The sequence below is a fragment of the Mesoplodon densirostris genome, chromosome 15 (genome assembly GCF_025265405.1).
Source record: "Mesoplodon densirostris isolate mMesDen1 chromosome 15, mMesDen1 primary haplotype, whole genome shotgun sequence".
Taxonomy (NCBI): domain Eukaryota; kingdom Metazoa; phylum Chordata; class Mammalia; order Artiodactyla; family Ziphiidae; genus Mesoplodon; species Mesoplodon densirostris.
The window spans coordinates 75,998,029-76,070,117 of record NC_082675.1 but is presented as its reverse complement, the minus strand read 5'-3'; the positions used below and the strand labels follow the sequence as shown (position 1 = coordinate 76,070,117).

At 36.3% G+C, this 72,089-nt stretch overlaps 1 protein-coding gene across 1 annotated transcript; it reads right to left on the bottom strand.

Annotated features, from left to right (window-relative positions):
- Nucleotides 1-13,989: 13,989 nt before the first annotated feature.
- LOC132502515 (glutamate decarboxylase 1-like) lies at nt 13,990-68,524 on the bottom strand. Its single transcript, XM_060118375.1, is given in 15 exon segments — nt 13,990-14,163; nt 16,561-16,647; nt 17,971-18,078; nt 23,076-23,225; nt 31,215-31,293; nt 31,396-31,460; nt 32,475-32,591; nt 33,339-33,393; nt 35,418-35,498; nt 36,663-36,667; nt 37,064-37,179; nt 37,496-37,608; nt 40,408-40,498; nt 44,314-44,384; nt 68,346-68,524. Coding segments are annotated over 15 exon segments (1,491 nt in total).
- Between the last annotated feature and the right edge of the window lie 3,565 nt (nt 68,525-72,089).

Below are 72,089 nucleotides of genomic sequence, written 5' to 3'. Positions count from 1 at the left end.
GGGATACGGGTTCGTGCCCCGGTCTGGGAGGATCCCATATGCCGCGGAGCGGCTGGGCCCGTGAGCCAAGGCCGCTGGGCCTGTGCATCCGGAGCCTGTGCTCCGCAACGGGAGGGGCCACGGCAGTGAGAGGCCCGCATACCACAAAAAGAAAAAAAAAAAAAAAAAAAGAATTTTTGGAGGTCAAAATTTTTATATAAATATTTCTTTTATCAAAGCCTGATATATTATTAGAGGTTTGACCTTTAGATACAGACAGATGACATACATTCCAGACTTCTCCAATTTAGATTTATTCTTTATACCTTGAAAATAGAAGGATGTTTTCCAACAAGCTCCTCTAACTGTATTTAGTTGAAATCAAAGACTGGATTAACTCTACTTTTGTTGCATGCCTTGTCTACCCAGAGGGAGAGAAAAACCAATCCTGAGACATCCTTACCTGGTGAATAAGTTATAGAGAAGAGGAAGAGTTGTTGCCACTTTCTTATTCTTTCCCTGCCCCTAAGAACATCAATCTCTTTTATTTTATTTTTTTTGAATTTTTTTTTATTTTACAAATTTAATCAGTTATACATATACATATGTTCCCATATCCCCTCCCTTTTGCGTCTCCCTCCCACCCTCCCTATCCCACCCCTCCAGGCGGTCACAGAGAACCGAGCTGATCTCCCTGTGCTATGCGGCTGCTTCCCACTAGCTATCTACCTTACGTTTGGTAGTGTATATATGTCCATGCCGCTCTTTCACTTTGTCACAGCTTACCCTTCCCCCTCCCCATATCCTCAAGTCCATTCTCTAGTAGGTCTGTGTCTTTATTCCTGTCTTACCCCTATGTTCTTCATGACATTTTTTTCTTAAATTCCATATATATGTGTCAGCATACAGTATTTGTCTTTCTCTTTCTGACTTACTTCACTCTGTATGACAGACTCTAGGTCCATCCACCTCATTACAAATAGCTCAATTTCATTTCTTTTTATGGCTGAGTAATATTCCATTGTATATATGTGCCACATCTTCTTTATCCATTCATCCGATGATGGACACTTAGGTTGTTTCCATCTCCGGGCTATTGTAAATAGGGCTGCTATGAACATTTTGGTACATGTCTCTTTTTGAATTATGGTTTTCTCAGGGTATATGCCCAGTAGTGGGATTGCTGGGTCATATGGTAGTTCTATTTGTAGTTTTTTAAGGAACCTCCATACCATTCTCCATAGTGGCTGTACCAATTCACATTCCCACCAGCAGTGCAAGAGTGTTCCCTTTTTTCCACACCCTCTCCAGCATTTATTGTTTCTAGATTTTTTGATGATGGCCATTCTGACTGGTGTGAGATGATATCTCATTGTAGTTTTGATTTGCATTTCTCTAATGAGTAAAGATGTTGAGCATCCTTTCATGTGTTTGTTGGCTGTCTGTATATCTTCTGTGGAGAAATGTCTATTTAGGTCTTCTGCCCATTTTTGGATTGGGTTGTTTGTTTTTTTGCTATTGAGCTGCATGAGCTGCTTATAAATTTTGGAGATTAATCCTTTGTCAGTTGCTTCATTTGCAAATATTTTCTCCCATTCTGAGGGTTGTCTTTTCGTCTTGTTTATGGTTTCCTTTGCTGTGCAAAAGCTTTGAAGTTTCATTAGGTCCCATGTGTTTATTTTTGTCTTTATTTCCATTTCTCTAGGAGGTGGGTCAAAAAGGATCTTGCTGTGATTTATGTCATAGAGTGTTCTGCCTATGTTTTCCTCTAGGAGTTTGATAGTGTCTGGCCTTACATTTAGGTCTTTAATCCATTTTGAGCTAATTTTCTTTTATTTTAAGTAGTTGGTTTTAAGTTGTCTCAGTTTAGTTGACACACATTAGATTATAAAGAAATAAAATAGGTCATCTAAAATCCCTGTAACTGAACTAGAAGTCATTTACATCAGACCTTTAAGTATCCTTAAAATAATTTTTTACTTAAATTCTATAGTTTTACAAATTGCATGATTCTTTTTTATTTGGGGAGAGATGTGATTAAAATAAATCAGCTACTTCCATTCCAGAATGAATAATTGCTTCTCTCAATATCAAAAGGCCTTGTTCAACGATCTCATATTTTTCTACTTAGAATATCTATCCAAATAACATACATCATACTATTAATATATTAAATGCTCAGATAATGAGCTCTTTGGGTCAATTGTATACTTTATTTCAGCTCAAAGTAAATATATGATCTTTCATCAAATGTTGTGGTGGGGCAAAACATTGTGTACAATAAATGTGAACATTCATTCTTTCAAAAAACTAGCCAATTTATTGATGGCTGTTCAGGGGATAGAACTCAGTGAGGCCAGACTTTTCTATTTTAACTTTACTGGCTGATAAGCCAGTGATTCAACTGTGACTTTTTTTAGAATCACTGGGGATACTTCAAAAAAAATATTCTGATCACAATCTCAGAAATTCTGATTTAATTTGTCTGGGTGGGTCCAAGCATTTGTATTTTTTTCAAAAGATCCCTTGGAGAACCACTGAAATGGGCCAACATATGGAGTCATGACCCAGAGTTTAAGAACTACTAGACAAAACAAGCTTCAAATACCCAAAGCACTGAGTTCCAGCCAAGTGATCTTTCTCTAGTAGAACACTGTAGAAGACTGCTTAATGAGAAGAATGCCATTAAGACCTTGGCAAGATAATGTGTGAATAGTAATTGAATAATGTCACTGTGTTTTTAATATTCTGCTTTTGTTTCCTCATGATACACCCACCTAAAACCTTGGAATTCAGGATACTAATGACCTGCTTAGGGCCATATATAATAACGAAAGAATTAACTTTTGTTTTATGTAATTGCTCCTGATTTTATGTCATTTTTATATGTGTGTGGTTTATGTAGTATATGCTCTTTGTTTTAAATTATTCAGTACCATTTCTCTACTGTAAACAGGGAATGAGAAATGACACCTGTTATAACATAGAGTACAACAGTTCTAAATTCCCTCATCCTACAGCTATCAAAACCTTGAAGCATTACATTTGTAGAGCTAAGTGTATGACACTCGTTGATATACTAGGCATCACTGCACACCCATTATTTGCCAGGAATAGAATCATCCCTGGCCCAGAAGAGGTTACTGTCCAGCAAGAGAGCCAGTTTGCCAAGCATGTCATTGCAATTAATGCACTATCCAAGTCAGTAAACATACATTAATTGTATTGTTGACACTCATGTCATTGGCCCTGGTTACAAGATGGTAGTCCCATAAGTAGTCCCTATCCTTGTAGAGATAATTGTCTAACTGAATATAAGCATCTATTATTGAAGGAGGCATTATTAGTTCAGAAAAAAATTTCTTATGAGTGGGGATATATATGTAAAGACAGAGTTAAGATTTATAACTCAGTTGATTGTGTCCACAGGCCAGTTGAGCAAGAATTTTCTCTTCTGCTGTAGATGAACAAGCAACAGGAAAACCAGCAAACTGGTAATAAGTGTATATTGGGCACAACAGTAGAGTTGTCAGTGGACAATATTGTGGAAATTTATGTAGTTGGAAGAAGCAATAGCCTATGAGGACCACTGGATCAAGAGAAAACAGTTTACCAGGGTTTGATGTAAAAATTGATGGGATGGTTCAGAAGACAGCTTGTACAAAAAGAAAACTCAGATTGAATCTATGGAGCAATGTGCTGCACTGTCATTTTTTATCAGCCACATCATCCAATCAAACATATAATTGAGTTTCTAAAGAGCCATAGTTAATAGTTTCTCTATCTCCACATCTCTGTTGTCATGGCAACAAATGTGGAAGACCCACTGAGTGATCAGTCACCTGAAATGAAGGAGAGAAAGTCTGATATGAACTTCTCTATTTTCCTTTGCTTGAGAAGAACCAGACAGAAGCCCATTAAATGGGATCCTATTAAATACTGATTTCTCCCAAATTTCTGTGACTCACTCTTATTTTCAGACTTCAGATCATCTGTCAAAGTAGATGTTCAGATTTTCTGCCAAAGTAGAAGTTTTCCATGTGGCTCTAGTTGTAAAATATAGGCTCTTTTAATGATATTTGTAAAATCTTTCTCTCCTTGATTTATGTCTAATGGACATATTCAAGTCAATTATTTGTCTCCATATATCTTATCATTAGTGATTCTACTATGAAGGAATATCTATCAATAGATCATTGCAAATTTCATTTTTTAGCAATAGAAGCAATTATAGACATCTTTTCCCCAAACACAATGGAAACGGCACCTAAAATCAATATTACTTCCTGGATGAATCCATCATGAACTTTTGGATTCTAACATTTTTTTTGCATCTTGAAGTTTCTGCCAACGGAACAAAGTAAAAATAAAGTCCATCCACATTATAAGCTACAACAATTAATACATCTGGTAAAACGATTATAACAAACATGGTGAATCCCCAAATTTTAGTAGTATAGTAACAGGATAATATTTTGAAATATTTTGAAAATATCTTGAAATATTTACTGGTGCATGGTATTTTGTAACTCCTACTTGTCTCAAACCAACTCTCTAACCATTGAATCAAATCATTGTATTACTTCAGAAGAAGTGCAACTGAGAACAAAGTAATCATTACTTTGCTTGAGTTTTCCAAATTATTGTTTTTTATTTTAGAAATTACAAACAGCAAAACTTACTTTTTGTGGTGTACAGTTCTGTGGCTTTTCACAAAGGCATAGAGTAACGTATCCACCACTACAGTCATGACACAAAATAGTTTCATCACCTCCCAAATCCCTTGCCCTTTTTATAGACAATCCCTCCCCCTGACTTGCAGCCCCTGGGAATCACTCATCTGATCTGTCTCCAATAATTTTGCCTTTTCCTACAATCTGTGCATAATTTCTTTCACTTACCAGAATGCACTTGAGAGTCATCTATGTTGTCACAGGAGTCAAAATTTTATCTTTCTTACTGAGAGTATACAATGGAATATATGCCACAGTTGGTTTATCCATTTACTGGCTGAAGGACATTTAGGTTGTATCTTGCTTTCGATGATAAGAAATAAAGCTACTATAAACAAACATTTGCATGCAGGATTTATACAAATATGAGTTTCTATTCCTCTTAGACAAATAACTAGAAGTGGAATTTGCTGAGATTTATAGGAAGTCTATCTCTAACTTTATAAGAAAAGGTCAAATTGTTTTCTGCTATGGCTGCACTGTTTTGCATTCCCACCACCAAGGCAGGAGAGTTAGAGTTGTTCTACATTCTTGCCAGCAATTGGTATTGCCAATTTTTTTCTTCATTCTAATAAGTATGCAGTGATATCTCATTGTGGTTTTAACAGGCATTTTACTAATGAATAATTATATTGATCATATTTTCGTGCCCTTATTTGCCATACACATATCTTCTTTGATGAAGTGCCTGTTCCAGTTCTTTTGCTTATTCTTTAATATCAGGTTGTTTCTTTTCTTATGGCTGAGTTTTGAGAGTTCTTGTATAATCTGCAAACAAGCCTTTTGTCATGTTTCGAAAAGTGATTTTCTCCCAGTTTATAGCTTGTCTTCTCTTTCTTTTAACTGTTTTCACGGACCTAAAGTTTTTAATTTTGATAAAGCTCCTACTTTTCTTCTATGAATTTTGCTAAAAACATTTTGACTGACCCAACAAGTTTTTTCTTCTATATTTTCTATGTGTAAGTTGTGAGCTATGGGTCAAGATTTGTGTGTGTGTGTGTGTGTGTGTGTGGCACCACTTACTCAAAAGATATCATTTCTCAATCAATTTATCTTTGGATCTTTGTCAAAAATCGATTTCCTATATTTATGTGGGTTTATTTCTGTACTGTCTATTCTGTTCCAATAATCTATGTATCTATCCTTTCACCAATACCACACTGTCTTGATTACTGTAGTTTTATACTAGGTCTTGTAATTGGGTTGCATGAGATCAGTCAAGATACTTTTGATTGGCAATAATTATGCACTTCAGAGAAGCCTGGGAGACTCAGGGTATAGAATTTACAGTACTGACCCAAAAGTCTGCAATATAGTGTGTCTCTGTTCTTAGAAAACAGAAACTTAAATTTCTCTGATTTTCATAACAAGTTCTAAATGTCACAAATAAGTAGTAACATTTAGCCAGGTCTCACAAAACTATCTTTACTTGCATGAGATCTCATTTGGTATGTGCATTATTGTGAGGATTTGTGAATGTATAAATCAATCACCAAATAATCCAGCTCCTTTTGGTCCCTAACATATACCAGGCCCTAGACTGATCCCTGCCTCACAATATTCAATTAAGAAAGTCTCTACCTTTAATGGCCTTGGAGTTAGGGAATGATAGGTAAGCATAAAATTTAGAGCAACATGATGCAAAATTGCTCTTCTAACTTAAGGGGAAAAAACCCACAGAAATGTTCTTTGCTTTAAAAGTCAAGGAAAAAGTAGAAACCAAATTTAATAAAGCTGTAAAACAACTCTATATAGTTGGCATTTTCATATTTTTGTCATCTTACTTCCTGGAGGCATTTAACTTTTCAATACAGTCATTGGAACAAAAATCCAGCACTGTTGAATGATCATAGTATAAATCATCTGTTCAAAGGAAAAATTTTAATTTATAACACCGTTAATGAATGCATTTGCTGTAATTATACATGGATCGATCCATAGCATTTGAGAGGGGCTGAGTAATGTTGATTTTCAGAGTTATCCATAAATCACTGAAATGAAGTGCATGTACTAAAGTTAAATTGTTGAACAAAGTTGTACTTTTAATTATGCCAATTATTCCCTGAGCTATGTGATCTGGGCAAAGGGAATTAACGTAAACTATGAATTACGTCTTACCGCTAGCTCTTGGCTAAATCAGAGATAATTTGCATATGTATGGCTTCATTTCTATTTCTATTTACGTTTAAATGATTTGACAAATGGAAATGGGGAGCTGATACTTAGAAATACTGTGTTCAGTACCTGTGGAAAATTAAATGTGCCATAAAATATCCCCAAGGGACCACAATGGTAAGAAACTCTCAGACGGGGCTGCAGAGTTGCCAAGAGAAAATCTGAAATCATGGGTCAGCTCCAAGTACAAGATCCAAATGTATGTGAGGTCTCTGTATCCAAGATTATTTGGTCTGCCTGGGAATACAGAACCAACCTCAGCAAACATAACATTCATCGTTTTGATCCAGATGTGTTGCTTGCTGTCTCAAAAATTTCCGACTCTCATAAATTTCTCTCTATATCTCTTTATATTGGTAAACGTGGAGAGTAGGAGCCACAAAAATAACCTTTATTCTTGCTGTATTTCAGCCTGGTAGACACTGAGCTCCAGGGGCATGCTATATATAGGAGACAGATAGGAAAACTGACCGACCGTGGATCAGGGATAATTCATGGATAAAATTTACATAAAACTTCTTTTCCTGCTAAAGTTATGACTCTTCCTTCTAGATTAATGTTACATTTTCTGATAAAGTCTGGTCATTTTATCAGATAGGTGGTGTTCTTTGCACTTAGAAAATAATGAAACCAGAGTATAATTGAAAAATGTTTCAATTTTTTTTCATTTTTTCAAATTATTTGAAATACTTTTTACTTAAGCAATAGATTCATAATCTTTATATCGTTCTTCTTTAAATAGTTTCAGATCATACCTTTCTTGTTACTGCCCCCATCAAACATCTACACACACTTTAGGCGCAACTATTGTCTATTCTGTATTGTGCTTCTGACACAAGCCTTGGCACATGGAAAGGCAGAATGACAAACTAGAAAGAAAATGAGTTTTGAACACTGAGGTCAAAAACTTATCTCAAAAAAACAATTTTAAAACTTGTGTTTGTAGTACTAATAATATTAACATGTATCTAGGGTCTATATTTAAGACTCTAGGCACTGTCTAAAGAACTTAATATAAACAAACTAGTTCATTTACCTGTGAGGAATTCTTATTATTTATTATAGAGATGGGGAAACTGACTACAGGAAGACCAGGGAACTTGCTAGTAAGGGGCAGTTTGCCTGGTTCCAGCATCTGTGCTCTTTAAGCTCTTTGTCATGCTTTTTATTTTCACAAAGTTTGTGACTATGCCTTCTTTAGAAAACAGAATCAGCTAAAATAAAATATGCCAAAGTGATTTTAAGCTAGAAAATGGGTATCAAAAATTAGATTACTAGCTAGTATCTCATTTTCAACAAATGCTTTCATAGGATTTTCATAGTGCAGTTTATCAGTGATTTAAACTTAGGAGGTTATAGAACCCAATTAGACTGTTTGTAATCAAAGTAAAAATAGCAAAAATATTCATAGCCTTTCAAGGACCATAGGTTCATAATGTACTGCTAGAATTTATTAACCAAAGCTATTTAAATTATTTTATAATTTAAAACATGGTAAGGTTTGCAACTAGATGTACCAAAGCTGCTTCTTTAAGAAATTTTAAAGTTATTCTTAACAGGGTATTTCAGAGTATTGAGAGGAAGCTTGGAGATGGTAAGACTGTTTGAATATCCAGAAAACTGTAGAATTTAAGGCACAACAGTGTTGGTTTTTTTAAAATTTATTTTTATTTATTTATTTATTTATGGCTGTGTTGGGTCTTCATTATTGCACACAGGCTTTCTCTAGTTGCGGCGAGCGGGGGCTACTCTTCGTTGCCGTGCGCGGGCTTCTCATTGTGGTGGCTTCTCTTGTTGCGAAGCACAGGCTCTAGGTGTGTGGGCTTCAGTAGTTGTGGCACGAGGGCTCAGTAGTTGTGGCTCATGGGCTGTAGAGCTCAGGCTCAGTAGTTGTGGCGCACGGGCTTAGGTGCTCTGTGGCATGTGGGATTTTTCCCGGACCAGGGCTCAAACCCGTGTCCCCTGCATTGGCAGGTGGATTCTTAACCACTGCGCCACCAGGGAAGTCCCACAACAGTGTTCTTTATAAATGGCTCATTAGTTTGAGAGTATACAGGTATGGTTTAATGGGATATCTATTATTCCTATAGATAGTTTAAATAACATATCAGCATAGCCACTATCATCACTTTATCAAGGAAGTGTCTTGCAAAGTTTTTTTTTTTCTATGTGAAAAGACATTCTGTGTAGGAGTGAAGATTAGAAAGATTTAATGCCCATTCATTCTTATATTTGTGAAAGGAAAACTATAATGGGGACCTAGACATAAGAAATCTCACATGAGATGGGAAAAATTCCAATATTCTTGTAAAAATATTTATTGAATTTGTACCCACATTCCATGGGGGGTTTAGATTAGGAAAAAACAGGTATATTTAGATGGATAATTCAGATGGAAAGGGTTGGGTACCATTCGAAATATAGCAAACAAAGGTGACAGTTGTGCATAGCCTCTGGGTGGAGCCAATATTCCTCATCTCTTGATGAAGGCTGAGCAAGCAGCCCAGGGGAAGAGCAAGGGGCTGATTGGGCAGAATAAACATTAAAAGTTGTGTCCTAGATGGAGGACTAATGTGAAAGCCAGACATTAGAGGGAAAACAAAACAAAACAAACAAGCCAAAAAAAAAAAAAAAAAGCCTGACTCTTCATTCAAAAGGAATTAAGGGACCAACTGAGCTCAGACAAATGCCAAACAAAAAACTGAAGACCCCAAGAATATAAAGTAATTATGATTCAGCAAAAGAGAGATTGTTTAGAGTCAATCCTGTGCCACTGTGACTTTTCTCCATTCCAGACCCACTTCTATAGGGCTGCACTGGAAACAGTGAAGGAATTAACTTAGACCAGGATCTTCAAGCATTTCTTCTCAGTCTCCTGGGTCAGATAATCATTGAGCTAATACAAAGGATCTGAATTGTCAAATCAGACTCAGAGATCTTGTTCAGTATGAAGATTTACTAAGAATTTCTAGGACACAAGTAACTGCAAAGCATAAAATAGAGAGAGGCATGGGATTGTCAAAGAGTTCCCCAGGTCCTTTCTTGCTGGTTCAGACTACATTAACATATGAAGTCTCTAGGTAATGTATCATGCTACATTAATTACATGGAAGGGAGCTTTTTCAGTCATGAAACATCTCTACTTTATATTCAGGTAGCTATATAACTCGTGTGATATTTTCCAGAGAGCTAAGCCCTGTAAATCCATACATTTTATCTTGTTTTCTATATGCAAGTTAAATAAAACAATGACATTGTGCTAATATGGGTCTCCCTTTTGGATTCTTGAGCTACTGAGACCTAAGCTGTCTCTCAAGCTAGAAACTTCAGGCTCTGTGGACTTTTATCTTCTCAATGCACTTTGGCAAACCTACTGCCGAAACTTAATTCCCTATTACCTTGCACTGCTAAATTCTTATCTCTTGGATTATTGCAATGGCCTCTAAGGCCTGCTCTTCCTCTAATCAGTCCTTGAGACTGCCATCAAAATCAATGTCTTTTCCCCCCTCATCAATACAAGTTTTATTTTATTACCCCCACTGCATTCACTTTAGTTATTTTCACATTGTCAAAATGCTAAATTTAAGGACCTATAATTCTCTAGCTACTTGAAGCAGAACTCCGTAATTCTATACTCTACTCCAGCAATATCAAACTGTTTATTTAAAGTATTTTTGATTTTCCAGGTAACTCTGATTATCATTGCTCCACTTATCTGCCTGGTAAGAATCTAAATATTTCAGAACCCCTTTTGGATGTTGTTATATGTTTCAAGTTTCCTCTATATATTATGCACAATTCTATACTAGCACTTTGAATTGAAAATAAAATTTAAAAACACATTATTTTCACTTTTTGGTCTACCCTGTTCTACCCTAAGTTCAGGAGACACAGTCTCTCTGGAAGTCATCTCTGTTGGTTAAACCAATGCTACTTATTATATGTCATATATTTGGAAAAAGTTCAAAAGAAAAAGATAAAGTTAGTATTATCCCTTTAAGAATTTTATGTTAAACTATATCTCTTAACAGCAAGAAAGGAGCCCATTTTATAGAATTCCTGTAAGTTATGGAAAGAAAACTCACATATTATTTCATGTAATACAAGGTTTGTGTCAGAACCTTGGTTGAGAGAACACAGCAAAGGAAACAGTGTTCTGTGGCTAAAATAATTTTGACTGGCCATGAAATAAAAAATAATCCAAGTTCAAGGGTGGGGGGATGACACAGGTTAATGAGTATTATCCTTTCTTTAATTTAAATGTTACAGTTTTTCAACAATGTGTAAAATAGGTATCCAAATAATTGAAAATGCTGTATACCTCAAAATAGAACAATTCTTATTAGTTTCCTTGTTATTAACAAGACACTACTGAATAAAGCAGACTGTAGATTTCTCAAAACTCTACAACATATACTTGCTTAATTCACAGAACTGATATTGGAAGAAAGCACTGTTTTAACTAATTTATATAACCTATGCAATATATATTAAAAAGTATTCTTATGATTTAGTATATTCTTATTTCAAAGTGTTCATTAAGAAATAAAACCAATACCTAAAATTGTGGCTATAGGGACAAAGAAACTTGAGGCATATTTTTTGAAAAGGAAATGTTTAATCTATGTGTGATAAACTTTATGTAATGATAAGCAGTTATGAATAATGCATAGGGAAGAAACAGATTTATGTTTCTAAGTCTGACAAACCAGATAGCATTTGGAACAAACCCTCCCATATAGAGCAGTAATTCTTATCAAAGGATACATTGCACTAAGATAATTAAACTGCTCTTCCCTGTATTTCACAAAGACACAAACTATCAAAGTCTGTAGCATAATCAATTTTATGTTTCCTCTGAGAAAAACTTTGGACATGAAATGTCTTATTTATATGGTAGAAGAACAACTGAAAAGAATCTCTATCCCAATTCATGTGTTTTTATTTCTAAAATATAAAAGTTTTCAGACATTTAACTTGAATGGATGCAACAGAGCTTGAAAAACAGAAGGGTACAATCTCCTCTGTAATTAAGAACCATGACAATATTTGATTGCACCCTGAATGATTAATAAAGATAAAACCAATGTTGTTACGGAACTTAATTTTTACCTAGTCTAGCTACTGGGTTGGCCAAGAAGTTGGTTGAGTTTTTTTCCATAAGATGACTCTAGTAGTGCTTAGTTGTCTTTAACTTCATTCAAAACAATTTTGTTAGATTGTATTGTGACAGATGTCATATCAGTGTGCATTTAAAAAGAAACATCAAAATTGGTGAATTTTTGTGTAGCCATTTTAATATTGAATATAGAAGGAAAAAAGCAACATTTTCAGCATATTATGCTTTATTATTTCAAGAAAGGTAAAAATGCAACCGAAACACAAAAGATTTGTGTAGTGTATGGAGAAGGTGCTGTGACGGATCGAATGCGTCAAAAGTGGTTTGTGAATTTTCGTGCTGGAGATTTTAATATTTTAAATCTCTGGCTTTATTTGACATAATAAAAAATTAATTATGCAAAACTAACTATTATGCACTGAGCCTATACACAGCCAAGCCTACAGAGCTCTTATTGGGTCTGCCTTCCTCTTTGTCTATTGGTGGGAAATAATTGTTAATGGGCTATAAAGAAGGAGTTATATATATACTATATTAAATCCTTTTCCTCTTTGTATTTTTCTCTAAATTCAATTCTATATTTCCATTTCTTTTTCTCATCATGTAATACTAATTTTTAAGATCTCAGCTCTCTTTGAAGTTACAAAATTATTTGATTTTTTCCTATATTGAGAAAATATCTTTTAATTTTTTCAGCTTTATCATTATAATTGACAATTAAAATTGTAAGATATTTAAAGTGTACATCATAATGATTTGATATATGTACACATTGTGAAAAAAAACACACACACAGAGTGATTCAAAGTTTTAAAAAATATTTAACACAATTATTTTATTTTATTCTAATAATGTCCCTGCATTATAGGCACAATTACTATTCCTATTTCAGAGAAGAGGAAAGAAATCTGCATAAGTCAAGTGATTTGACAAATGGCTTGACTGGTAGGTAGTGTATGTGAATTGCATCAAGGCATTTAGCAGGTTCTTTGTCATACACACTTGAGAAAAAACCTGGCTAGCTTCAAATTTGGGTTTTATTACTTATCAGCAGCATGCTGTTAGACATTATTTAAACTCTTTAAATCTTCATCTTCCCATTCATGAAATGGGGATAATAAATCACTTTAAATCATAATATTGAGAGAAATAAATGAAACCATGCAAGTTAAGATGCTTAGCATACCATAAGTGCTCAATTAATGTTAACTCTATTATCTCAAAAAAGGAGCTGAAAAATCCTAATTTTATCATCCCTGTGGCACTACCTGATTCCATTTTGTGAACTATGGCCAATATACTTTTGGAGAATTATAAAACGATGCCACTGTTGTTGATCTTTAGAGACATTAAAAATGGCATTGCAGAAAAAAATGAATTAAATCATTGCACAGAAGCTTGGTAGAAGCCACAGTTCCTTCTAAATAAAAATGCAGGGATCAAAAGGCAAATATGTCAGCCCTTGTCATTCTCTTCCCTGACTCTCTGCTCCAAAATACAGAACATTTTGTTCATCTGATTTATTGAAATAGAGAAACATCACAAGTATTATGAAACAGAACACTACCATATGTTATTGAAAATGATTTCACCTCGGGAAGGCTTTATGCAACTAATTTGGTTAACTTACCAAATGTTCACAGTGGAACTTCTTTCTTTACAAGAGGAGGGATTTTTGTCTTTCTTATTTACTGATGTATTCTAACACACCAAGAAAAGTCCCTGACAGTTAATGGATTTTCAATAATCTTTCATTGAATTAATGAAAACAACAAATACATAAACAAAATTGAATCTATTATCTATCTATCTATCTATCTTCAATGACCCACTGCTCTTTATTCATCTTGTATAACATAGGATAAAAGAGAGTCAAAGGTTCTGAAGAAAGAATATCATTTATAATATTCCTTTCTTATTATCTTCAGCAGTAAATCTTTAAAGTCGGTGTTTAGATTTGGTATTCAAAATCCTATTGCAGTATCATAAATCTTTCCCAAGTCTTTGAATTTCATCAGTAACATAGTCTACATCAGTTTGTCTTGTGACAGGATTAGAAAAGACCATTCGAAAAAAATTTACTTTGTCCCCATAAGGCTGGTAGTTTAGCATGGCTGTGCCTTCCTCTATCATTTATGCTTTAATGTTTGGAGCAATCTGTGTATAAATGCAAATATCATTAAAAGGAAATTTTACAAGTAAATACTGTTCCACATCCTAGATGGCTACATAACTATCATTAGCTTGAAGTAAATTGCAGGCAATTTAAAACTGTCAGGGATAATTTTTAAGAAGCAGCTTAGTACAGAGAAAAGGCAGCACATTCTATATTCATACTGTAGCTCTTGTTACTCCATGATTCACGATTACTAAACTCACAAAATAATGCAAGTGCGCTAGAATATATTAAAGAAGGTTGTGTGACATTTTATTTACATGGCAATTCAAGTAGAAGTATCTGGGAGAGGTAAACTGAAATAGAAAATGGAAAAGTAGTAGTATCTTTTGATATTCTAACTTTCGCTCTTTGCATTATTATAATACATCTTTTTTTTCGCGGTATGCGGGCCTCTCACTGTTGTGGCCTCTCCCGTTGCGGAGCACAGGCTCTGGACGCGCAGGCTCAGCGGCCATGGCTCACGGGCCCAGCCGCTCCGCAGCATATGGGATCTTCCCGGACCGGGGCATGAACCCGTGTCCCCCGCATCGGCAGGCGGACTCTCAACCACTGCGCCACCAGGGAAGCCCTACAATACATCTTGAGTTTTTCTACAAGGTCACTGTTTTGCAGCAAAACATAGTTTTCTTTGTAAGTTTTACAGAGACAAATTCTATCTGTTTAATTGTCTTGCACAGCTCCTAAAACAATACCATGCACATGACATTAGATCACATTACGCCCTTGGGTTATTATTATAAGACAAAGTGGTACTGAGACTCGGAAAGGAAGAGGAGAGCTTTCTATAACTATTGAATGAGCTCCTCTTCTCGAAACTTCTACTCCTGCACACAGTTTACCTTTAAAGTGCTACAGATGCTCTCCATTACTTAACTTTCCCGTAAGTTTTTATATATGGCAGGGCATATATACATATATTTTGCTTATATAGTCATTATATGGTTAGACGTTTCATTTAATGTCCTTTAATATTTTAATTAACCAACATGACCATAAAATAAAAGGTATTAGTTATTGCCTGCAATATTGTTAAAAACTGCTTTATATTTCCCCTTTGCCCCCCATCCAGGAGCATGCGCAGATCTCTGAGAGGGACGGCTCTCTGGTGAGTGAGTGTGTTTATCTCCAGGAAATAGCTCGCTCTCTGTAAACATGTACTCCACTAACTCTCAGCTGGTAGTAATTACCTAGTAAAAGGTAACACTTACATGTTAAGAAAAAAAATTAAGAGCTTCGCTCAATACTTGCCTCAAACCACAAGATATTTAAACAAGGGGTATTATCAAAAAGCAAAGGGGCTTCCCTGGTGGCGCAGTGGTTGAGAGTCCGCCTGCCGATGGGGGGGACACGGGTTCGTGCCCCAGTCCAGGATGATCCCGCATGCCGTGGAGCGGCTGGGCCCGTGAGCCATGGCCGCTGAGCCTGCACGTCCGGAGCCTGTGCTCCGCGGCGGGAGAGGCCGCAGCAGTGAGAGGCCTGCGTACCGCAAAAAAAACAAAACAAAACAAAATTCTCTATTTTCTCTTAAGTCTTATAAGCCCAGTGAAATTTTCTGATGACATAAAAAGTTGATGCCCTTAAACACTGATATCAGATAGTTTGTGTTCACCTTCTCCTAGGGCAGATCACATTGCCTAAGATAAGTAGTTGTGATGTTGGTCAACTCAAAAGTGGTGGTGATACTATTATAAAATGTATGTATATGATGCATGCTTAAAATAGGTTAAAAACTTACAGTAAATGTATAGCTAAATAACACGTAATAGTGGCGATTCTCTTTATTTTAATATACATTCTTAGGGTAAAGATTAAATCTCCTCATTGCTATGACATTTATTTGGATTTTTTTCAGTATTGATCACTGATCTGTAATAAAATCTCTCCTAGATTCTTGCTCAGATGGCCTTATGATAAATATTTCAAATGTGATAATTCTTCTCCAAGTACGTCTTCTATTGCTCATAAAAATTGTAATTATTTCTATTCTTATCTTCTCCCCACTAAGCCTTCTAGCTTAGAACTCAGATTCTGTCTTATTCATTTTATACCTCTAAATCCTCTGGAACATATGGCAAGCATTAACTGATGAATGAATTAACCAAAGGGTAAAAAACTCAGTAGGTTGAATATTAAGCATTCAAAAAATATTTTTCAATTATATAAATGATGACTAGATTAATTTGCAAAATGACTGGTGGGTTGAGATTTCACTTCGTTCCATACAAATATTAAAAAAATGGCTTAAGACCACATTACCGCCTTCCACTAACCAATCAATCTAACCCAGACACATTATTTAAAAGGCAATATTAAAATGATAAATACTACACCATACACACAAACTTACCTTTTGCTGTTCTTGATCTCTTCCAAACTTTTTGGGATATGTTTTTTTTTTTGGGGGGGGGGATATGTTTAAGTCTTGGTGGGAAGTACCAGAAGCAGACATTGGTGAACTCAGGCTAAATCAAAAATTAAAATTTTATAAGTATTCTTAAAGTTTTACCTAATTCTTTAGTAATTTTATAAGTATCCTCAAAGCCCTACCTAATTCCTTAATTATCCCAGAAGTATTTAATTTAATTTAACTTTTAATATATTTTAAAATAGTTTTTGAGGATCTAATACATATATCAGGCACCAAATACAGAGATAAAGGAAATGGTGTCCTCACGGAGTGCCCAGTCTTCAGCCATCCATCCCATGCCCATTCCTCAAAATATATTAAATATTTTAATGACAGTGCCAATTTTATATTTGAGTAAGGTCACTCAGGCTGTAGTATGGACAATCGATTAGGGGAGAGAACAATTGAGGGGAGGAGAATATTAGTTAATAGGATGTTATAGTAATTCAGGAGAGAATGGAGAGGACTTCACTGAAGCAGTGGCCACGGGTACAGATAGGAGAGTTTACATTTCCCAAATCTTCAAAAGATAGAATTGATCTTTGCTAGGTTTTCAAGATGAATTCAAGGTTCTGGCTTCAGTGGCTAGATGTCTTTTATATAGATAAAGGGGTATAAGAGGACTTTACTTAAATCAATTTATGAAAGCTCATTTCAGAGAGGCAGATAAATGATCAGAGAATGTACAGTATTAAAAACAAACAAATTTCTTCTAGTTTCAACTTAAGACTGAGCGAGACTAACCAAAAATAGAAATAATACAATCAGAGGGAGACAATGTAGAAAAAAGATGAACCACCTTTGTTTCCTAATAGTTACTCTTACTAGCATGACTGAAAGCATGCCACTGGGTTGGCTGACTGGGCCTTGAAGAGGAAGATGGATAGAATACTAGCAAAACTCTCCATTTTTTCATTAATATCTACTTAGTACTTTAATAATGATTAACCAAGGATTATCATATAATTTAAAGCCCACTCTTTCTTATGTCATCTACTATCCAGAAACCCAACTGCATTCTCTTACTAGAAAAAAACTAGGAACAATTAAATTACTCTTAATTCAGTGTCATCAAAATCAGAAAAGCAATTATAACTGAAGAGTTTCATCTTAAAAATTTAAATATTGAGTATAATCATCAAATTAATCTTTTGGACCCTCAGCCTGTAAGAAAGAGAACTTAAATGGAAAAGTTTTTAAAACCTAAATGTTTTGCATTTAGATAAAATAAAATATTTAAAATAATTATTACATACAACTTTTAAATTATCTCAAAATATTGGATAGGTAACATATTCAAGTAAAAAAATACTCAGCAAATAAAGTATACTTTAAACTCTCTCTCACAAAAAAAAAAGCCCACTAATAGAGTCCTTACCTTTGCATCAAATACTAGCTTAAAGTTACCTTTTCTCTTTAAAACTTTATAAAAGTATTTTGCAAGTTCCATATATCTGTTGATCTGTGCCTCAAAGCCATAGGTTCCCTGTAGTTAAAAAAAAATCAAAAGCTTCATTCAAGTAAGTACCTTTAAATTACACTGAAGAAGTTCCTGAAATGTATTAAATTTATTTAAATGTACTAATTTAAATAAATGTGATTATTATCTTACTAACAGTAGGTATTATATATTCTCACTGTCTTCTTATTTCTATCCCCTCAACTTGCTTTTACTCCCTACTGTCTGTGGAACTTGAGGCAAGTTACTCAGCCTTTCTAAGTTTGGTTGCCTAGATCTACAAATGTTTGATAAATATTTTGACATGAATTTTTTATCTGTCTAGTATGCAGAGCAAATTTTTAAAAATTATATATAATGTAGTGAGGAATAGGAGAAATATGACAAATAAAGCCCTTGGCATACTGGCTGGCATAGTGCATCTTAAAACTAACAATTGTTGAGCTTCAGCAGTATATCAGGTATGTAGTTTAGTGCTTTGTACTCTTGGTTTAATTTACTCTTAGAAGAATCCTATAAAGTGGATAACGGAGGCACAGAAAAATCGACCAATCTGTCTCCACTCACCTTCTTTCCCTTGGTGATTTCCACTTGTCTCATGGCTCTAAGCAGTATATACAGGTTGATGACTCTCCCACTTTCATTTCCATCTGAGGCCTCATCTCTGAACCTCAGTCTCCTGCTTCACATAACTAATAAACATCTCAAAATCAATGTCCAAAAGTGAACTCCTGACCTGTCTGCACAAACTTGTTTCTCCCAGTCTTCCCAATCTCAGTAATACATGAGTTTTATCCTTTAGTTGCTAAGGCCCAAAACATCAAAGTTTTCTTATCCTTGACCCTCTTCTTTTTCTCACTCCCCACATCTAATATTTTGGAAAATTCCACAGGATTTACCTTTAAAACATAATTAGAATCTAATATATCTTAACCTATTCACTGCCACTATGCTGGCCCAATCACTCTCCACTGCATTACTAAAATTGCTTCCTAACTGGTCTCTTTGCTTCTGTCCATATGTTCCATGTATGTCCATGCTGAGGGTATGTGTTCATAGTTACTCTAGGCTTGTGTAGTGTAGAGCCTTTACAACCATGAGGTGGTACTTCAGTGTCTTCTCAATACTTAAGCCTTTGTGATCAGAGTTGGTTTCATGAGCATACAACCTGTGCAGTCACACATGGCCCATATTCAGAAGGGCTTCAGGCTTAACTTAATGCTCTGCTGTCGCTGTTCTGAAATTCTTTAAAATTTTACTTTGGACTTGTGTTTTGAGCGTGAAGTCCAGTGGGACAATGGATCATGCCTATGAGCTAAGGAGATACAGGCAACATACATGTCTGCCACTCCTTGCCTCCCCAGGCACACCTAGCCTTTGCATTGCATAATGAGCATGGAATTCCACTGGTCCTACCATATGTGGGAACTCAGTGACAATGCAAATAGCATGAGGTAAGGATGCTACACCTACAACTAAGTAAGTGGGGATGCTCGGAGCCCCCAAGAGGCTACACTTTCTGTTTAAATCAGAACTTGTTTTCAACAGAGACCGAAGGCGATGTAGTTCTAAGAAAGAGTAATGATGGAGGAAACTTTCATTTTCTTTCTTACATTATTTCCTCGTATGACCAGCTCATTCCACGTTAGCCACATTGATCTCCCTGTTGTGTCTTAGATGCAACAGGTGTGCTTCAATCTCAAAGATTTTAAATTGAGATTCCCTCTTGCTACACATCTAAATATTAGCGTGATCTCCTCTTCACTTTCTTCAGATTTTTGCACAAATGTAACCTTCTTATTGACAATTACCATACTATTTAAAATTATAAATACTTACCCCTAGCATGCAACTTTTTATCCTTTTTCAAAGACTTATTTTTCTCCACAAGAAATATATATGAATCAAAATGTGTAAAAAGCTTTGATTGTATGAACATTTGGTCAGATGCTCCGAACTTTCACAATTTTTAACAAATATTGGTTTGGAGAAGGCATTACTAGTCTTTGAAATGCTTAAGAATAGACATGATTAAATATCAGTGGACTAATATTTTGAGCTAACCACTTTATCATTTGATATTTTTCTTTGAGGGCAATCTGGTTCAGGGGGAAGCTGTAAGTAATTAGAGGAAGAAAAAATTGCAGAAAAGTTAATAGAAATTATTGATGAAGAATATTCCTACTCTGAATTCTGAAGAAATGGGGATAAATATCATTGAAATACTTGGCATAGAGTTTATTACCCTTCAGCAATTTTCCATATAGAGCTTTTGGTGGCATTCAATGCATACTAAATTGGCAGTGAAAAATATCAGGATATGGGGGCTTCCCTGGTGGCGCAGTGGTTGAGAGTCTGCCTGCTGATGCAGGGGACACGGGTTCGTGCGCCGGTCTGGGAAGATCCCACATGCCGCGGAGCGGCTGGGCCCGTGAGCCATGGCCGCTGAGCCTGCGCATCTGGAGCCTGTGCTCCACAACGAGAGAGGCCACAACAGTGAGAGGGCCACATACCGCGCAAAAAAAAACAACAACAAAAATCAGGATATGCATCCTCCTTGTGAATGTATCTTTAAGTTTCTTGAAAAAAATCTACAAAGATTGAATAGTAAAGACAATGGCACTTCTATTCTGAACTTAATTGGACTCTGTTAGCCCAGGTCCTCCAAATAGCAGACACCAAGATGAGATTAAAGGTGCAAGGACTTAATTAGTGAAGTACCTGTGTGAAAGACAGTGGGAAGGAGCCAGTCAGACTGGGAGAGCTTTCAGACTGTGAATAAGTCTGATCCTAAGTGAAGGAAACAGGTGGTGAAAGGTGGGGAAGAAGCGTCCTGGACTATGATGAAATCTAAGTAAAATTCAGAAAGGCCCTTGGGAACTCTTGACACCAAGTCAGCTATCAAGAGAGTCTTGTGTCTCTCAGGAATGGGAATGCCTTAGAATCCCTGCCATGCTCAATCAGTCATTGACTGGGAGAAAACTTTGGAAAGCACAGCCTCAGGGCAAATGCAATTATGAATTTAAGGGAAGCAGATGGGCTCTTGGACAATTAAGCTCCCTATAGCACTCTCCTGGCCAAACACAGCCATTTTTTGAATATAAAACCAGTCCAACCCATGTAGAAAATCCAACCAAAAAGAAGCTTTTGCATTAGATTTGCTTCTGCATAATAATCGATGTTTGTAGAATCTTATATTACTATATGATTTTCTCCTTACTTACTTTTGTAACCTATCACAGTATTTTATGTAACTAATTTTATTTTTAAGAAATATGAATTTCATTAAAGATGGCTCCTCTTTCTACTATCAATGAAGTATTCATTCTGTAGTTATAGCAAATGAGAAAAACTATTAAATTTTTCATTTATATCTCTGGACTTCATTCTTAATGCCCATTATTTTGTCAAGAGTACTGATGGAGATTCACATAGCAAATGTTTAAATATTTACTAGTTATAAATCATGCTACAAACTTGCAAGTCAACTCCTCCCATTCAAGCCCATCATGGATATTTACCTGAACCTGATTTCTAGTATATAAAAATGTTCTATAATATAAAAGAATTCCCATTTCACAGTATGCTGATATTTTTTTCCTATTCCCAGGAATGGCCCTACTTATATAACATCTGTTTATACACCATTTTTATGAAGTACTCTCCATATGCAAAAGATGATGAGCCTGCTTTTCATCACTACCCAATGTGAGTTTTGGTATTCCCATGGTGCTATGAATTGTATTAAGAAAGACAATATGAATTTGTGGAAAAAAATATATTTTGGATTTAGGTGAGTTGTCACCTTTGCTCCTTAGATTTAGTTCTCTTCATCCACTAGCAAGTTAATTTCTTTACCTATTTAACAGACATAACCAGCACAACTGTTGGGAAACATAAGCTAAATAACACGTAAAGCTTTCTACCTAATACATGTTCAATAAATGGTAGATCCATTACTATTGAATGAATGTATTCATTATTTCAATGCCTCATTATCAAAAGAATTTAAGGTGAGTTACCAATGTAGATACACTATTCAAAGTGGTTTTTTTAATGCTTATTTTGAACTAGGTGATTATAAGGTTAGGAAAAAGCAGTTGATGAAAGAGATAAATTTAGAAGAGAAAATGTTGCCAACATATTGTATACTAACCAATATATTATTGCCAATATATTATAGACTAACCAAAGTAGGATCATGAATTTGTCTCTGTGATTCATGTTACAGAACATATTTTTCTATTAGTGTTTTGTACTAGGAATTCCATATCTACCAAATAAAAATCTAACCAGCTCTAACTGCCTCTGATACTGACATCTGAGAAGAGTCCCTTAGGGTCCACAGGGTGGGTAATGTAATGTAGAGGACCAGATCCCCAATATAGCAAAGCTGTTAGTTCATGGCAAAGCTTTCATCCGAACAGAACCTAATGCCCATCTTCCTATAGAGTACTGGGAAGAGGGTGATAGAAATAGCTTCCTAAAAGCATGTCAATTATTTAAATTAAATTTTAAATAAGGGGCAGTTAAAAATTATAAATAAGGGGCAGAATGAGGGTGTAGACATGTCCTGCTGTTGTCATAGTGTTTGGAGAGACAATATATGCTGCTCCTGCCTCTAAGGTAGATTGAACATTCAGGCAATTAATAAGTGTTCACATCTGGGAATCTATATTGACTTCAAGTAGCTTGACCTATTTCCAATTACAATTAGAAAAAAAGCAGTATTTTTTTTAACAGAAGCTGCAAACAAGTTTATATTCCTAACAGATTTCATTCCTGCCACTTGACAGTAACAGTAAAACAAGCTAAAAGTTTTTCCACCTCAAGTAGAATTTTGAGCTCAGAAACCAAGCTTGCCATTTGCAATTAGAAACAGAGCAGTTTCTTTGAGAAATGTTTAAGACAATAAAAGACTATAATTTGGGAAAAGGCACCCAAAGAAAGCTCTAAAAATTGGAATTGGTTATACTGGGTATCCAAATAAATAAGACCTAATAAAAGAGATGTCAAATTCCTACCTTTGCCTTCCACGTTAACCAGAGCTTAAAGATATCAACATGTTGGCCACACTGAATACTTTTATCCCCAGTGTCAAAGTCAACATTGTAGAGTTTATCAGGCTGGAAAAGGTATCCAGCTTGCATCTGGTTACATGCTCCGAGAAGACCCTGAAAAAGGAATGGTACATCTACTATGTAAGTCATACTCATTTCAATAAAAAACCACAATTATTTATTTCAATTCAGTTAGTTAGCTTTTCTACCTTACATGCACATTTAAATAGAATTTTTGTTTATTTTATATAAAAAATTATGTTACTTTCTTAGGATTTTAGTGTATTAAGTTCTTTGGATTTATTTGGAACAGTAGATGGTGTAATTAGACTACTACTTGTCTATTTCTCTTTACCTTTTCTTAAAAGCCTTGAAGTTTTTCTGCTCTTCTGAAGTTATGTGGCTGTCGTGTACTGAAGGTAATAAGAACTGGGTGCTGGTTCACTTTAACTAAACTCTCTCATAAATCAGCCATCTAGGTGCTCTGATGGCCACAGGAGGTACAGAATAAAATAACCCGTTTATTTAATTTTGTGCTTTCCTAGCCATTTCCTCGCATATAAAGGATGTTGAAAACATTCCTCCTCAGTGTTGAAGAATGGAGAAATATTATCAAAAGATAATCACTAGACAAAAGCAATGTTTTCCATCACCCAGTTGAAAAGAGGCTTTTCTCAAAAGATGTGTGTTGGGCCTCCCTGGTGGCGCAAGTGGTTGAGAGTCCGCCTGCCGATGCAGGGGATACGGGTTCGTGCCCCGGTCTGGGAGGATCCCATATGCCGCGGAGTGGCTGGGCCCATGAGCCATGGCCGCTGAGCCTGCGCGTCCGGAGCCTGCGCGTCCGGAGCCTGTGCTCCACAACGGGGGAGGCCACAACAGTGAGAGGCCCGCATACCGCAAAAAAAAAAAAAAAGATGTGTGTTGCCACAGCATAACAAAGGCTAAACCTGTGTGCATTGACCGGGTATAGTTTAAATAAATACCAATTATAACTTTCTGAATAAGAAGAAAATGACAATGTATCTATTATGTGTCTATTATATGCTGGACACGTCACAAATATTATATCATTTGATCCTATGGAAGACTTATGGCATACCTACTACTATTATATCATTTTCATAGATTGAAGAAATGAAAACTTTACCATGGTAAGTAATTTTCAAGATCATATGTCTATACAGTGATAAGTTTCAGATCTAACAAAAGGGGAGTTTGTCTGGGAGTCTGCAAAAATCTAATTTCTAAGGGAAGAAAACTCACACTCTTGTAGGAGCGGCTTATGGATCTAGGGAGAGAATCACAATGAGGTGTGGGGGGAATGGAATAAAAATGATACCTTGCAAAGGAGAGTACTTTATGTGTGTGTGTGTGTGTGTATGTGTAAATATATGTTATATATATATTATATATATAATATATAGTGTCATATTTACATATGAAGAATATTTTCTCTTTAGTTTACTTCCAACTTCCATTTTAATTTTTTGTTAGATAAGAAATGGAGACAAAAATATTTTAAAATGGTATACTCAATATGAGTTTTAACTGTCAGTTCTGGGGTAAAGATTAAGCTACAGATATTTATAGCACCTAAAATCTGCCATACTCTGTGCTGGAACCGTGGATTTGTGATAAGAAAAAGGGTGGAAAAAACGCTGGCCTCACTGAGTTTACATTCTGGGTTGCAGGAGGCTGGGTGGGTAAGGGCTACTTCAAAATACTCATTATGAGTGAAGAAATCAAGAAAGCCTACAGAAAACTGGCTCTTGAGCCCTAAACATAAAAATATCAGAAATCTGAAAATTGAATATAGAACTGTTAGCAAAGAGGAGGGGCAGCAAATTCCAAAGCTTTTTAAAGAAAAAAAGCATGCAGCTGCATTGTAATTGCTGAGTACCAGACACACAGCAGTGGACAGGAAGAATTCGACTGTTAACCTGCAGGTTTCCAGACAAGGCAGCTGCCATTTTATTGATGGGATATTGAAGGGATATTGTTGCCATGCAGCCAACTGAGCAGAATCTGAAGCAGAGCTAATGGTTCCAGCCTGAGATGCTGAGAAGGACTGAAGCTAGGAGAGCACAAAGATTCTCTTAAGGTAGAGGAGACGAGGTGGGTATTTAATACTCAAGAGTGAGTGTGGCGGGGGGGGGACCTTCAAGATGGCGGAAGAGTAAGACGCCGAGATCACCTTACTTCCCACAAATACATCAGAAATACATCTACACGTGGAACAACTCCTACAGAACACCTACTGAACGCTGGCAGAAGACCTCAGACCTCCCCAAAGGCAAGAAACTCCCCACGTACCTGGGTAGGGCAAAGCGGAGAGATTCCCGCACAGAGGATCGGTGCCGACCGGCACTCACCAGCCCGAGAGGCTTGTCTGCTCGGCCGCCGGGGTGGGCGGGGCTGGGAGCTGAGGCTCGGGCTTCGGTCGGAGCGCAGGGAGAGGACTGGCGGCGTGAACACAGCCTGAAGGGGTTAGTGTGCCACGGCTGGCCGGGAGGGAGTCCAGGAAAAAGTCTGGACCTGCCGAAGAGGCATGAGATGATTGTTTCGGGGTGCGCGAGGAGAGGGGTTTCAGAGCACCGCCTAAACAAGCTCCAGACGGGCAGGAGCCACGGTTATCAGCGCGGACCCCAGAGACGGGCATGAGACGCTAAGGCTGCTGCTGCAGCCACCAAGAAGCCTGTGTGCAAGCACAGGTCACTATCCACACTTCCCCTCCCGGGAGCCTGTGCAGCCCACCACTGCCAGGGTCCCGTGATCCTGGGACAACTTACCTGGGAGAACACACGGCGCGCCTCAGGCTGGTGAAACGTCAAGCCATCCTCTGCTGCTGCAGGCTCGCCCTGCATCCATACCCCTCCCTCCCCCCGGCCTGAGTGAGCCAGAGCCCCCAAATCAGCGGCTCCTTTAACCCCGTCCTGTCTGAGTGAAGAACAGACGCCCTCACGCGACCTACATGCAGAGGCAGGGCCAAATCCAAAGCTGAGCCCTGGGAGCTGTGCGAACAAAGAAGAGAAAGGGAAATCTCTCCCAGCAGCCTCAGGAACAGCGGATTAAATCTCCACAATCAACTTGATGTACCTGCATCTGTGGAATACCTGAATACACAAAGAATCATCCCAAAATTGAGGCAGTGGACTTTGGGAGCAACCATAGACTTGGGGTTTGCTTTCTGCATCTAATTTGTTTCTGGTTTTATGTTTATCTCAGTTTAGTATTTAGAGCTTATTATCACTGGCAGATTTGTTTATTGATTTGGTTGCTCTCTTTATATGTGTGTGTGTGTGTGTGTGTGTGTGTGTATAATTCTTTTTCCTTTTTCTCCTTTTGTGAGTGTGTACGTGTATGCTTCTTTGTGTGATTTTGTCCATATAGGTTTGCTTTTACCCTCTGTCCTAGGATTCTGCCTGTCCGGTTTTTTGTTGTTGTTGTTGTTTTTTTAGTATAGTTTTTAGTGCTTGTTATCATTGGTGGATTTGTCTTTTGGTTTGATTGCTCTCTTCTTGCTTGCTTGCTTGATTTTTAAAATTTTTTTATTTTTAATAATTATTTTTTAATAACGTTATTTTATTCTTTCTTCCTTCCTTCCTTCCTTCCTTCCTTCCTTCCTTCCTTTTCTCCCTTTTTTTCTGAGTCGTGTGGATGAGAGGGTCTCAGTGCTCCGGCCAGGTGTCAGGCTTGAACCTCTGAGGTACGAGAGCCTATTTCAGGACATTGGTCCACCAGAGACATCTCAGCCTCACGTAATATCAAATGGCAAAAGCTCTCCCAGAGATCTCCATTTCAACGCTAAAACCCAGCTCCACTCAACGACTAGCAAGCTACAGTGCTAAGACACCCTAATGCCCAACAAGTAACAACACAGGAACACCCCCCACCACCACCACCCATTAGCAGAGAGGTTGCCTAAAATTATAATAAGGTCACAGACACCCCAAAACACACCACTGGATGTCGACCTGCCCACCAGAAAGACAAGATCCAGCCTCATCCACCAGAACACAGGCACTAGTCTCCTTCACCAGGAAGCCGAAACAACCCACTGAACCAACCTCTGCCACTGGGGGCAGACACCAAAAGCAACGGGAACTAAGAACCTGCAGCCTGTGAAAAGGAGACAGCAAACACAGTAAGTTAAACAAAATGGCAAGACAGAGAAATATGCAGCAGATGAAGGAGCAGGTAAACACCCACCAGACCTAACAAATGAAGAGGAAATAGGCAGTCTACCTGAAAAAGAATTCAGAGCAATGATAGTAAAGATGATCCAAAATCTTGGAAACAGAATGGCAAAAATGAAGAAACGTTTAACATGGAACTAGGAGAACTAAACAACAAACAAACAATGATGAACAACAAAATAAATGAAATCTAAAATTCTCTAGAAGGGATAAATATAGCAGAATAACTGAGGCAGAAGAATGGATAAGTGACCTGGAAGATAAAATAGTGGAAATAACTACTGCAGAGCAAAATAAAAAAGAATGAAAAGATTTGAGGACAGTCTCAGAGACCTCTGGGACAACATTAAATGCACCGACATTCGAATTATAGGGGTCCCAGAAGAAGAAGAGAAATAAAAAGGGACTGAGAAAATATTTGAAGAGATTATAGTTGAAAAATTCCCTAATATGGGAAAGGAAATAGTCAATCAAGTCCAGGAAGCACAGAGAGTCCCATACAGGATAAATCCAAGGAGAAATACGCCAAGACACATATTAATCCAACTGTCAAAAATTAAACACGAAGAAAACATATTAAAAGCAGCAAGGGAAAAACAACAAAAAACAAGGGAATCCCCATGAGGTTAACAGCTGATCTTTCAGCAGAAACTCTGCAAGCCAGAAGGAAGAGGCAGGACAGATTTAAAGTGATGAAAGGGAAAAACCTACAACCAAGATTATCTACCCAGCAAAGATCTCATTCAGATTCAATGGAGAAATTAAAACCTTTACAGACAAGCAAAAGCTAAGAGAATTCAGCACCACAAAACCAGCTTTACAACAAATGCTAAAGGAACTTCTCTAGGCAGTAAATACAAGAGAAGGAAAAGACCTACAATAACAAACCCAAAACAATTAAGAGAATGGTAATAGGAACATACATATTGATAACTACCTTAAATGTAAATGGATTAAATGCTCCAACCAAAAGACATAGACTGGCTGAATGGATACAAAAAGAAGACCCATATATATGCTGTCACAAGAGACCCACTTCAGACCTAGGGACACATACAGACTGAAAGTGAGGGGATGGAAAAAGATGTTCCATACAAATGGAAATCAAAAGAAAGCTGGAGTAGCAATTCCCATTTCAGACAAAATAGACTTTAAAATAAAGACTATTACAAGAGACAAAAAAGGACACTACATAATGATCAAGGGATCAATCCAAGAAGAAGATATAACAATTGTAAATGTTTATGCACCTAACATAAGAGCACCTCAATACATGAGGCAAATGCTAACAGCCATATAAGGGGAAATCGACAGTAACACAATCATAGTAGGGGGCTTTAACACCCCACTGTCACCAATGGACAGATCATTCAAAATGGAAATAAATAAGGAAACACAAGCTTTAAAAACACATTAGACGAGATAGACTTAATTGACATTTATAGGACATTTCATCCAAAAACAACAGAACACACTTTCTTCTCAAGTGCTCATGGAACATTCTCCAGGATACATCATATCTTGGGTCACAAATCAAGCCTTGTTAAATTTAAGAAAATTGAAATCATATCAAGTATCTTTTCCGACCACAACACTATGAGACTAGATATCAATTACAAGAAAAAGTCTGTATAAAATACAAACACATGGAGGCTAAACAATACACTACTAAATAACCAAGAGCTCACAGAAGAAATCAAAGAGGTAATCAAAAAAATACCTAGCAATGAATGACAATGAAAACACGACAACCCAAAACCTATGGGATGCAGCAGAAGCAGCTCTAAGAGGGAAGTTTATAGCCTACCTCAAGAAACAAGAAACATCTCAAATAAACAACCTAAACTTACACCTAAAGCAATTAGAGAAAGATGAACAAGAAAACCCCAAACAAGACCAAAAGACAACCCTCAGAATGGGAAAAAATATTTGCAAACAAAGCAACTGACAAAGGATTAATCTCCAAAATTTACAAGCAGCTCATGCAGCTCAATAACAAAAAAACAAACAACCCAATCCAAAAATGGGCAGAAGACCTAAATAGACATTTCTCCAAAGAAGATATACAGATTGCCATCAAACACATGAAAGAATGCTCAACATCATTAATCATTAGAGAAATGCAAATCAAAACTACAATGAGATATCATCTCACACTGGTCAGAATGGCCATCATCAAAAAATCCAGAAACAATAAATGCTGGAGAGGGTGTGGAGAAAAGGGAACCCTCTTGCACCGTTGGTGGGAATGTAAATTGATACAGCCACTATGGAGAACAGTATGGAGGTTCCTTTAAAAACTACAAATAGAACTACCATACGACCCAGCAGTCCCACCACTGGGCATATACCCTGAGAAAACCATAATTCAAAAAGAGTCATGTACCAAAATGTTCATTGCACTCTATTTACAATAGCCAGGACATGGAAGCAACCTAACTGTCCATCGACAGATGAATGGATAAAGAAGATGTGGTACATATATACAATGGAATATTACTCAGCCATAAAAAGAAATGAAATTGAGTTATTTGTAGTGAGATGGATGGACCTAGAGTCTGTCATACAGAGTGAAGTAAGTCAGAAAGAGAAAAACAAATACTGTATGCTAACACATATATACGGAATCTAAGAAAAAAAAAAGGTCATGAAGTACCTAGGGGTAAGACGGGAATAAAGACACAGATCTACTACAGCATGGACTTGAGGATATGGGGAGGGGGAAGGGTAAGCTGTGACAAAGTGAGAGAGTGGCATGGACATATATACACTACCAAACGTAAAATAGATAGCTAGTGGGAAGCAGCCGCATAGCACAGGGAGATCAGCTCGGTGCTTTGTGACCACCTAGAGGGGTGGGATAGGGAGGGTGGGAGGGAGACACAAGAGGGAAGAGATATGGGAACATACGTATATGTATAACTGATTCACTTTGTTATAAAACAGAAACTAACACACTATTGTAAAGCAATTATAGTCCAATAAAGATGTTAATAAATAAATAAATAAATAAATTCACATCCTTTCTCTGAAACCCTTGCCAACAGGTGGGTGTCAAAATACAGATTTTTTTTATAATAAGTAGTTTAGTCCATATATAGAAGATTATGCAACATTTCATTGGGGTCTGGGGCTGTAGGTCATAATCAAATACATTAACATTTCTATAGTGAAGTATGAATATCTACATTAAGTGGGTACATAGAGTCAATATGAGCCTCACAACAGGTCAGGATTGGTTTTGTCACCTGATGCACTACAAAAAAATTAACTGTTCAGAATGTCTTTAAATTTTAAAACTGTAAATAAGGGACTGTAAACCTATAATTCTTCAATTCTTGCTTAATTGGTGATAATTTATAAGGGAATAAAGAAGGAATTGTAACAGATAACTTGGAGAGTATAGCAGAGGTTAGAGATCATAAAGCTCATACATGTTAGAGCAAAGATTTCAAAATGAATGAGGTTAACACTCAGGTCCATCTTCCCTGCTAAATGACACTGGTCATACAGGAAGGACTACCTAAAAGCTGAAAGATATTTAGGGGAAACAATTCCAATCAGAGATGATGAAAACTTGAACTATGACAGAGAATACAGGTTCAAAGAAATAAGAAGAGTTGAATATCTTAATTAGATTTTTTAAAGAGCAATTCAAACTTGCCCTAAGAAAGCAGTTAGCATTTGAATGGGAAAAAATAATTGCAATATTTTAACGTAAATATAAGGACTATATCATTAAAAAAAAAATCAAAGGGGAAGGATCAGTTTTCTTCAACAGGGCAAATGGTGCTGCACTACGTTAATTCAATGAGGCCACAATTATTTTGGTTTTGAATATTCACAATGAAGCTAGTCATTACCAAGATGTCCATTATGTCACTACTTGAAAATAGAAATTATTTACATTTTCCCCAGTCAGGATAGCAGAACACTGAACGGGGATACCCATGAATTTATGTGGATTCCAGGTCACAGAGTTGGCCCTAGGTGACAAAACAGCCCCAGTTAGTGCTCACTGTCTAATGAAAGAAAATAGAAGCCTAAATAGGTTCTTTTGCTTGCACAAGCAATGGCCTGGGTCTCACCTTTCAATGCCACTGAGTTTATAGGAGTGGTTTCTGGACAGCAACAATCCACCTCCCCAAGCTGCCTGTAACAGATACAAAGGATTTGTGTTCCTATTTCTTTTTTCTTTCTTTTTTTTTTTTTTTTGGCGGTACGCAGGCCTCTCACTGTTGTGGCCTCTCCCATTGCGGAGCACAGGCTCCGGATGCGCAGACTCAGCGGCCATGGCCCAGGGGCCCAGCCGCTCCGCAGCACGTGGGATCTTCCCGGACTGGGGCACGAACCCATGCCTCCTGCATCGGCAGGCGGACTCTAAACCACTGCGCCACCAGGGCAGCCCTCTATTTCTTTTTAAATAGCACTGACTGCTTTTTCCTATGTTAAATTTATTTCAAAAGTTGATGAAGATTTAATTGTTATTCAAGATAATTATAAACTTGGCTATAATTATCCTACTTAGAAGAACAATGCATTTAAAAATTTCCTCCTATGAGTTTTCATTGTCTATTCATGACAAAGTAAAGTTTTTTTCTAATTAATTCAAAGAAATACCTTCTGTGTAATTTCCAGAGACAGAAATTTTTAAAAGTTGGCATCAGGTTTGGCAATACTACAGAAAAATTAAAATATCTACCATATTATATAACTTTAAATTTGTCCAACTCTAGTCAAAGCCAAAGACATTTTTGCCCAAAGTCACTGTACCAAACTAATAGCATCAAAACTTTTGATTTCCATAATAGCTATTAATTAAGAAATGTATATTAGAGTAATGGGCTAAGTCCTTTTGATTTAAAATTGTTTTAACTATTTCTTTAAACTGATTTTCTAAATTGTTGGTTGAATATTAATAGAGGTTTAGACTTTTTTTAAACACTTGATACATTTGTAGCTCATTCCATGATAGTGTATTAAGTCTAATTAAAGATAATTTATGCAAATAAGACTATTCTTTCTTGATATTTATTCTTTATAAAAATTAGGGTTACAGAAATTTTTCTCTTGCCTGCAATGTCAATTAAGAAATTTTAAGGACTATTCATAGGTTACATCTTTTTAAATAGGTGAATCATGATCCAGACTCAAGGATGTGACTTACATCCACATGCATCCAGAGTTTGTGCATCTCACAAATATCTGCGATGTCGTGGAGTCGGTTGCAGGCCCCGAACACTGTGCTGCCAGCTGTGGCAGTGACATAAAAAGGAGTTTGGCCCTGGTGATGACAAAAGCTGCACCATTCTTACAATCTCATGAAGTCCACTCCTATGCTAATATTGTTACTTAACCATTACACTTCTGGACATCAGGAAGCTAGATAACGTTGACTAAGGGCATTAAATACTTAAAAATTTCAAATACTCAAAGGTACCTACAGTAATGGAAAAAGTAGCTTAACCATAAGATGAACTAATACCACTACCTCTGAGTCTCATTTATTGTTATTTCTCTCTGAATTTATTTTCAGAAAATCATACTACAACAATAGAGATGACCAAACCCCTTTATTAGTAAATATCCTGATAACTTTTCTTTTGATAGTTAACAGAAACAAAATTATCAGGAAATACTACAATGTTAATTATTTCACGTCAGTTTTAGAAGAAATTTCCTACATTTAGGGATTATTTTATTTCCTTTAGCAATTATCTTATCAATTGTTTTCCACTAACAAAAATAGGTGAAGAGGGCTTCCCTGGTGGTGCAGTGGTTGAGAGTCCACCTGCCGATGTAGGGGACACGGGTTCGTGCCCCGGTCCGGGAAGATCCCACATGCCGCGGAGCAGCTGGGCCCGTGAGCCACGGCCACTGAGCCTGCGCATCTGGAGCCTTTGCTCCACAAAGGGAGAGGCCACAACAGTGAGAGGCCCACATGCCGCAAAAAAAAAAAAAAAAAGGAAAAAAAATAGGTGAAGAAAATTAAGATGCATTTGTGTGTTAAATATGGAACTTCAGAACATACCTTCCTTTTAGCTTGTAATACATTTTTCTCTAACTCAGCTGGAATCATCTTTCCCCTTAAAAATGCAAATACACATTGATTTCTTATCAGTGAATAAACAAACCAATTCTACCAATTAGAAGAATACATAATATTCAAGATTAAAAAATTAGTTTTTATTGTCTCCCACAGGTATTTATAGGTGTAAAAACAGCTATTAAGTAAATGTTTAATTCTCTAAAACCAATGTTAAATATCATGTTATTTGAGTTAAAGAATGCTTAGTTTACTATTCAATCATCTTAAAATCAGCATTACTTACAAATCAGAAGATTCTGATTTTTCTAAGATACAGATGATTCTTTTCTTGCTTTCCTTTCTTTCTTTCTTTCTTTCTTTCATCTACCTAATTATTAACCTTTAATTATAAAGACTTCTTAGTATCAAGGTAGAAAAATCAAGTATCCAAATTGGGGGAGTGGGGGAAAAACATGGCACAAACTCAGGTGGCCTCACATTTCTTCACAGAGAATTTCTGGGAAAAAAAACCCAAAAGCCAGTATTTTCCTACTCCGTCCAGTTTTCAGACTAAAATCCTGTCTATTGATGATTCACAAGAAGCATTTCTCTTAAAGTCAGGAATAAGATAAGGATGCTCACTACCATCAATATTATAGTATTTTTTTCTGAGGAAATACCTATTAGCTAGCTAGATCATTATAATGATGATGATAGATAGATAGATAAAAAGAAGAGGAGGAAAAAAACCTAATTTGAGTAATATGGTTGTATGCCTGGAATTCCTAACATTGTTTATTGAAAAACTCTTGAAAATGATAAGAATGTTGAGCAAATGGGTGGTTACAACAGTCAATTAGGTTCCTATTTTTTAAAACTAATTGTTCTGAATAAACATAGAACATATCCTATTCATAGCAGTAAAAAAGATATAAAGTATCTGGGGGAGGGATTCTCAGAAAATGCTCAGGATTTATATAAAGAAAACCAAACGACTTGAGATAAGTATTGAATTATAAACTTATAAAACATATTTGCAAAATATTTTATATTCATATATTTTATATTTCAAAACTTTTCAATATATAAATATTTTTACAAGCCAATAAATAATAAACCACCAATAAAATATGGGCAAAGAACATGAACAGACAGATCATGGTAATACACAACTGGCTGGTCCATATATTGGATATACGTTGTCCCAAATAACTAAATGTCATCTTTGTCTATCAGAATTTTTAAGTATAGAAGTATTGATAATATTCAGGCTTCACAAGGTAGATAAGAGTATCAATTAACTGAAAAATGTTTGAAGGGCAAGTAAAAATCTTTATGAAATTATAAGTGCAGACATTCTTTGAACCAATAATTCAACTTCTAGAGATTCACATGAGAAATATTCAAACACAGACACTCAAATATATTTCTATAATTATATTCATTTAAGCATTGTTCTTAAATACTAAAATCTAGGTGAAAACCCTTTTAAATAAGATATGTGAAATTATGTTACATTTATAAAATGGAAAACTCTGAAGTAATTAAAAAAGAATAAGGAAGGTCTGTGTAAATTCATGGGCTAAGATTCCTAAGATATATTCTAAAGCCAAAAAAATTAAAAGAATAAGTTGCAGATTATAACACAGAATTTGATATGCATAAATGTATAAATACATTTGATATGCATCAAAATGATCTTCCAGAATATATGTATTTGTAATGTAGTTTATTTATGAAAAGTAGGATTCAAGACAAATGGAAATATATTTTCACTCTGTAGATTTCTAATGCAGTTGAATTTTTCATCTCTAAACATCATTATATTGCTAACTGGATCTACTTAAAACAAGGAACGGATATGTGACAGTCTCACTGATTTAGGACTATACTTAGTAAAGAAGTCTTAACAGTAGGATAGGATACCTTTGGTGCTTGTTTCATAATTACTTCTAGTTAAAATTATTGAAACTAATATGGGAGAGTATTCTTGCTAAAAATTGGGATAATAGAAAAATGGGATTTTAATCTTCATACCAAGCATGACAATAAAAAAATTTGAGAATGTATTAAGGAACATACCTTTCATCACATTTTACTTCAATTACATTATCAGTTCCCATACCAAGGATTGCTGCAGCTTTTTTTTACTGAATATTGACCCTTGGGCAAAAATGAAAACAAGAAAGGTATTAATTCTCCCACCTTAAATCATCACTTACACTAGTGCATCACTCACACTAGGGCTTATACGCATAGCTTTGCACAGGTTTGTGCATGGATATATATATATATACACACATGCAAGTAGAGTTCTGAAGGCATAGTTTCAGACCCTTATCATGACATTGTTGAGATGAAGAAGGTTGTAGTACCTCTTTCTAGGAGGCAGTGTCACAGAACACGACTCTTTAAATGCAGGAGTTTGAATATTCTCGTTCTCTGTATACACATGAATCGTGTCATTTATAAATTTAGTGACAATATCCACCAGGTAAATCCTTACATGTTATGGACAGGTTTAAGTCTTGAATTTCCAATTTTTTTTTAAAGAGTGAGGCCTGAAGAAATGAATCAATTCTTATTCTGCTTGCAGTTTTTAATTTTGACTTTGACATCAACTTTGATTTCTTGCCTTCTAGGTGACTACTATCTCCTTGTATCATTTGCATAATGTAAACAGTATCAGTAAGATGGAGGTGACAGCTCAAAGATAAATTTGGCCTGGGTTATTTTTAGCTACCCGGAAAAGACCAGATATATGAGAGAAACAAGTAGAGAAATTTAAAACCCTAACCATATTTTCATTTCAATGGAGAATGCATAGATGAAATAGGAAATTTTTTTTAATCTGCATTGTGGAATTTCAGCTTATTTGCTCATTATATTTAAAACGTATATGTGAAATGATGAAAATGACATTTGTAAACAAGCATCTTCAACTGTATTAAGTTTTATAGTAAATTACATTAAATATGCAGCAGTGGTCTCTAATTTGATAATATACATTTATATAATGCCAATTTGAGTTTGGCAAAGGAAAGACATTGCAAACGTGGGGACATTTTAAAGAAAACGCTGTGTTTCCAAGTACTTTTAGATAGAATTCTCAAGCTGGGACTACAATTACACTTTAAGATTATAAATGTTACCATGGTAGAAAAAAGTGATCGGATTTATTAGAGGGATGAATTGATTTTTAAAAAATATGTATTGTTACTAGGCACAGGGTTGGAACATTAAAACTAAAGGAGACCTCAATGGGTATATTGTCAGTATCAGAAACATTTGGCTGAGGACCTATAAAAATAAAGCTTTCTTGTCAACCGACTCTTACAGTCCTAACTGGAGAAAGAAAACCTTAAACACATTCTCATTCTTTTCATTCAACTTTAAAGTGAACCATTATATCTTTGAATTTTCTGTCTTGCTTTTTTTTTGGGTAAAGGTAGCAAAATGTTTTATATTTATAATCACATTTTTTCTGTTAGTTTCTCCTATGTTGAAATAAAATTTTAATACTAACTTATCTGTATTGCTAATCTATAGAGTCTATACCAACTGGAAAGTTGTTTTTCCCCTTTCCAATATTAATCCATAGATCCAGACAGAGATTACTGAATATATTTAATGGAAAAATGAAGCTAATATTCTCAGTCTTTCAATTACTTTATCAGTGTATCTTAGAAGACTCTTAAAAGTTGGAAAAATCTAAACTTTATACTTACTTGTTCAGAAACAAATAATACAATGCATGGAAGTGCTGTCATGCCTTTTGTTGTTATCTCTGGATATTGCTTAGAACGAGCTACTAATATACCATAGAGGTTTGATATACTCCCACCTATGGAAGAGAAATCGTGACTGTTAATCTAGTTTCAAAAATCAGAAATGTTGATTGAAATCATGACAATTTGAGTTTTCTGAAACTAAAATTGTGCCAAGTTACTGATGTCATTTTTAAAACAGCCTTCCTTGAAAGTGTTAAGAGAAAGCTCAAACAACACAATTCACAACTTTAAGCTTTCTAAAAACTTTCTTTATAATTATAACCAACACAACGGCTTATGAACATTTATCTCTCAAAAACAGTCATATTAGTTGAAATATATTTTGAGTGTCTCCTGATATTTCCTTTCGCTCATAAACATTTTTCTTACCAGGTGAAAATATTCCATCTGCTTCTGTTTCTCTCCAGCCAATAATTTCACACATTTTCTTAAGAAGAATTGTTTCCATGACAGTAAATACTGGAGCTATTTCATAGGTAAACCTATAATATAGAAATTCTACTGTGAATTATATTACATGGAAGAGGATAAATAAAATCATGTGCTAGATAAGATTCTACACATTTCTGTATGCTATAATAGACTGTGCAAGAAATGGTTAAATTTTATATGTTCTGAATGGTCCCTTCCAGATCTAGAGTGCGTTAGTTCTACAAAGGAAATATCAAGGTTTCCATGGTTTTGTGAGGTAGCTGGGAATTTCATTTTCCACCAAAAAGAATTTGAAAGTAGCTCCATCCCCTCAGCACACACACAACACTGTTTGGGACAGAAAATGCCCAGTTATCAAGAAAATATTTACACATTTCCTAGGGGACAAGTTAGAAAGACAGATATCTAGAGCTACAGACAATATTTTGAAGAACCTGAAAGAGCCTTTTCTAAAAACTGATTGATAAACGTTTTTCACCTAAAGACTGTACTGTGAGCAAACACCCCCCCAAAAAAAAGGCTAAATATGATTATGTTTTCAATAACAGCTTGAAGCAAGCAGATGTTACAGGAACCACATGGGCCCCATGGAAAAGAATTCAGAGAGCACTGTTATGGGGACTCTGCTCTGAGTCTCCCTGTGAAATTAGCTCCAGAGAAAGAAGCTGGGATTTAAAAGAAGGCTCTAAGCTTTTCTCTATATGTATCCTATGCAATAAACAGTGATGTATGTGCAATGAGCTCTGAAATTAAAAAGTGGGTCCAATTATTCTCAAGAAATCCTTTTATTTGTCCTCAAAAAATTGTAAAGACCTCTCTAAGTGTAATTATATATGATGCCGGTATCAGGCACCACGTATGTGCCACTTCAGATGTCCTCAGCTTTCTCTGTCTCTAAGGCCTTTGGATGTTATTCAGGCCCAGCCACCACTGTGACCACTTTCACTCAGACTCACCCACAACCCAATGGAGAGTCGCCTCCCACCCACACCTGCAGTCTCTGACCTTCAGCCCCAGGGTCTTCCTTTTGCCCTTAGTATCACAAGTCATGGAATCAGCTGGTAATCCCAAGAATCCCCAGTTATTATGTGTGGGGAACTTAACATCCCATCGTGCAGTCCTTTGGCTGTAAGAGACCTGGTTGAGAATAAATTTGTTCCCCTTGCTCCCTCCGGAGGGACTTATCTTAGAAGCAGTCACTTACAGGGGGGCATACATCCCAGGAGATCATGCACTCACTTCTGCTTATACTAAGTGGTAGCCAGGTCTAAAATGCCCCTCATGTTACCCTCTGCCCTGTCCTGGCTCCCTTCATTCCTCCCAGTCCTGCTCCTCTGAAGGGCAAGCCCTAATAAAGTGTTAATCTATAAACTCTGGCCCCGGGCTCTGCACAAAAACACAGATTAAGAAAATCCATTACCTATTAGAATTAGGCTTCTAGTTCCAAGAAGAACAAAGTTTACATAGCAAGCCTACCGATGTCCATTTCAATGAGGCTCATTTCTGCCAGTGTTCTGTCAATTTCAGCTTCTACACACATTACATTTTTGATCCTATTTCAATTCCATGGAGTAGACATTATTATTTTCAGACAACAGAGACCCATTAAATGGTAGAATTAGGACTTAAATTTGGTTCTCGTTAATTCCATCTCACATGCTTTTCCATGATCTCAGATTATGGTAGGAGATATCCATTCATTAAAATGAGAAAAATTCAAAGGTAAAGAACCCTCTCTTAAATCCTTTATCTTTGCATCTTCCATGTATTCTTTCCACTATTTCTCTGTTTAAACCAAGAATCTATGTTTTCTTCACACAGAAAATGATTAAGTTTCATAACAATGGGATTCCAAATAATGAAGCAAGATTTATAAAATGATTTTTGTGTAATAATTTATATAACATATAAAATGCATCACATAGTCTCAAAAGATATAGGTTTTTTAAAGTATTACTCTACGCATGTTTAAATAAAGGGCCATAATCAAGCAATAAAAATTAAAACTAGCAGTAAACTGTGCAGGTTATTTTTACATGCATTTCACATCTATAAATCCCTGTGCATCATTAAAATCCCAATGACAACTGAACAGTTAAAATAAACCACAGTTTTCCCACATAGCAAAGCAGTCACTTCTCATAAATGTTTAGTTCTTGGTTTTAAAGTTTAAATTTCTACCACCAATCTCTTTTGATTGCTAGTTAAATTATATTAACATCTGACACAGACTGGTCCTTTCAATTTCATATCTAATCATTTCCCTATCCCTTTAACCTTGAAATATATTGCCCTAAAATTAATTTTACTTCAAAACGTTGCAGCAGTATATCTAATTTTCGTATAACTGTAAGTTTTGCTGTGGTAAAGTTCAAAATTTTTAAGGAATCACATTGGAGTTCTATTTAACTTTCCCTTGATAGTTTACTTTCTTAACCTTCGAGCAGATTGAAGTTCTAATTTATATTCAGGAAACTTTTCACATGCTTGTCTGTGTCTTTTTTCAACTATGTGCTCTGGGCTGTTTTGGATAGTGTTGAAATGATTCTAATCCTGGAGCTGGGCTCCCAATCTGCACACTAATAACTTAGACTAAAAAACTGAACTTTACTACTTACCAGGAAATTCAGATCCTGAGATTTTCTAGAGAGAGACTGTCCAGAGGACCAGTCAAAATGTCACCCAGGGAACAGGAACCATCTTCTTTGCATTTCTCTCAGGGTATTAACTATTTGTTTCTGATACAGCAAACAACCTATCCAGCAAAAGGTAACTTCCACAACTGACATCTTCACTCTTGCTTATGTGTCTAATAGCCTCACATTCCTTAGACCCAGAAGGATACTGACATGTTGGTATTTGCAGTGGCTGTCAACCATTCCCCTGTAAGTCCAATCACATCTAGCCCACTGGAGAGCTGGTTAAAATAGCGTGGATGTCCTAGAAAAAAAAGACAAAATTGCAAATGGGTCAAAGTAAAAACACAAGGCTAAAAAGTAGTTAAATTTTATAGCAGTTTCTCAGTGAACAGGTATTATGGATCAAGCACACTTTACTTATTTCATTCAGTAAATATTCCTGAGCAATTATCATATGCAGGGACAATGCTGGGTATTGGGATCCAGTGGGCATACAAGGTGGACATAGCCGCTACCATGGGGATCTCACTGGTGGAAGAAAAAGACAATAATCCAGTAATGACACAAATGTGTTTAATTACAGTAAAAATCACTACAAAGGAAAGGATCAGGATGTTATAAGACCATTCCTAGGGCATCCATGGCAGTCAGGGGAGCAGAAGAAGCAATCTCCAGAGAAGACTTCTGGAGGAGGTGATCTTTCAGGGACAATCTGGTTGGTTTCCAAACAGTGGAGGAGGATTACTATGAGCACAAGGAACAGCTATGAGAAGGCACTGAATTGAGAAAGGGCTTGAATGCCAATGCCAGAGTGAGGAGCCCACCTAAAGCAGACCAAGGATGCGGTGTGTAAAGCTACCTCAGTGAATGGGGGATCAACCACCTAAAAGATAAAACAATCTTCCCTCCAAAGTTCCTTATCCATTTTTTGATTAAAACATCAAGTCCCTAGAGATTATCATACTAAGCAAAGTAACTCAGAGAAAGAAAGGCAAATACCATATGCTATCACCTATATGTGGAATCTAAAATACGACACGAACTTATCTATGAAACAGAAACAGGCTCACAGACATGAAGAACAGACTTGGGGTTGCCAAGGGGGAGGGGGGTGGGGGGAGGGATGGAGTGGGAGTTTGGGATTAGCAGATGCAAACTATTATATATAGAATGGATAAACAAGGTCCTACTGTATGGCACCGAAAACTATATCCAATATCCTGTAATAAACCATAATGGAAAATAATTTTCAAAAGGAACCAAAAAAAGATAAATAATTTCAACTAGGTCCTGAAGAACCTAGGGGCAGGACAGGAATAAAGACGCAGACGTAGAGAATGGACTTGAGGACACGGGGAGGGGGAGGGGTAAGCTGGGACAAAGTGAGAGAGTGGCATGGACATATATACACTACCAAACGTAAAATAGCTAGCTAGTGGGGAGCAGCCGCATAGCACAGGGAGATCAGCTCGGTGCTTTGTTTCCACCTAGAGGGGTGGGATAGGGAGTGTGGGAGGGAGGGAGACGCAAGAGGGAGGGGATATGGGGATATATGTGTATGTATAGTTATTCACTTTGTTGTACAGCAGAAACTAACACACCATTGTAAAGCAATTATACTCCAATAAAGATGTGAAAAAAATAAAAATAAAAATACACCAAAAAAAAGATAATTTCAACTATGAAAAAAACTAGGTCCCTCTTATAATGATTTTTTGAAATTTTATATTAAGAAAGGATCACCAAACATTACTTGTCAAACTGAACAATTTATGTTCAACTCAGTTTAAATTAGTCTTCCCCTCCTTAGCTCCAAAATGGATTGTTCTTTGCACTAGTTTTACACTATGTCTTAAAGATGATGTGCATGATAGCTCTTTTTGAATCTCTATTTTGCCTCTAGAGCCTGTTCAAATATCGTTTGCTCCTAGAAGTATCATTGGTTTAAGAGATTAAGAATCAAGTTACAATTATATTAATTTATTCAGAAAACACTTTCTAAAATGTAGGCTGTATATATAAATTATACATATATCTAATTTTAGCACTCTATGTTTTATTCATGTATAGAGATAATAAATTAAGCATCAATAATGAATATTATCAAATAAAACAAAAAAATGAAAAAGGTAAATAAAAATTTTATGTTATTTGCCATTGAGATATAACTCTCCAAATCAAAATCATTTTGTTTACTTTTCTCTGTTAACTAATAAGCAATTCATATATGACAATACCAATTTAAAATAACATTTGAAATTTTTATTTACACATGATCTCTGGTGGACAGGTGTAAACTGGAGAGAAGCATTAGTTCCACTGAAGTTATGTAAGGCTCTTTAGTTTCATATCAGTTTAGTGTAGAGGATTAGTAATTTAGTAATTAAGACCTATCATGTTTAACTATAAATAACAATGCCTACTATATAAGATCCTGAAGTTCCTTGCATACATATTAGCATTTAACTATAAATTCTACTACATACTAAGAGTCCTAAGTGCTGTACACACATTTTAATCCTTATAAAGACATTTTTCCCAGTATGCAGATAAACAGATTTAAAGAAGTTAAGAAATAATAATAATTAACACTTGTTGAGCACATACTATGGCCCAGGAACTGTTCTAAGTATCTCACATGTATTATTCTATTCAATCCTTATAACGTAGGCTTATGATGTAGATAACTATTATTATTAACAAAGATAGCTTTATATATGGTGGAACTAGAATTTATAGACAGGTATTTGAATCGAAATGCCATTAAGTTAGCTATCCTCTTTAAAAATTAATATTTGAAAATAGTAAGTCTTGAGGTCTTCTTCAATAAAAGTATTTAACCAGATATCCAATCAAGCAAGTAATTCGTTGTTAAGCATTATTTTATGTTCTGGGCAATGTATGGGAAAAAAGAAAGTACAAACTATAATGTATAAAATCAACTTGTTTACCTATAGCTATATAGAAAAAGTACAAAGTAATCAGAAAATGATGTATGGCTAAATTTTGTAGTTTGGATTTTATAAGCTTAGTAGTATTGTTTCCAGTTCTAATGAATTTTTCTGAAAGTAAAATAAGCTATTTCCCTATATAATCCAGACTACATTTGTTAAAGATGTAGCAAGATTAATTTGGTTTAATTTTTAAGCATTGCTACAACAATTATCAATTGATATAACATAAGCATTTTAAATGTTTATGTATGACAGATAAAAGTGTTCTATAATAGCTTTTTCCATAAATAAAAACCTGATACATGAAAAAAACTGTGCATAAGAAAAGACAGCAGAAATTACAGAAATGTGAGATGATTTGCAAAGAATGCAGTGTACTTAAAAACAAATTTCCATATTACATGTTGACCCAGTAGACATATATTAGGTTAATACTTTGTACAATTTTTTTTCTAGAGGAAAATTGTTTTTTTCGAGTTTCACTGCTATAGAAAATAAGAAATAATTGATAATAAGTAAATTTTAAAGTACTAAGGCTTTAAAAGCATTACTTCTTTTAAGTAATTAGTGAAAACAAAAATCACAAGGAAAAGGGAAAGTAAAAAGCTTCTGTACATGAAACAGTATTACAGAACGTTTATAAGGAAATTATGTAGAAACCAAAAAATTTGATATTATTGGCATAAGAATTATATTCCATTAATAGCTCAACTACACATTGGATCTACAACCTAAAACTAAATTAAATTAATCTTAATAACAAAGTGCTTGTTTTAAATGCATAAGTAAGATAATGATTGCTAATATGCTTCTGTCAAAATATGTTAATAATTAATAATCATAGAAAATCAGCAAGACTCGTTTAACAGTCTGCACTTTTTTTTTTTTTTTTTTTTTTTTTTTTGCGGTATGCGGGCCTCTCACTGTTGTGGCCTCCCCCGCTGCGGAGCACAGGCTCCGGACGCGCAGGCTCCGGACGCACAGGCTCAGCGGCCATGGCTCACGGGCCCAGCCGCTCCGCGGCATATGGGATCCTCCCAGACCGGGGCACGAACCCGCATCCTCTGCATCGGCAGGCGGACTCTCAACCACTTGCGCCACCAGGGAGGCCCAACAGTCTGCACTTTTAATTGTCATTTCTTGTCACAAAATTTCAACTTACTTGCCAGGCTATATCCACACTCCTTGAAATCCACGTACAGTGAAAATCTAATATCTACTTGAAAAGAATACCTGGAGCCAGAGTGTGCTTTTATATGATAAAAAGAACTTGACCATTAAAGATGTGTAACTGCTGTAATTTATAACTCTTTCAAGGTCCAGTTTTTGAGGGCACAGAAATTTGGAGCAATTCCATTATTTGTAAAATAGGCAGGGATACAATACTTGTATTTGTTTAGAGAATTAACTGAGACAATTGTAATGTATTTGTGTTTAAATATCACTTGCTTTTCAAAAGTACGATTTAAAAAAAATGACTGAATTTCAACTTCCCTTTAACAGTTACAGCTTTTATCTACAGATCTACAAAGTGAAACGTTAGGTACATTAATATTCTAGAGTAAAAATGAAAACAATGCATGGGCATGTTAATAGTACAATTCACATGCTTTTAACACAGGAATTACTTTTTGCTTTTGTATTGAAAACTCTAAAATTTAAAATAATCCAAAAATACATAATGATCATTATTTCTGAGCCCCATTTCCAGGTGCACATTTTCTCAAGAATTTTATCAACTGTCAACTTGTCCCCTCGGATTTACAACGACTGAATAATGCACCAGTCAATATGTTATTTTTTTAATTAAGCATCTTTTGAGCATGTTAATGAAAGAACGTGAAAAGTTCAGTTATTTACAAAAGCAAAGCACCAAGGAGTTCACTAGAGCCTCTAGCAAACAAACAAAAAATATATTGGATGATTTGAAAACCATTTTCTCCTTTTCTTTCTTCCTCCCTTCACTGCTTTCCAGTGGAGTTGATTGATGATTGTGAAGTGACATAGAAGTGGGAAAAATAGAAAAAAAAAAATCTAGAAGTCCACAGCTGCTTTTCCATATCCTTCAATGATCTGCAGACCTTTCTTGTTCTAATAGTATCACTACATCCACTAGGGAAGATTGTCTCATTATCTTCATTCAGAAAAGACCGACTCTTCTCATGACTCCTGGGCACCTGCTCATTTCTGTTAATAAACCCACCTCCATTCTTGCACTGCTTGCACTGTGAGAACCCCCTCCCACAAAGTTCCCTACCTTCCCCTTCCTCATTCTCATCCTTACCCATTCCTTCCTCACATGCTGTAACCACTAGCACTCTATGTTCAAAGGACTCAAACAATCACAATTCTGAGAAAATGGGTCTCCAGCCGTAAAGTACTCTCTATCATTCTATTCCTTTCCCTTCATGTCCTGATATTAGACAGTTAGACATTTATTTATAAACACACTGAGCATGAAGCTGACTGTCCTCAGCCCAAAGGGAAATTAATGTTGCTGTTTTTTCAATTTTGCCTAGTTTTATACATTTGTAAAACACATATAAATTGAAATTGAAACTCAATAATTTTTCTCTAAGAGCATGTGAAAGCTTTCTTTTATTACACTACATCAGATAGGACTTCAAGGGGAAAAGAGGATACTCTTTTCTTAGGATTCACAGTAACACTAATATTAAAACCTATAGCTTTCTTTCATTGGACGCTTACTGTATTTCATACAGTGTTAAATATTTTTCATATGTTGACTCCTCATAGAAGTTCTATGAAATAGGTATTATTATTATTGTGTTCTGTTTCACAGCTCCCTTTACTTCAGTTCCACCATCAATAAAGTGGGCACTGTATATAATAATACCTACTCACGGGCTTGTGGTATCAAAAGAGATGATGCTTCTGAAGTGCTTATAGCAATCCGTTAATTCTTTATATAATTCTTTTCTCTGACAATCTTGACAGACAGAACAAAAAGCAAACCAAAAATAATTTTGATAGTGCCTTGACCAAAAACTTTTAATGACTCCCCATCCACTATATTAAGTTCTTAAGTTGACCCTTTTCTTGCCTTACCTCCTACACCTCATCTCCAGCAACCTCCTGCATCTCAAAAATAGTTCACATACTCTCGTCTGTAAACTTTACTATTTTTTACTTCCCTGCATTCTATTTCATGCAATTTCATCTGTTTTAAATGCCTTCTCTCCTCCTTTCTTCTAATTCAAAATTCACATGTAACACATATTTACTGACTACTTATGTGCCAAGCACTCTTCTAAGATAGATTCATATTAATTCATTTAATTCTCCTTGCAACTTTATAACACTGCTATTTACTTTCTTCATTTTACAGATGAAGAACCTAAAGCACAGAGAAGTCAAGTTATTTGCCAAAGATCTCACAGCTAATAAGTGGCAGATCCAAGATTCAGTCCTAAAGCACAGAGAAGTCAAGTTATTTGCCAAAGATCACACAGCTAATAAGTGGCAGATCCAAGATTCAGTCTAAGTCATTCTGGTTGTAGAGTCCACTTTCTTAACCCCTACCCTGTCTTCTATCTTAGGAGGACCAAGTCATATCTTAGTAGCTCCACAAATATTTCTGTAGTAGCTCCACAGATACTTCTGTATTTCCACCACTAAGCTGAAGTGATCTTTATTTTCCTTTGAATTATTACACCAACTTTTCAATTTTTGTAAAGTTTATTTGGCAGGTTTTTTTTGGTTTTTTTTGCAGTACACGGGCCTCTCACCATTGTGGCCTCTTCCATTGCGGAGCATAGGCTCCGGACGCGCAGGCTCAGCGGCCATGGCTCACAGGCCCAGCCGCTCCGCAGCACGTGGGATCTTCCCAGACCGGGGCACGAACCCGTGTCCCCTGCATCGGCAGGCGGACTCTCAACCACTGAACCACCACGGAAGCCTCTATCAAAGATAGAGCATCTTGGATGGACCTAGAGATTCTCGTACTGAGTGAAGTCAGACAGAGAAAGACAAATATCATATCGCTTATATGTGGAATCTAAAAAAAGGCTACAAATGAACTTATCTACAAAACTGAAGCTGGGACGAAGTGAGAGAGTGGCATGGACATATATACACTACCAAATGTAAAATAGATAGCTAGTGGGAAGCAGCTGCATGGCACAGAGAGATCAGCTCAGTGCTTTGTGACCACCTAGATGGGTGGGATAGGGAGGGTGGGAGGGAGATGCAAGAGGGAGGAGATATGGGGATATGTATATGTATAACTGATTCACTTTGTTATAAAGCAGAAACTAACACACCATTGTAAAGCAATTATACTCCAATAAAGAGGTTAAAAAAAGAAAAACTGAAATAGAGTTACAGATGCAGAAAATAAACTTATGGTTACTGGGAGTGGGGGGTAAAGGCAGAGGGAAGGATAAATTGGAAGATTGGGATTGACACATACACACTACTATATATAAAATAGATAACTAATAAGGACCTACTGTATAGCATAGGGAACTCTACTCAATACTCTTCTAATGGCCTATATGGGAAAAGAATCTCAAAAAGAGTGGATATATGTATTTGTATAACAGATTCACTTTGCTGTATACCTGAAACTAACACAAAATTGTAAATCAATTATACCCCAATTAAAAAAAAAAAGATAGAGCCTCTCCTCTGAAATATCTATGTCAAATGATACATCATATTCTCTTAAACCAGAATCTGCCTTCTTGTTAGTTTCTCTGGGACCCAAATAACTTCATCCTCTCTGCAAAGGTGAAAATAGTGGATCAATCTCCCTTTGAAACTTTAAATTTCCACATGATGGATTACAGTTATTTTGGAGACTAGCTACAATTTTTTTATCAGCCTAGAAAAATATAGAATAAATTATTTGTTTTCATGAAAGGATTGTAGCATGGTTTTTATAAACCTTCAATTTCAACATGTATTAAAAATGCTGGAGCTTAATTTAGGCTTCTCTTGCCTTAGAATGCAAACCATGAATCTTGCAGATTTGTATTTATAAACAGCCATGGTTTTACTTAGAAACTTCACTGATATCAAGCACCATGTCTACAGATGAACAGTACAATCTTCCTTATAACCTTACCAGGGAGTAGGTGTGGTCAATAGCGAATAATTTCAATTTGTTTTTTACACTCAAACATTATTTTTTTAAGATAAAAGACTATTTTGGAGGAAAGCATAAATATTAAATAAAGCAAGAAGAATAAATATTACGTTTGAATTTTTACATAGATTATCTAATTTACCTAGCTTTACATATGTTATGATGTCAGACTTTAGTTAAAACACACAAATTCAATATAAACCAAAGACCTCGGACAAACCATTTACATGTGATTTAAATAACCTAATTAATTGTTTCACATCCCAAAAATGATAATCGAAAGATTGCTAAGATATTCTAATTCCAAACTTTTACAAAATCTATGGTGATTGTTTAGATGGGAAATACTTAAATCCTTTTTGTACTCTCTCTTCCTATCCTCACTTAAGCCTTTCAGATAAATCACAATTAGGAATTTTAATATCTAGGAACTAGCTGTGATTCAAATAAAATTTAGACAAATGGTATTTTAGTAGTTTCAGAACCTCCATTATTCAGATCCAGCTGTGCTGGTTATCGCACAATAAGCCTCAAACAAAATATCTTGCTGAATCGAACCAGTGTCCTTTCTACTATTAGTCAAAATAAAGTTGTTACACCTGGAAAATAGCCTTAAAAAGGTATCTGCATCTGCTACATCCTCTTTTATCTCCTCCCCACCCAATAACATGTATACCTGTCAACTGAAATGCTAATAACAGGGGGCTTTTTTTAGTGAGTGAACTACTAGATTGAAAATTAAAATCACTTTTCTCTAATCCACCAGAAGTGAGAACTAAACATTAAGTTGAAATACCACACCCAGGAAAAAAGTCTGAGTTTGATAATTTTGTATTTTACATTCTAGTAGCAACTTGACAAAGACGTAGTTTACATCATAAAATTCACCAATTTTAAGTGTATATTTTCATGAGTTTAACAAATTATATATTGCATTTCACCAGCAATTAAGATACAAACAATTTCCAGTTTCCTTGTGCCCATTTCTGTGTCCAGACCCAGGGAATCATCATCTCCTGATTCTAGCCCTAGGAAATAACTAACCTGTTTTCTATCACTGTAGTTTATGCTGTATTTTCCAGAATCTTATATACATGGAGTCATGGGAAATGTACTTTTTTGTGTATGACTTCTTTCATTCAGCATTATATTTTTGATATTCATCCATTTTGTTTTGTCTAGACAGAACATCCAGAACATCCTTGAATGTTTGACAAAGCTCATGCTTGAAGCCATCTGAACTTGGAATTTTCTTAAAATTTCAACTTCTTTATTAGATATAGGACTATTCAGCTATTCTATTCCTTCTGGAGTAAGTCTTGAGAACTTGATACTTTCCATCTTTCAAGAAATTTTTCCATTTATCTAAGTTGTAAAATTTGCTATCATAATTTTTTTCATATTTTCTTACCATCCCTTATATATTTGTAGAATCTGTAGTAATTTCTTCAATTTTTTTCTTGATCAGTCTAGCCAAAGTTTATTATTTTACTGAGCTTGTCAAGTAATCAGCTCTCTATTTCATTGATTTTTCTCTGTTCTTTTTTCTATTTCACTGATTTCTTTTATCATTATTATTTCATTCCTTCTATTTTCTTTGAGTTTAATTTGTTCTTTATTTAGCTTCTTAAGATAGAAACTAGATCATTTGCATTATATCTTTCTTCTTTTCTACTTTAACATTTTAAAACTATAAATATACTTTTAGGTGTCACTTTAGCTGCATTTCACAAATTTTTATATAACGTGTTTTCATTTGTATTTGGTTCAAAATTTTTCTTGTGATTTCTCCATTGCCCAGTGGGAGTGTGCTGCTTAATTTCCAAATTTGGGGGGAACTTCCAGATTTTTTAAAAATTTAAGTTCGTCATGGTCAGAATCATACTCTGTACGATTTCAATTTTTTTTTTAACTTTGAGACATTTTATGGCCCAGTATAATGCTTATATTGGTGAATGTTCCATGAGCACTTGAAAGGAAGTTGTATTGTTCTTGGCTCAATGGAGTACTTTCTAAAAATCAGTTATTTCAGATGGGTTGACTGTATTATTCATGTCTTTTATATGTCTCCTTTCACCATCTAGTTCTTCCTAATACTGAAAAATAAAAGTTAAATTCTCTAATTATAATTGTGGATTTATTTATTCTTCTTTCAGTTCCATAAGTTTTGGTTTCATGTACATCGCAGCTGGGTTTTTTAAAATTAATTTTTACAGGAGTATAATTGCTTTACAATGTTGTGTTAGTTTCTGCTGTACAGCAGAGTGAATCAGCTATATGTATACAAATACCTTCTGGGCAATTTTTAAGTATTTTGTTTCTGTGCCTGAAATTCAGGTTGCCTCAAAGCTGGAAACTGGCAAAATTGTAGGGCTCACATGGCTGTTTTCTTTTTCTCAAGGGTAACACTCTTGTTCTTCCTTTTGTTAAAAATAGACTATTGTTTCACATTTCACATCTCGATTTTTATTACTTTACAGGTGGAGGATAAGTCAAATCTTAATAATCTTTCATTGCCAGAATAAGTATTCAGAGTTCTATTTATATTTAACAAAATTAAAAGTTATTGTATGCTATATATATGTTATATATGTTATATATGTTGTACATGTTATATATATAGGGATTATAATATATAAACATATATGTATGTCATATATGTAATATATGTTATATTATGATTCTGATGTGAGAAATCTGGTTATCATTTACTTTCAGAGAACTTAATTAGATCAACTCTTCAAAGAGAGGTAAATGATAGCTTGGTCTGTCTGTCTGTCTCTCTCTTTTCAAAATCTAGTGTATTTCCAAAGAGGTGCCAAATGTTAAATCCAATGGTACAATATCAAAAATAGCACCCAGTTATAATCCCAAGTTTTCCTCATGTCGGTCCCCACCTTGTCCTTGCATTCATCCTGTGGAGCAGAGAATAAAAATTTCCCTCTATTATAAGTTCTCACACTAATGATGTTAGTTATATGAGCTTTGATGTAATTCTGAGTATTTGTACCACCTCATCTTTTCAGACAAGTCTTCTGAGACAACCCAGTGTAAATTATCTGCTTCTCATCATTCTGACCCATAACTCTCATGTCACTGTGCTGTAATTCCTCAGAGCACTCAAAACTATCTGCAAGTATAAAATTAATTTGATTCTTGACTGTGTTATTGTCTGGACACCCTCCTCTAATTTCCCCATGAGAGTGATGTTCTCAATTTATTCACCTCTTTATCTCTGGTTCCCAAGATGTGGTGGTATATATTACGTAGCTAATAATGATCTGGAATAAATCAATTATTTGTTTGTTTTTTCTGAAAAACATTTACATTCCTGAAATTCTTCTTCAGGACTCAAAATGTTTACCTATGAAATAGCACCTTTAATCACAAAGTAAAATTCTACATCTAATGGAAACTCTGTTGATACCTATAAATTAGGCCACAGTGACAGTGCACCAAGTTCAGAAGTAACTGAATTGGTCCTGCTTAACAAACCTCATCACACATCAAAATCCTTAAAAATCAAATTGAATAAGAACATTTGTTAATAAAAATGGAGTCCTTCAAATGAAATTGCTATTACTTTTATTAGGAGAAATCAGTTAGAAAAGCATGCTGTTTCTAAATATATCAAGTTATTAAGTCAAGATTACTAATGATAATTTAACAGCTGGCAACTTGAGAGTTGTTTGATCTCAAAGACAAACATTTTAGAGTAGGAGCCAGTTTTCTGGAAATCTAGTTTCAAGCAGTGACAACCTTTAGAGAGCACATTTTTTAAAAAAGAAATTCTAAAATTACTGATAATTCAAATATGGCTTTGAAAATATCATAAGTAATATGTGAATATAATATATAAGATTTAATATTTTTCCAGCAACCTATGCCTGACATCTATCTTCTTAGAAGATCAGAAGATATTGCTGATTTAGAAGTGGAAAATATTGAGAATTATGTACTTTAGATTAAAGAGTATATGAGTAAATTTTTCTTGTTATACTTATTTTATTTTGAGGATACAGTCATAAATCTGAGGGCAGTTTCGTCTTCTTGATCATTCTGTGTTTTTCAAACACTGGAATTCTGTACAGAGAATGGGAAGTAGAGGGCACTGTTGGACTTAAAGTCAGAGGTAGAGAGCCTGTGCAGGATGAAATTCAAGGAATTAACTCAGCAGGATCTGTTTCTCTCACTTTGTTTACCAGACTAGAGAACAAAAGTATTTTCTTAAATATTTGATAGTCCAAAATGCTACTTTTTCCTCTTACAGTGTATTAAGAAAATCAGATTGCTGTATTATTCATACAGGAATTTTCTTACAGTACAACAAAATCATTAATAAAATTATTTTAAAAATCAGGTAGAGAGATTTATAATGTCAGGTGGTACATATTTTTCAGCTCTGGGGAAGATATGTATTGGCTTGGAGAGGTCAAATTTAAGGAAAAGCAATATGCTTTAGATGTGATTAATCCAGGACTCCCACAATAAGAAATTATTTCTTTATCCACACTCGGTAATCCTCAGTTTGTTTTTAACACTTATTTTTTGATGCAGGTGTTAGAAATCTAATTGCCTCTTTTGATTGAGATGAGTGTATTTTTTATCCCATTTCTTCTCCTTACATTAAAAATGCTGCCAAGTGATTAACAGTCATGAAAAATTCCACCCTAATCCCCAAGTCTTTTGGTACCTATGACCTACAAATTCTCTGCTGAAAGGAAATCTAATCATTTTCTTTATTTCTCTCACAGGGACATTCTAACATCTACCACAGTTATTTGTGAGCATGTGTCACCCTCTTACTAGAATCCTGAGAGCCACAGTCATGAAGCCTCAGTCTAGAGAACCCAGAACCAAGGTCAGCAATCTGTGCTTCTCAGACTTAGGTGAGAGGCCTCCCAACCAAAGGCCCAGGCAAGGCCCTACTTGGGGAAATGGAACATAATTTGTACAACTTCCATTTTCAGCACCCTTTACCCTCCACCTGTGATCACGTCCTCATCCCTCTCCCACCAGGCGAGAGGCCTCTATCTCACTCTGGTATTTCACCTGGGCTGGTCCTCACTAGGTAAGGTAAATGTATGATTTTCTACCTAAAGCCTTTGAGAATAGAGAGGGCACTACTAAAATACACATGTCTGAAAGTTACATTAATAATTTAAATGTCATTTAACAGAGTAACACAACCTGAGATTCACACATGAGCTAAAGAGAAGTTATTGGCCCACATCACAGGGCCTCAATTACGCCCCATGCTCATACATACTGACTTCCTGAGGGAGATATATTTCCATTATATGATAGCAGATAGAAGCAAATAAACTTTGTGTTTAGTTTTCTGTTAACTGAGAAGATAAACAGAATACAGAAATGAGTGCAGACTCTCCAAAGAAAAAATCTTCAAATTCTCTCACCACTAATTCATAGGAAGGAGGTAGGAGAACACACTTCCCATAACCTTGGACGTACAGTGTCTCTACCTGCTAGAAAAACAGCCCAATCAGAGATTTTACTGCCGACACATCCACAGCAACCCTGTTCTATAATGATGACAGGAACTCTTGTTCCCGACTTGGAGGATGGTTCAATAAACAGTGGCTTGGGCTTCCCTGGTGGCACAGTGGTTGAGAATCTGCCTGCCAATGCAGGGGACACGGGTTCGAGCCCTGGTCTGGGGAGATCCCACATGCCGCGGAGCAACTGGGCCCGTGCGTCACAATTACTGAGCCTGCGCATCTGGAGCCTGTGCTCCGCAACAAGAGAGGCCATGATAGTGAGAGGCCCGCACACCCCAATGAGGAGTGGCCCCCGCTCGCCGCTACCAGAGAAAGCTCTCGCACAGAAACGGAGACCCAACACAGCCAAAAATAAATTAAAAAATTAAAAAAATTTTTAAAAAGGCAAAATTCCTTTAAAAACAAAAAATAAACAGTGGTTTATGGTGTGAATTTGGGTAAGTTAGAAAACCTTGTTAACCTCGTAGAGATTAATACCTTCTTTAAAGATCATTCTGAAGCTCAAAATGGATTAAAGACCTAAATGTAAGGCCAGAAACTATCAAACTCTTAGAGGAAAACATAGGCAGAACACTCTATGACATAAATCACAGCAAGATCCTTTTTGACCCACCTCCTAAAGAAATGGAAATAAAAACAAAAATAAACAAATGGGACCTAATGAAACTTCAAAGCTTTTGCACAGCAAAGGAAACCATAAACAAGACCAAAAGACAGCCCTCAGAATGGGAGAAAATATTTGCAAATGAAGCAGCTGACAAAGGATTAACCTCCAAAATTTATAAGCAGCTCATGCAGCTCAATAACAAAAAAACAAACAACCCAATCCAAAAATGGGCAGAAGACCTAAATAGACATTTCTCCAAAGAAGATATACAGATTGCCATCAAACACATGAAAGAATGCTCAACATCATTAATCATTAGAGAAATGCAAATCAAAACTACAATGAGATATATCATCTCACACCAGTCAGAATGGCCATCATCAAAAAATCTAGAAACAATAAATGCTGGAGAGGGTGTGGAGAAAAGGGAACACTCTTGCACTGCTGGTGGGAATGTGAATTGGTACAGCCACTATGGAGAACAGTATGGAGGCTCCTTAAAAAACTACAAATACAACTACCATATGACCCAGCAATCCCACTACTGGGCATATACCCTGAGAGAACCATAATTCAAAAAGAGTCATGTACCACAATGTTCATTGCAGCTCTATTTACAATAGCCCAGAGATGGAAACAACCTAAGTATCCATCATCGGATGAATGGATAAAGAAGATGTGGCACATATATACAATGGAATATTACTCAGCCATAAAAAGAAACGAAATTGAGCTATTTGTAACGAGGTGGATGGACCTAGAGTCTGTCATACAGAGTGAAGTAAGTCAGAAAGAGAAAAACAAATACCGTATGCTAACACATATATATGGAATTTAAGAAAAAAAAATGTCATGAAGAACCTAGGGGTAAGACAGGAATAAAGACACAGACCTACTACAGCATGGACTTGAGGATATGGGGAGGGGGAAGGGTAAGCTGTGACAAAGAGAAAGAGAGGCATCGACATATATACACTACCAAACGTAAGGTAGATAGCTAGTGGGAAGTAGCCGCATAGCACAGGGAGATTAGCTCGGTGCTTTGTGACCACCTAGAGGGGTGGGATAGGGAAGGGGGGAGGTAGGGAGATGCAAGAGGGAAGAGATATGAAAACATATGTATAACTGATTCACTTTGTTATAAAGCAGAAACTAACACACCATTGTAAAGCAATTATACTCCAATAAAGATGTAAAAAAAAAATCATTCTGAAGATCAAATGAAATAATATTTCCACACTCATTGTCCCATTCATTCGATAAAAAACTAATGAGTAATTAATTACTAAGTGCTATTCACCATTCTAAGTGCTAGGGATATTGTTTTGGTTTTTTTTTTTAATCCCTTGGTATTAGTATATCAGCTGTTGAGTTACTAATGAATAGTATTCATTCTGTAAATAGCAATGATAACTATTTATAATTGCAAATTTATTTCCCTACAGTGCTTACATATGCATCCTAAAGACAAACACTTTTTCTAGTATGTACAAAGTATAAACTGATAATCTTGATTTCATAAACTCAGGGCCAGAGATTTAGTAAAGGGGTAAATTTGAAATTAAATCTTATATATATGAAAGAGAAGATAAAAATTATTCTGGATATGGCCATTTTAAAGATACTTGCTTTTCCAGTATTTTAGGAGCATCTTAAGACGATAAGAACATATTATTAATCAATTCATTTAGTTTTTAACTGCTTCCTCAGAGCTGAAAAAAAAAAAAACCCTTCCTTGAATTACGTATATATGCTAAACTAACCAAAATATGCCCTATGCTTACACACTTCTTGATAGTTCCAAAACCATGTGATATTTTTTACTTTCAAAAGAAGGCTTTCATATATTTATTTTTAATTATGAAAGATTTCAAAGACAGTAAAAGTACAGAGAACAATAAAACAATGTACTCACTACCCAGATTTTAAAATTGTTTTGCCATGTTTACCTCAGGATTTTATATATATACATTTGCTATAAAATGTATATACATAAATAATAATGTACTTTATTATATGCAGATTTTTAAATATATAAAAATAAAGTTTATATAAAGTGTTACAAAAAAGATGAAAAGTCTCTCCTCCATCTCTCCCCACACCCTTCTCCTCATGAGGAAGCCATGTACATCCTTCTCTCTATAATTTATAAATTTATAACCTATTTACCTACCTGTAAACAACAAATACAATTCCTCTATGTATTTGTAAAATTCACACCGTAATATAATTATTATTTACCTTCTTTTTAAACTCAACATTAGGTTTTAAGATTTATCACTTCTGATTGAAACAAATTAAATTCATTTCTATTGTATAAGTGCACCCTAGTAAAGTGTTCCTTGTACCTATTGATATACATTTATTTGTTAGTTTGTTCATTTGTTTTTGCTTTTTTAAAGAAGGCTAAAATGACTATACTAGGATGCTCACCTGCACATATGTTCAGGTCTTTTAAATAGGTTTTAATTCTGTAAGTAGAATGGCAGGATCAAAACATAGGCACAGCTCAGTTTTATTAGAAATTGCCTGTTGTTCCCCGCAAACAGTGCGAACACTTAGATTCCTACAAGCCTTGCATGAGAATTTGTTTCCCCATATTCTAGCTGAGACTTGGTATTATCAGAGTTTTAAGTTCTGCCAATCATGTAAAACGGTATTTCACTGTTGTTATAATTTACATTTTCCTGATAAATAATGAGAATGAGCACTTTTCATATGTCTATTAGCTCTTGGGGTTCCCTTGCAGTGAATTGCCTGTCTTTTATCCATTTCATAATTGACTTGCCTTTCTCGTTAGTTTATCTATACTTCTCTGAGTTTTAAACGTTTGCTTTTTACATTTCAGACTTTAAGTGTTCTCCACGCTGTGAGCAGGGATCTGATTTCAGTTTTTAATCATATATACATAGCTGAATAGTGAACACCACTTTTTAAAAACATTCATCCTTTTACTAGTCCATTATTTTTTGTAGTGCTATCTCTATTATATTAAAACTTCCTTTATATATTCATAGGTAGTTTTTAGCCTTTATTCTTGTTAATGTGAAGTTTACTCCTTGTTCTTTGTCAAGATTGTTTTGGCTCTTTTAGGTTGCCTGTCTTTTCATGTGAATTTTAGGATCTGAATATTAATTTCCACAGCAACAAAAAAATCCAACTGGCATTTTTATAGGGATTTCATTAAATGTGTTGGTAAATTTGGGAGTATTGCTTTATTAACATTAGGTCTTTCAATCCATGAACATGCAATAACTTTTCATTTATTTAGGTCTATTTCAATTTCTTTCAACAGGGTTTTGTAGTTTTCAATGCGAAATTTTGCACTTACTGTTAAATTTATTTCCAGGTATTTTATTCCTTTTGATACCGTTGTAAATTTAATCATTTTGTCAATTTTATTTTTGGATTGTTCATTGCTGTTTTATAGAAATACAGTTGATTTTTTAATATTGATCTTGTATCATGCTACTTTGCTGAACTCTTTTATTAGTTCTAACAGAATTTTGAGGGTAGATTCATTGGTATTTTCTATACACAAGATCATGTCATGTCATCTATAGGTAGAGATAGTCTAACTCTCTTCTTTCCAATCTGTACACCTTTTGTTTGTTTTTTTTCTTGCCCTGACTAGACCCTTCCAGTATATTGTTGAGCAGAAGTAGGACAGTGAAACTCCTTGTCTTATTCCTGATATAGGTGGGAAAACATCCAGTCTTTCACCGTTAAGTATGATATTAGCTGTGGTTTTTGTGGGTTTGTTTGGTTTTTTTTTATCTATGACATTCATCAGTTTGAGAAAGGTCTCTTCTATGCCTAGTTTGCTGGGTATTTTTATTATGAAAGGGTGTTGGACTTTTGTCAGATGATTTTCTGTAGCTTTTGAGATAATCATGTGTTTTTTCCCTTTTATTCTATTAACAAAATATATGACATTGATTGATAGTGTGAATTCGAAAGTGACTCATGAGTCACATTTTTTTGAGTTTTCAATTTTAAAAGCCATTCCCCTCCCCAATGTCAGCCTGTACCTGGGGCAAATTACAGGCTTCTTTCAACTTTCCTAGGCTGGTGAGAAGATATTTTTCCAGTTCCATTTTCACAGAAGAGGAAGCACCACAAAGTCCTGGCCTTGTGGTTTTATTTAGGATTTTCGGACCTAAGACTTAGTAAGTCCAAAGCCCCACGTGGAGTCAGAACCTCTGCTCCAAATTTTCTAGGCTTTACATCTCGTCTTGTTGCCTCCTCGTCCCACTTTCAGGGTTTGCAAAATCATCAGCTCTAGCCTCTTGACCTGGCATTGAGGGTCTTATCTATTTCCAGCACTCAAAAATGTTTTTTCTTTATAACTCAGCTATATATTTTAAGTGTTTTTATATTTTATTCATCATTTTACTATTTGTAATGGACAGGATCCATTTTGGTTCTGTCCTATGTTTTTCTGGAGACATTGATATTTATTCTTTCACATCCTAGTGAATATATGCAACAGTAATAAAAACTAAATCATTGATTCTTTAAATAACAGTATTATTAATAAATAACAGTTATTAGCAAATAACTATTAGTTAATAGTAAAAATCATACCATGTAATATATATGATCTCCACCTTATATTTTAGAATTCTCTTTTTATTAGAAGCCAAGAAACACAATTCAGTAGAGAAAAATGCAAATTTGAATACTTTTCTATGACTAAAATGGACAATGTGTGAGGATTTATTTTTTCATCCAAAAATAAACTATTGCACAAATTGATACAAAATAATCATTATATTTGAATATATGCCTATGATATAAGTATGATATTCAAGGGCAAGAAGGTAGAGGAACAATGAAAAGATTCCCCAAATACTGATAGAAATGTCACCGGAGCGCTACCAAAGTTTACCTGGTAGTTACACACACCCCAGACATTGTCATGCTTGTTTACATCACATCTCAGTCCTCTCTGTTTGTAAGGTTCTCTAGAGGAAAGGAAAGCAAAGCATGACATCTTGCCACCTCCTGGGACTCTTTCAGGATCTTCCCTGGGCATTTACCAGGCGTAGGCCAGCTAAAGACCACAGAGAAATACAAGGTAGCTCTTCCTCGTGAATAGTTGGAGTTCTCTTGACAGTAAATTACATTAACTGTTGACACTGCTCTTTCTACAGTAAAGTCATGGAAGTTCATTATAAGTGCACTTTTAATAGAAGAAGCATTGAACAATGTCTGGCACACAGTAGGAACTCAATTTCCTATCTTTATTCTTCCTAGTTATATTAGAGCAATTATCATAATATGCTAAGAACTTGTGCATCAATCAGTGTAGAACGGAGACATGCCCTGTGGCAACTGGCGAAGGTTCATTGCCACAGGGATAACGTGGATACACTTTTTTCGTGATATTACTGATGCACATGCACTGTGTCTAATTTCCCATCACTACATGGAGGAGCCTATCTTTCACATGCCCTAGGCTTTTAATTAGCCTTCAAAACAATCTTGTAAGAGTGGTGCCAGTTTTCCTCCTCTTTAAAGATAAGGCTCAAAGAAGATGAGGATATTCTCGTAAGTAAGGGGTGGAGCTTGGATTAAAATCCTAGTTTGCTTAACTCCAAAGCACTATATTAAAGGGGAACATATTATTAAAGGGGAACGTATTTCTAATGTCCTTGTCCAGCAGTGATGTCATGGGAAAGAAGTGGTTGTATGCATAGAGATGAGTGGCCAGGGTTCTGACATGTATGATGTCACCCATTCATTCTTTTAAGCCATTGTGAATGCCTGGACTGTTTACCTTTAAGGGAGGTGCACCCTGCTCAAGTTTAAAGAAACTGACAACTCTGTGGGAGTGTCATTAATAACAAAAATGCTTTGCCTCTCTAAACTTTACAATTATTTTTACAAGGAAAACAGTTTGAATTTACAGGACCTAAAAACCCATGAAGTGAGTGAATGGGACTATGCTAAGATTCTAATCATTTTATCTCTATGGCTAATGGCTTATATGAGTAGATATATTCATAAATGGGGCATATCACCCTTTGGTAATGCACTTGGGTAAAGCAGTAGGATGAGAAGTAGCAGAAACTATTTCATCACTCTAATATGGTGAAACTGATGGTACTAAGATTGAATTTCAGGGAACACAAGTGATGACAGCTCAAAAAAACAAATTCAAAGGCAATAAATATATAGCATTTACACAATTCCAGGAAACGGGGTGTATGAGTTAATAGCACAGAGCATGAGGGTGATGTTCTATCCCGAAAACATGCCCATTGCTGACTGCCTGCTGACATTTCCATCTATAGCTAATAATCCCGATTTCTGAAACAATGTATGCTAGATAACATTATTTGAACTGTATTCTTTATTTCTGGTTGCTTTATGTCAGTGACAGACTGGCCTTTCAGTTGAAGGACATAGTGGAAACCTCATGAATAGAATCAGTTTGCTTATTTTCTATTAACTTACAAGAATCGTCAGTTCAATCAAAGGGCAATATCTGAATATTGAAAGAAGGGAAATTGATGTTTTCCTTTGTTAGAGACATTTGTATCATTTATGTGTTTCGTCCTGTGAATCAGCTTTCTGACTCCCAGTAATCTGATCTGAAAATATAAAAATGGGCAATTGTGAGTCTTATTCTTGATGATGTAATTAATTATTTTCTACTTTCTGACTTTGGATAAAGAAACTTCTGAATTCATGACGGCAAATCACCAAGCACTTTTCTCTTATAAGCACTAATTTTTTTCTACTACAGGTTTTCCTTCTTTTAGTTACCTGAATTCTACACACTAACACTTGATGGCTTTGGATTCCAGAAGGATAAATAAAAAAGCATGTTTGTATAAGTCAAGATTTTCTCTGTTCTTGTGAGAGAACTAAAAATCTTGTGACTGAAAAACATGTGTTGGCTTCTCAGAAAATTTATAAAGACTAAAGTTTAGAAAATATAAGTATGGTTTATAATTTCAAAATAGGAATGAGAAAAGATTTTGTTCATCTGGACAGATATGTTATTTTCCTCCACTTACTGCTCATTAGGATTTCTTGTGTATATTTGAGGTTTATTTGAACAAATTTAAACTTCAGTGTCTTTCCTGCTGCTTGTTTCAAATTCATACATTTCTCTATGAAATATTGGTGATAATCAGGGCTCATATTCACCCAGTTCTGAAATATCCTACGGGTTATGAAAATACTGAAATAACAGTAGAAGCCCTACCCCTGTAAGATTGTCCACTCTACAGCCCCATCCTTCTGCCAGGGACCTTGAACATATTTGGGGTTGGAAATATTGGGAGGTTGAAATTGACATAATATGAACTATTATGCCAACTGAAATAATATGAAATGGAAGCTGATTGAAATTTGAAGGGTAGTAGAGAGTAAACTTCAAGAGTTAATTAGTTCAAAATATATTTCGTGATAATTTATGTTCTATTTTTGTATCTAACTTTAAAAAGACAAATACTGCATGGTCTCACTTTAGATGTGGAATCTAAAATACAGTAGTCTCCCTTACCCACAGAGGACACTTTCCAAGACCCCCAGTGGATGCCTGAAACCATGAATAGTACCCTATATATATTATGTTTTTCCCTATACATACATACCTATGATAAAGTTTAATTTACAAATTAGGCACAATAAGAGAATATCCATATGGCCAGCATCACTACTCTTGCCTTTGGGGGCCAATACTAAGTAAAATAAGGTTTACTTGAGCAAAAGAACTGTGATACTGCAACAGTCAATCTAATAACAAGACGGCTACCAAGTGGCTACCAAGTGACTATCGGGTGGTGGCATGCACAGCCTGGAGACACTGGACAAAGGGGAGATTCACAGCACAGGACAAAGCAGGTTGGTGCGAGGTTTCATCACACTATTCAGAATGGCATGCATTATAAAACTTTATTCCTGGAATCTTCCATTTAATATTTTCATCTCACAGTTCATTGAGAGTAATTGAAACTGCAAATAGAGAGACCTCAGATAAGGGGGCACTGGTATAGTCAAACTCATACAAGCAGAGACTAGAATAGTGGTTGCAAGGGACTTGGAGGAAGGGGAAATAGGGTGACGCTGGTCAAAGGGCACAAAGTTTCAGTTATGGAAGATAAGTTCTTGCGATCTAATGTACAGCCTGGTGACTATCGTTAATGATACTATACTGCATAGTTGAAATTTGCTAAGAGGGTAACTATTAAATTAAGTCTTGAATCACACACAAAAAGGACATGGTGGAGGGACCTTCAAGATGGCAGAAGAGTTAGACGCGGAGATCACCTTCCTCCCCACAGATACACCAGAAATTCATCTACACGTGGAACAACTCCTACAGAACACCTACTGAACGCTGGCAGAAGACCTCAGACCTCCCAAAAGGCAAGAAACTCCTCACGTACCTGGGTAGGGCAAAAGGAAAAAGAATAAACAGAGACAAAAGGATAGGGACGGGACCTGCACCAGTGGGAGGGAGCCGTGAAGGAGGAAAGGTTTCCACACACTAGGAGCCCCTTCGCGGGCGGAGACTGCGGGTGGCGGAGGAGGGAGCTTCGGAGCCGCGGAGGAGAGCACAGCCACAGGGGTGCGGGGGGCAAAGCGGAGAGATTCCCCCACAGAGGACCGGTGCCGACCAGCACTCACCAGCCCGAGAGGCTTGTCTGCTCGGCCGCCGGGGCGGGCGGGGCTGGGAGCTGAGGCTCAGGCTTCGGTCGGATCGCAGGGAGAGGACTGGGGTTGGCGGCGTGAACACAGCCTGCAGGGGCTAGTGGGCCACAGATAGCCGGGAGGGAGTCCGGGAAAAAGTCTGGAGCTGCCGAAGAGGCAAGAGGCCATTGTATCAGGGTGCGCGAGGAGACGGGATTCAGAGCACCGCCTAAACGAGCGGATATCCCCCTGGAGTGGACCCCTGAGTGTCAGAGAAGGGAAGCTGGTGGCCCAGCCTTCCAGGGACAGGTCTCAGCGTCACCTTTGACTCACAGATCCTGCTGCTGGGCTTGGGCAGAGCCTATCTGCATGGAGTTGTTGGTTTGGGGCAGGGACCAAACTCCAGGTGGTCTGGCCCCGGAATGAAGAGTAGATTACAACCTCAAAATGGGGCACACAGCGATGACCGAAACACGCCAAGTTCCTGCTGTCATGTAGCTTTTATTCTAGCTGAGGAAGACAGTAAATAAATAACATACACTATGTCAGCTGATGGCAAGTTATAAGGTTTTGGTGAGATAAGGAGGACTGTGGTGGAGGGAGGGTGGTGCTTTTACACAGGGTGATCAAGACAGTCTTTTCTAATGAGATGATGTTACAGCAGAATGAAGGGAGAAAGTAAGTGACATGACTACCTGGAAGGGGTGGGGTGAAGGAATCCTCGGAGAGCAAATAGCAAAAGTCCTGATGTCCGGGCTTCCTTAATGTGTTCAAGGATCCTCAAGGAGCCCAGGGTGAGTGGGGTGGGTGGAGCCACGAGGAGAGTAGGAAATGAGGGTAACAGGAGGCTAGATTGCACAGAAGCTTACAGGCCATTGTAAGGATTTGGCCTCTACCTTCAGTAAGATAGATGGAGCCATGGGGGAGGCATTAGAGTGGAGAAGTTAGATGAACTGACTTAGGTTTCAAAAGGCTCGTACCGATTGCTGTGTTAAGAAAAGAGCATAAGATGGCAAGAGCAGAAGCACAAACAGAAGCAGTAAATCCAAGAGAGACGATGCGCTCAGACTCCAACGGTCAGAGAGGATGGTATGAGAAGGTGTCCGATTAGGGAAACATCTTCAGGGGAGAGCCAATAGGAGTTCCTCCTGGATTCAATACAAGATGTAAGAGAAAGCGGGGAGTCAGGTAGAATTCCTTTTTCTTTTAAAGCCGCAACTACAGATGAATTGGAGTTTCCACTAATTGAGGTGGGAACAATTGCATGAGAACAAGGTGTGGGATATGTGTACCTGGGGGTGAGTGGGATGATGAAAATTCAACTCAGGGTTCAGTTTTAGAAATGCTGAACTTGACTTATCTATAGATACCCAAATAGGAAGTGAGACCTATTAGTCTGGAGTTAAGTGAGAAGTTGAGGAGGAAGGGGCTACTTTGAATATATATATATTCACACAAAATGAAATATATATATTCTCATACAATATTTAATTTTATGTATACATGTGTCACATATATCATAATTAAATATATGAGTGAGATCACCTAAGAGTAATTGTGGTCAGAGAAGAGAAGAAAAATGTGTACTAATCCTTGTAGAATTACACAGTTTAAAACACAGGAAGATGAGGATCCAGTAACAGTGACTGAGAAGGGCACGCAGTCAGTGAAACAGTAGGAAACCCCCCCAAAGAGCGGTGTACAGTAGGTCAAATGAAGAAAGTGTTTCAAATAAAAGGGAATGATTCAGGTATCAAATACTGCTGAGAAAACACAGTGAGGACTGAGAACTGACCATGGGGTAGGGGGCAATCAATGAAAAAACAAATGTCATGAAGAACCTAGGGGTAAAACAGGAATAAAGACACAGACCTACTTGAGAATGGACTTGAGGATATGGGGAGGGGGAAGGGTAAGCTGTGACAAAGCGAGAGAGAGGCATGGACATATATACACTACCAAACGTAAAATAGATAGCTAGTGGGAAGCAGCGCATAGCACAGGGAGATCAGCTCGGTGGTTTGTGACCGCCTGGAGGGGTGGGATAGGGAGGGTGGGAGACGCAAGAGGGAAGGGATATGGGAACAGATGTATATGTATAACTGATTCACTTTGTTATAAAGCAGAAACTAATACACCATTGTGAAGCAATTATACTCCAATAAAGTTGTAAAAAAAATGGTGACCTTGGCCAGAACGGCTATGGGGACAAAAGCCTGATTAAAGAGGGTCCCAGAGAATAGAGAAGAGGCAATAATGAAAAATAATGACAATTTGAAAAAGTTTTGCTATAAAGAGTGGCAGAGGAGTGGAATGGTAGCTGTAAAGTGATTTACAATCAATGAGCGATTACGGCATTTTGAAATCCTGATAGAAAAAGAAAAGAGCTACAAAATAGATTCGAGAGGAGTTGGCCTTGGACAACAGCACACATGGTTTAGCCCTTGAAACTTGAGGCAAGGAGGAGTGTACAGATACAGATGCATGTAGGGAGGGCGGATTTGGAGGAGGGAGCAGGTAGAAGTTATTTCCCAAATGCTTTCAATTTCTAGGGAACAAAGAAGGTTTCAGCAAAGAATGAGGGGAAAGGAAAGAGGAGCTATTGAAAGTTTGATGAGGGAGAGAGAGAGTATGAATAGTTTATAGGAAAGTGGGAGAGTGAATTGACTGGGAAACTCAAGTAGGATTGCAGGACTTATTTGAGGGAGAGATTCTGAATTTAAAGTGAGAACAATCAGAATTAATAGAGATGCATTTTGTCCAATACAGGAATTAGAGTGTTTCTCATACGTAACTTTTACCACCCTGTAGAGCCAACTCCACCACAAAGAGATAAATTATCACTCCATGTATTACAATAATTTTATGATAAGAATTTCTAAATGGAATTATATGCAAACTGTCTTGAAACTTGATTTTTTTAACTTAAAAATATACAGTGAGCATTTTTATGTCAACAATATACATTTATGTCATACTTTAAATGGCCAATAGTATTTCCTTGAATTATTCCATTTTATATTATTTAAGCATTAATTAACAGTCAACTTTTCAGAAATGAATTTATTCTATAAAATAGTAATTTAAAAAGTGATGATGGCTTTTACTATGGTGTGCTTGAATGGATATGAATGTTTAAGACTTTCTTTACCTCCTAATACTGCATTAATCTGTGTGAAAACAATAGTAACTTAGCAAGCGCCCTATATGCAAAGCATAGCTTGTTTCGTTGTGACAGTATAATTTGTTGAATTATCATAAAAAAATGTTAAAAGCCCAAGGAAGTAAACAATAGTAGTATTAGAAAAGTATTTATTTTCTTGGTCTTTATAAATGTATAAAGTTATAACTTATAACTTGACCATTTTCAAAATCAAACTAAATTAAGAGTCTCTAGGGCTTCCCTGGTGGCGCAGTGGTTGAGAGTCTGCCTGCCGATGTAGGGGACACAGGTTCGTGCCCCAGTCCAGGAAGATCCCACATGCCACGGAGCGGCTGGGCCCGTGAGCCATGGCCGCTGAGCCTGCACGTCCGGAGCCTGTGCTCCGCAACGGGAGAGGCCACAATAGTGAGAGGCCTGTGTACCGCAAACAAACAAACAAACAAAAAAACAGACAAAAAAAAGAGTCTCTAACCTCAGATTTTGTTTCGGACACCTCCCAGGTGATCTTGGGGATTGATTTCTAATAAGGGAGAAAACCATCTAGCAATGATGATCAACCCTGCTGGGTTTCATGCTAGGTTATTGCTTCACAGCAGGCTAAGATCATCCTCATAATACAAGATAATCAGACTAAGTTTTTCATGGAGAGGAGTATCATAGTTAGAATTTCTATGAATAAAATAATATTAAGTACCATTTGTAAAAGCCTTAAAAAAAGCCTGCATTTTATCTTATTTATCTCACAGGGTAGCCTTATGATATATTTAGATATGTATCATGAGATACCTAGAACTCAGAGAGGTCAAGTAGAACTTTTTTTTTTTTTTTTTTTTTGTGGTACTCAGGCCTCTCACTGTTGTGGCCTCTCCCGTTGCGGAGCACAGGCTCCGGACGCGCAGGCTCAGTGGCCATGGCTCACGGGCCCAGCCGCTCCGCGGCATGTGGGATCTTCCTGGACCGGGGCACGAACCCGTGTCCCCTGCATCGGCAGGCGGACTCTCAACCACTGCGCCACCAGGGAAGCCCAGGAAACCTCTTATACTCACTCTTACAGAACAGGAACCACAGGAACCAGGCTTTTTGTTTATTCTAAACCACGCCTGAGAGCCAGACTTCTAACACATAGATTCAGAAGCCTGAGATGAAAAAACTACAAGGTACCTTAGAGGTCACAGTTTGACTAATTAGTTTGACAAACAAAAGCACTCATGGCCAGAAAAATGAATGCAGTCGCTTAAGTTCACACAGTTCATAGCAGACTTAGTACGCGAGTCCAGATGTAGATGTTCAAAATCTCACTCTCCGTACAGCACAGCACATAAATGGAAGATGCTGACCCAAGAAAATTCAAGTTCTGATGAGCATAAAGAATGGACTGACATTTGGATGAAAGACAAACATCTGATTAAAGCTAGCCCTTCTAGGGGGCCAAAGTAAACCAGAGAAATAGCGTGAAAACACAGGGAAAACAGTTGAAGAAGATGAACGGGTCAAAGGGGCCCAGAGATGGGACACAGAGGAAAGCTAAGGGTTACTTTTTCCTCTGCTTTGTCAAGTTTGGACCTACAGCTATAGTCTAAACTCCACACCAAAAATAATGCTGAGTTCTTGTCACTCTTGTAGTTAGGATCACTTGTCTATGAGAATAAAGGGATGACATAGCAGACAAGGAAAATATCAGAAGAAATGTGTTGCCTGTTTTGTCCAGGCCCATGTTTGTCAGTTGTGTCTTTTGGGTGCAGGATGCCAAAAACTATTTTTATTTCCCTTCACCTCACCTCTGTTCGAAGGGAAAAAGGAATGTTTCCTATCCAACTGAGGCCACTTTGCAATTCACCTGTATTAGTAAAAGTGTGGAATAAAATGTTCATTCTTTAATGTCTTGCATCATCACGTGGTGTAAGGCCTAAAATTAAGGCTCAATATCGAGTGCTACCTTGATATCTGGTGAAATTGAGAGGGCACTGAATGGCCCAACTGCTCCTGAGAATAAGGTCCCCTAGCTAAACAACCCTCCTTATCAGAGGGACCTAGAGCAGTTCCTGCTTAATCCAAGAGTACTGTAGTGGGTTTCAGTTTGCTGCTAGCTGGGAATTATTCAAACAAGCCAATCACATCCTCGAGTGGGAACCAGGGGTCACCTCACCTTTTTGATGGTCCAGAGCCCATCTCCTCCAGCCCCTTGTTGATTGCTCTATTCCCAAGTGCAGCCCAATGTGGTCCTGCCCGGCTGGGGTGTCCTCCTCCCCCAGGCTGTGAGTATTTGTGATTAATAAACTGCTGTGATCTCATCCGTCCAGTGTCTGGTGTCACGTGTTCAGCCATCCCCATAACTCTAGTGGAGGAATCCCTCCCTCACTGATGGGATAAATAGGCGGTGATTAAAACATCATACGTTTACCAACTCTCCAAACATTCCAGATCACTTCGGTAGATCTCCTTCTAGTCAGAAAATCCAATAAGTTCATCATTTGCAAGGCTCTCATGAGCAATGATGAAGAGGATGCTGCCACTACCCAATCTTTCCTACGCTACTAATTCACCCCCATACTGCACACTTTGGGGAAACTGACCACCACCCAGACAGGTAACAGCTTTTCATATTTAGCGAATATGATGTTTGACTTAACTTACCAAACGTATCTACCTCCTTTAAAATCCCTGTTTGTATTCCTTTATGTTTTTTCAATTGTTTTACCCTAACTATGTCCAATTTTTCCCATCTCCGTTATATCATGAAGGCCCAAGTGAGTAATAGTACTACGTTAATAGTATGACTTTGTACAGAAAATTTTGCAATCACATAGCTAAGTCATGCTTATAAGATAAATAATTCATCATCCAACAAATATTTATTCAATGTCTTCTACAGACATTTATGTGTATTTATGTTTCCTCGTTGATTCACTTGACCAGAGAGGTCCTCTACATATGCGCCTACTTTATAACTGGTCTTACACTAATACACTGTGCTATTTGTTCATCAGTGCCCTATTTTCCATTCTTTAAAGATTAAAGGTTGTCTCAACACAAAATTGGCCCACTTTGAATGACTAAATTGGTTCTCCCTTTTGAGAAGGACAATTAAAAAACCAGGTTAGATTCAACTGATTATGTGTCTCATGTACTCAAAGTTGTCCTATTTTCATTCCAAGGGCATTTTAAAAGTTAAGATCAAAAGCCAAAAGAAGATTCATTTTAAGTTTATTTTAAAGAAACTTGACATTAGATGGTTTTCAGGAATAGAAATTCTATTTCTCCAAAGTACTAAAAAAAAAAAAGTCTAACAATAAACATCATTCAGTGAAGGATTGGACTGCTCAGTAGTACATAGACATTGCAGAATTACCGTTTTAAAAAACACAGCAGATCCTTCTTAACCCATTATTGCTATCGTTCAGAGCATTATTCTAGGGGCACCTACAACATCTTAGGCATTTTCATTTACATTTTCCAAAGACAGCAGTAATGAAAGGGTTCAATTCAGGTGTTTATTTTTGCCCTATGAGTTGATCAAAGAGTTTTTAAGTCACTGCAAGGGTTCAAGTCCCAGCCTGCTATTTATTTGTCAGCTTCATAAAGGTCAACTTCCTTATCATTAAGTTAGTAGAATTATAATATATCTATGTCATCGGGTATTAAAGATAGAATATGCATTCAGCCCTCTATCACCGGGGTTCTGCATCCTTGGATTCAACCAACCATAAATCAAAAATATTCTAAAAAAAAGTCCAGAAAATTCTAAAAAGCAAAATTTAAATTTGCTGTGTACCAGCAACTATTTCCAAAGTTTTGACATTGTATTTACAACTATTTCCATAGTTTTACAGAAAGACTACGTATTAGAAACGGTAGAAGCAGTGGGTTCCAAGCTGAGTGATCACAGACTCTTCTGAAGAGCTTTTTCCTTTTTCTTTTCTTTCTTTTTTTTTTTAGGACAGATTTCTATGCTCTACCCTGTACTTAATAGATCAGAATTTCTAAAGGTCAGGACCTTCATACTTGTGGCTATGGAAAGAACCCCAGGTGAACAGATTGACCAGACAGGTTTGAGACTCACGCAAGGTGCACAGCATCCATCTAATTATCTAGGCCCATTATATTCAAAATTTATTTGTTTATATGTTTGTTTAGCAATGCAGTTTTTTGTAGTTATATTTATACAGAAATATGCTAGTCAGATTGAAGAGGATGTCTTCTGGTTAAAAAATGATTTGTGATCTAGAACATCAAAAGCTCCCATCTCTTCCTTATTCCTTAGTGAATTCTGAAGTCCTGCAGTCCCTCAGGGTCCATGGAACACATGTGTAAATACAAAACTCACAATTCTCTAGGTATACAGTTTCACCTTTGAATGAACTAAAACTGCCAGAAGTCTACGTGTGTGCAGCTCCTAAGTGTCTTCCTGGTAAGGTCACTACACTGATGGGTGCTTCAACGTTAGGCTCGCAAATTAACCAGACTTCACCACAGGAAATGGATATTTGGATTTCACTTCCTTATTTGCTATAAAACTTGTTGAGGACACTCTCTGATGTACTACCCAATGGACCTCTCATAATATCCCAAGCGGGAAATTCCCCTTCAGATTTAGTAAATGAAAAATCTGTATTGCTGTGAAAACTTGGATTATTTCTGTCTTTCTGGACAATGAGTTTCAGTTTGTGAGGGTAAAAATGTAGGGATTTTTTTGGAGCAACTATTTTGGGTAAGCAGAGGGTCTGACTTCAAGGAACTCTGTCTAGTGGGAACCAGAGTCTCAGAAAGCTAATTCTAAAGCAATGCAATAAATTAAAAGCAAGAGATATACATAAGTTGCTATGGAAACAAGATAAGTACCATAAGTAATTACATTTCCATTTTTGCCTTAGCTACAGGAGGTAAGAGCTAATTGTGCTCAATTAGGGCAACTTTAACATTTACCAGAGGCATACTTGCTTTTCTTTTCCCCCCAGTCTTACTTTACCTGTTTTATACTTTTTAATTCATACTGTTATATACCTTTTTGTTCTGTTAAATCAAAAACAAAGTTAAAGCACTGCATTAAAAATATACAATTTATAAAATTTCTTACCAGATATTTCCTGCTTTTTTAAACTTCTCTTACAATTACAGGATAAAAAGACAAAATCATGAGTATTTAGTGGTGATATTACATTCCAGAAACACATGTATATTCTAAATAGGAGAGTATTAAAAGATAGGAAAAAAATGAAAGTTGAAAGTTGTATAATTTATATAATCTGTTCAGTGGTAGAGTAATAATGGAAGTAACCCATAACCTCATTTCTCTAAGAGGGGCAAATCTATTGCCTTAATTTAGCAGAAAGCCCAACGCTCTTTATTATGGATCTAGCTTCATTTTAAAGAGCTACCTGCAAGCTAGTTAATAAAATAATCCTCAGTATTCTGTTACAAACACATTTTCTTGTCCCATATTATAATTTCCCACTGTCTCAGCACTGCTGTAACAGATCTAATGCTCACCTGTAGACAAAAGATTGGGCAACACTACACTTAAGACACAAAGTCATAGATGGTACATGTTACTGTATCCATGAGGAAGATGCTGCTTACTCACAGCCAGGCATGCAATTTGAATGACTTTTCCTCCCCTGGGGATGCTCTATACACACTGGTTTGTTCACTCTATACAATCCCCTTCCAGGCAGTTTGGAAAATAAAACAATGCTAACTGGTCCAAACAATTATAGACCCTACAACCTGTGCTCTGTGGTGCCCAAGGTGAGTGACAATGGCTTTACCTCCACTTTTCTTCCCTCAATTTGTTTTCTACAAGGTAGTGACTATAATAATGTAAACAATAATGTACATTTTCATCTTCTCTTTCATCTCCATTCTGTAAAAGTCAAGCATGTTCCAGAGAGTG